The sequence below is a fragment of the Salmo salar genome, chromosome 01 (genome assembly GCF_965601325.2).
Source record: "Salmo salar chromosome 01, fSalSal1, whole genome shotgun sequence".
In the NCBI taxonomy this organism is placed as follows: domain Eukaryota; kingdom Metazoa; phylum Chordata; class Actinopteri; order Salmoniformes; family Salmonidae; genus Salmo; species Salmo salar.
In genome coordinates, this window is record NC_138291.1 from 25355478 (window position 1) to 25427566 (window position 72089).

Sequence of the window (72089 nt, forward strand, 5' to 3'; positions counted from 1 at the left end):
ATCTGAATTCGTTATGAGGGGCCACAGTAAAACATTTTAGTGACTCCCCCTCTTGACAGCAGAGATATAAATATTATTTTGTTTGCCATGGGGCATGGAGAAGATTTAGCAATTTTATAACAAATTTCATGTAATTCTACATGACATTTGCACATCCCTGATCTAATCTAATGGAAGTAAGATACATTATTATTACCACAAACACTTTTATCCTTATGTAACTTGGGTCCTCCGATCCCTATACAATTTGCCTATGGTATTACTTGCTGTTAAAATGAATATTACCCAAGTGACAGGGAGGGAGGAGTCAGGAGCAGAGGCCATGAATCAACATTAGTCAGTGCCCTCCCTGCCACATCTGGACATCTAACATGATGCAGTACATTTCATTTCTCATCTCCACAATACTAAATGCAAATTCAAATCAATATACCGGTAGATCAGCAATCTATCACAGATTGAACAAGCATCCTGGCTGTTGTCTCTCAATATTGTACAGTATGGCAGTCTACATTTGGGTACTGATTGTTATGTGAGGTATGCAGTGACATTTGCTTAAGTCTTGTAAAGCATGTGTCTGAGAAGAGGAAAAATATCAACAGACTTATTTATTGCTAAGGTCCATAGAACATCAGTCATTTATTTGCTAGTGACCAGGAGTGATCAAAATAAAATCTAATTGTAAACGGAATAATTCACATCATCAAACTTAAATTCAGAGTCACACTAGTTTAGTGAAGTTTCCTGACAGCCCCTTCCCCAAGTAAAATAATGTATTTGTCATGTCGTTCGTAGGATGAAGCGGACCAAAGTGCAGCGTGATTATCGTTCCACATTTTCTTTATTAAACTGTGAAACTATGAAATACATACAAATAAACTGAATGAACAACAAACCGTGACGAAGAGTTACAACATACACTTACTCAAAATCAATCTCCCACAAACCCAGGTGGGAAAAACACCTACTTAAGTATGATCTCCAATTAGAGACAACGATGACCAGCTGCCTCTAATTGGAGATCATCCCAAAGAAAGCCCAACATAGAAATACAAAACTAGAACATAACAACATAGAAAATCTAAACTATAAAAACCCCCTGTCACGACCTGACCCACTCTACCATAGAAAATAACAGCTTTCTATGGTCAGGACGTGAGAGTATTTTTTTGTATTGTTGGGCTCATTTGCTGTATCTGCATTACATCTCTTCAAGAGCACAGTGAGAGTACAGGTAGGGTAGAGCAGTCACTGGTCAGGGCCATGGTATAGAGGGGTCACCTCCACCAGTCACACAACAGGAGAGGAACAATAGGAACCAACACAATGGACAAGAGACGATATACCCTGGAGCCACCAGAGGTCAAACGCTACTTGGTCAAAGGAGGCGGGTTTACCAAATGGTCAGAGGTGAGTTGGCTATTCTTATAGTGCAGCAAAGTCCTGGAGAAAATATTCAGTTGAAAACAAGTTAATTAGTTCACTTTGAAGGAGAATCAGAGAAAGCTCTTTCTGAAATACATAATATGACATTTACAAGACTCCATTAATGTAAAACATCCATTGCAATTTACAAAGTGTTGCCTCTATAAATAATACAACTTGTCTGTCTTCAAGACCAATAGCCATAGTTCTGTGGCAAAGTAATTTGTGTAGAAGTTTGCAATATCTGAAAATGTCATTCTCTAATATCAGGAGTCAACCAAGACTGTGCCTGTCACCATGAAGATGGACCCTAAGGGCTAGTACAACCAGAAATTACTTGGAAATAATTGGTTTACAGTGAGTAAATACTGCCACATTATATTATCTGCCTGGTTGTTTAGTTGAACAGTTTAGATCCTTATGTGTTGAATCCAGACCAATAGAAATGTGTCCTGGCAGCTGTGCTGGCTGCTTCAGACTCCACAGCTCTGGAATGGGGTCCGTCAGGATGTGGGATGACTCAGCGCCCCAACCACTGTTACCACAATGTATGTTAACAGATGTGAATTGGATCTAGTTGTGAGATGGTTCAAAGCTCTGCATTGCGCGTCACAGTCCCAGCAGCCTCGTGAATTGTATTGATCACAGCTGATGTGGGTTTTACCAGCCTGCTGTTGCACTGCACAATGTTCACTGGGCTGACAGCTGCTTCTTTCTCTCTCTCTACTGTATTGCTCTCTCTTTTGCTCTTTTGCTTTCTACCTCTCTCCGTCTCGCTCCTCTCACAGCACCTTCTGTTCTGCAGTAGATCAGTCTGTTAACAATGTGTTCCATACAGAGGATTCAGGCAAGTAGTAGAAAGCATAATTCAATTTACTATGGGTGCTGCAGATGCCTACCTGTTCATACAATCATAACATACTAATTGTTCTATCATAGTCATTGGCTTGGGGTTTTATAATTCCCCATTTCTAGTAGACGGAGTTCCTGGATGTTGAGAACATATTAGGAAAATATACTAAACTTTCTTAAGTGAGTACCATTGTCTAAGAGGTGTACAGCTTCCACTGCTGCGTGATCCACTCAATAAAGCCAGTCTATCTGCTTTCCTGTCAAAACCTCTAAAGTGTGTGTTGTATAACTGAGAGGGAATGTGTATTGCAAAAGCAGCAATAAATGCAATGCAAGTGCACACACGCTGGCCACACACAGTGTTGGTGATGTGATTGCAGCTAAAGCGAGAGAGCCCAGCTTTGTGATTTCTATGTAGCAGATCAAGCTGTAGAGATGATTGAGTTTGACCGTTTGAACCTCTCCCACTGCTTGCACCCACCCTGAGCTGTCTCCATAGAGAGTGTCAGTGTGCAGCCATTTACTCCCTACGACTGAGGGAGGTCACAGCTATTCCCTGGGGAATAAACAACATCATCCCTATAACTGGTGTGCCATCGGATGACACTCTATCCTCTGTTCTGCTTTCAAAGAGATCAGTTGCTCCTCTATAAGCCACGGATACTGTATCAAAACAAACACTTGATCTGTTGAAGATGTAGTAGATCCCCAGTCTCTCATTTTTCTCTGCTCTTGTCTGGTCAGGCTTGAGTTCCCAGGCGTCATGTGTATGGAAAACAGACATCAGGATGTAGCAGGCCTCATTTCCCCCTCTACAAACATACATAGAGACGTACAGGATAGTAGAGGATGACAGGGAATACAAGAGAAACTACTTTTTTTACTGTGTGAAAGAAAGAGATCATAAAAACACAAACGAAATGCCTTGCCTACACAATAATCATCATTGTGATAACATAGGAATTACTTTTGGTCACTCATATTTGTTTTATTCATGTCTGTCCATTGTCATCAACAGCACCCTAAAGTCAGGAATGTCTTCAGCCTGAATTTTCCAAACAGCGACCATCTAGTAAAAACCCTGACTGTTGTCACAGGCCCTGACATGGTGAATTTGACTTACCACAGCTTCTTTGCTTACAAGGAGAATATGATACAGGTAATACCCAATACAATCCTTACGCCATTACATATTTTCATCACAGCAACATGACATAACCAGAGCTCATACTGCACATACTGTATGTAGCATAACTTCAAATCATTAAGTGTCCTAAACATGCATCGATAGGTATGTAAACCTCTAGAGCACATTTGCTTGTCAGCATCACCTAACCACCAACATTTGTTTATATTAGTTGCCAGATTCCAAACTGGCTCTGCAGCACTAACCTTGCCTCAGGTCAACCACTAATATGAGCCTTCATTTCCACCACAAAGCAGCCTCTGTCCTTGCACTCTTTATGAGTTTACGACTACAATATCCAGTTTTAATGAACTCTAATGAAAATAACAATTGGTTCTCTTCCTGAGGCACTGTGACTGATCATTTCTATGCCCTCTAGTGGTCAAAAACGAAACAGTTATTATCATGACAAGTAGTAAATCCAGACAGCAATTTCATGCGGTTGTGGTCTGATGTTATAGAACTGGGCTGCTGATATCCTGTCCATTGCTTACAACCCATCGAGGAACAATGCATGTCTTCATGGAGAAAATGTGAGTGGACAAGGACCAGTTTCACTTTATGTTGAATGTAAAAATGAAATGTAATAAAACGATGAACCTCTCCATCCTAGGTATGTCCGCATCTCCCTTCAGACCAATAAGGATGTTAAGATCCCTGTCAAAAAGTGAGTCACAGACAATTTTGTTTAATTTTTTGAACAGCTCCCACAACAGTTCAACATATTCAATCAATTTAAACTAGATTCATGCGTTGTCTTTATTTTCATCTTCAGTATTTACAAGATGTTTCTAGCCGATAAGAAGAGGGTGGAGAGTGCCCTGGCTTTTGCATCTGTATAGGGTGGCAGGTAGCCTTGTGGTTAAGAGCATTGGGCTGTAACAGCAATGTTGCTGGTTCGAATCCCCGAGCAGACTAGGTGAAAAATCTGTGCTCTGAACAAGGCACTTAACCCTAGTTGCTCTGGGGAAGAGTGTCTATTAAATGACAAAAACATGTAGTTCCAGTACTTATAGTCCTTTCTGAATGTGTATCATGAATTATTTCCAGTGGAATGTAATAATGTGAGAGGTAAATTGTGTTCTCTCAGGGTGACACTATGAAGCTGGACATCTTCCCTGAAGCTGCTTTCAAGCTCTTCCTGATGAGTCTTTGCCCCTGGCCTGAGATATATGACATATTCACATCCTAGTAAGTGAAATTCAAAATTGACTGAGCGGTGTGATTCTTACTAATTGGAGAATAAAGGCATGAGGCGATGCCAGGTGTAATTGTCATTATGTTCCCTCAACAGTTGTTCGGTTGGAGGGTCCAGCTCATGCAGTGGTTCCCTGGCTCAGGGTTTGTCGTGGTCAACGAGAAGCAGCGTGACCCCCGCCTCACTGAGGAGCTCTTCTCCCGTATTGGACCTGACCAGGTGAAGGCCCTCATCGAAAAGTATGAGCCCTGCTCCTCCAATGCCAACAGAGGAGAGATACACATAGATGCAGTCTGATTACTACAGACAGGACAGGAGAACTAACCGATCATCATTGACTGCACTTTATTCCCAATCATTACTGTATTTTCAATCCAGTGTTTTATAGAAGAGACATGTGTAACACTGCTATAATGTGCATGTGTCTTATTCTACAGGTCAGCTGTTCTATCTGACATCTGTGGTCATACTGGACAAACTGGCCAAGTGTCAGGACATGAGCCAACCGCTGCCACATTGCCTAATCAAGTCCAACACCGACCTGACAGGTCAGACGAGAACTGCCTTTAGACCTGATATCACACATTTCAACACGGCTATGGTAAACAAGGTTTATCAAAGTCTACTCAGAGCTATAAAAATGGAAAGGCATTTTCTTGTCAGTATATGTGAGCACAGAGATAGTAATAGAAGCAATAGAAAGTCTATGGATGAATGATAATTTATACAATCCTTTTTGGGTTATTTCATTAATTAAAATGACTGGAAATCGTATAGACTGTTGCTTTATGCCTTTGAGTGTCTCTAGAGTGTAATGGAACACATTTCTCCGTGATCCCTCCACAGCGGGACATTTCCCCGTGATCCCTCCACAGCGGGACATTTCCCCATGACCCCTCCACAGCGGGACATTTCCCCGTGATCCCTCCACAGCGGGACATTTCCCCGTGACCCCTCCACAGCGGGACATTTCCCCGTGATCCCTCCACAGCGGGACATTTCCCCGTGACCCCTCCACAGCGGGACATTTCCCCGTGATCCACTCCACAGCGGGACATTTCCCCGTGATCCCTCCACAGCGGGACATTTCCCCGTGATCCCTCCACAGCGGGACATTTCCCCGTGACCCCTCCACAGCGGGACATTTCCCCGTGACCCCTCCACAGCGGGACATTTCCCCGTGATCCCTCCACAGCGGGACATTTCCCCGTGACCCCTCCACAGCGGGACATTTCCCCGTGATCCCTCCACAGCGGGACATTTCCCCGTGATCCCTCCACAGCGGGACATTTCCCCGTGATCCCTCCACAGCGGGACATTTCCTCGTGATCCCTCCACAGCAGGACATTTCCCCGTGATCCCTCCACAGCGGGACATTTCCTCGTGATCCCTCCACAGCGGGACATTTCCTCGTGATCCCTCCACAGCGGGACATTTCCCCGTGATCCCTCCACAGCAGAACATTTCCTCGTGATCCCTCCACAGCGGGACATTTTTCCGGCGTGTCGTCTCCGGAGATGTACTGCCAGTGTCTGCTGGCCGGCTGCCGTTGCCTGGAGCTGGACTGCTGGAAGGGAAAACCCCCGGATGAAGAACCCATCATCACCCACGGATTCACCATGACAACCGAGATCCTGTTGAAAGTCAGGTATCAGTCAGTCCTCATCTCTCAGTGCCAGGCAGTGCAGTAGTGCTGTAGTAAACAAATTATTCACCCATTTTCAACGGAATATGCAACCTATGTTGGAGGATTCTAGCCCTAGTCCTAATGCTATATTGGACCTTAATGCTAGAGAATAGTCCTATTGATCCGATATGGTGTGTGCCAACACAAACAAAGCATCTAACTAATGTAGACCATTGACCCATTGTCGACTGCTCTTGTAGTCCCCATAAACACATCCCTCATTCATTAAGACTCACAGACAACAGAGATAGTGTGTTACTAATGATAGAGAGTGTTACAACCGTAGTCCAGACCCCAGTGCCTACAGAAACAGTGTACCAGGAAGTGGCCCCTGCTTTACGTCTCATAGTGACAGCTTCCTTTGTGGCTCTGCCAGCAGGTGTCCATTGAGACACAATACAGAGTGTCATATTGGGCCTGGGCACTGGAGCATGTGTGCAGCACAGCAGCCTCTCCACTCCACTCCACACCACACCACACATCCCATGGCCCCTTCACTCAACACTGCCATTTAAGGGCACCCAGAGCTTCACTATAATTGGTACGCAGACCAAACCAAACGCCTCAGCATAGTTTACTGTCACGCACTGATTTCCTCCAGGCTTGATGATGTTTGGTCTGCCTCCAGCTCATTTAGGGAGTGAACGTTATTTATAATAAGGATTACATGGAGAAAATCGGACCTCTTTGAATTGAAAATGGATGGCCCTCCCTTCAGCAAAATATATTTGTAAAAAACAGGTGATCCTCCCTGATACCCAAAATAATAATTAAAAGATAAAGTGGATACAGAGAACATGTCTACCGTTTACCTTCACTTCTTAGACAGACCAGAGCCTGGATATGCAGTTTTAGAAACTGTTCTTCATCCTGTCAGCATTACATGGCAACGCAGGGATTTTGATAGCGGGCCATAAACATATTATGCAAATCTATGTCATTTTACACATATTAGCAGAATATTTTTTAATACCACACAAATCACTGACATTTCAGGCTAAGAATGGACAGAGAGATAGACCTATGTGTTCATCTCATCATATTTCTCTAGTGCCAGTGTGTCTTGTTTGCAACGAATCTGTCACGCCTGCTCCCGCTCTCCCCCCATGGCGCTCGAGGGCGCCAGGCTCCCCAGCATTACGCACACCTGCCTTCCCCCGTCACGCGCATCAGAGATTATTAGACTCACCTGGACTCAATCACCTCTGTCATTACCTTCCCTATATCTGTCTGTTCCTCTGCTCTGTTCCCCGCTTCAGCACTGATTGTCATATGTTCTTGTTTACCCGTGTGTTGACGCTGTTCCTGTCTTGTTCCATGTCTGTTTCCGATTAAATGTTTGACTCCCCGTATTTGCTTCCCGACTCTCAGCACACTCGTTACAGAAACTGTCCCTGTTTGCAATGAGAGAAGGTCACAAGTGTTTCCTTAAAAGCTGTCTGGGTTTTAAAATCTTCTATTGTACAGAAAGTGAATAGCTTAATCAATTGATAGTGACAGAATTAGATTACTTCCCAAGCAAAGTAAATGTTTTGTCTCCCAGGCTATAGGTTGTAGCTCAGCCTCTGAATGTCAAAGAAACAAAATAATGATATCCTCATATGCATTGGAGTCACATCTTTCCCCGGTATTTTACAGCTTGTTTCTAGCATTGCTGACCAAAGTGCTGTTATAGATCACTTTATATAATCGGATCCGTTTTATTTTCCTCAAAATCTTAAGTTTACAAGGGGTAGGCCTGTGCTTTTTGCCATTTTCTTTAATAAAAGGTAGGCCTATGTCATACCCTTTCATACCCCCTCAATTTGAGTCTTGGTATGACTGACAAGGAAGTAGGCTATTTAAAGAGTGCATGGTGGGTGAAGGGAATTGACCGACAAATCAATGGCTATAGCAGCATATAGCCTAATTTTGTCTGTCAAACAGGTAGGCCTACTGTCACGTATACTCCCTCTCCGGCCTCTAGGTCATCAGGCTGCTGATTATCTCACACACCTGTCACCATCATCTCACACACCTGGACTCCATCACCTCCTTGATTATCTTCCCTATATCTGTCTCTCCCCTTGGTTCTTTCCTCAGGTGTTATTGACTCTGTTTTCATGTCGGTGCGTTGTTTGTGTTTCGTGTTCATTGTTTCTTTTATTTATTAAAACACTCTCTTCCTGACTCTCCTGACTCTTCCTGACTCTCAGCGCACTCGTTACACCTACCTCTTATTTCTTAAATACGAAGAAATAGGCTCCAACACAAAGCCCTTTCGTTGTTAGTAAGTAATTCAAATAAAGACCTTGAAATGAATTATGCCTACTCGGATTTGCCTACTTTCAGCACCATGAGCTGTCCATTTCCAATTGATTGTGTCACGGCTTACTCAAATCTGTCTTATTGTGTGGTCAATAGCTCTAGTAAATAGGCCCACATCATGGGCAAGAAACATTATTGTTTTTAATCAAATCAATTATAGTAGTAACAAGCTATCAAAGTTGACCTCTGGTCCTCCTTCTCATCTTCACGCTCTCCTTCTCAAACTGAGCAGAAAATAGGCTATAGGCTAGTACTTACGCAAAATAGGGAATTTTTTGGACTAAGCCAAGTCCCAAATTATTTCCGGAAGAAGTCTTTGAATCTCTTCCTGAAATGCCTCCGTAGGTCTACACAGCACAGCCATTGGTTAGGCAGCACACACAAGCATTTTGGATCAGCAAGAGCAGAGCAGGGCTCAGGGTTGGAATATCCATTGCAGTGTGTACTGAGCCTAGTTTTATTTACACCATCCCAGCAGCTATCGTAGAAAATGTACTTTGCTCTGTGCTTTTCCAAGCATGCACTTCATAGCCTATAGGCTCACTTGATATTGTGCTCCCAGCAGATAATCAGAGATGAGGGGTGGCATCGGGCACACATCAATATATAGGCTTATAAGCAATTATAAAACACAGAGAAATACTGAAATGTCATAACTTACAAATTACATGACCTTCCCTTGGACTAGATTGAAAAAACACTACACCCTCTCTTTGACTGAAGTTGAAAAAGCATGTCCCTCCCCCATTTTCCTCCAGGTACCCATTATGTACATTTCAATCCATCCCTTAGTTAGGTCTGATAGAGTTGTGTTGATACTGCCAGTCATGCTGTGTCTCCTTAGCATGTCCCAGAGTCCAGTAGATGATTGGCCCTGATTGGTCTGACTTTCTGTTTGTCTGCGTGACAGGATCCTCTCCTTTGAGAACCATGTAGACTCGTAAGCCACGACATTTCACTCTTCTTTTCAGATTAAAAACATGGTTTGACTTTAGCCATACCAAAAGCAGCTACTATCACAAACACTTATTTGTATGCTATTCATAATATGATCCCACGTTGGTTCAACATAATTTCATTGAAATGACGAGGAAACAACGTTGATTCAACCAGTTTGTGTCCAGTGGGATGTGACTATTTATATAATATGATTGAGCCTGTAACCTGCATGTAGACTTTAAGGGATCATTACCTAAGCTATATGTGTTTTCAAGGGTGAAGCAGCAGGAGATAATGGCTAACTTTTTAAAAAGCATATTTGGAGATATGCTGCCAACGGATCCTCTGGACAAGTACCCTGTGAGTGGGACTGTCTGTCAGGAACTGACAGGTCCCTTTGTCTCAGTCATATATACCTTCATAGACAAGCCAGGTCTCCCATTACATTGTCCTTAAAAATACTGTACCTGAGCAGTTCAGATGGTCTATGGCCACAGTTTTAAGGCGTATGAATTTAATCTAACATCGTCAGATGATTCTTAATTTCCCAGTGCAGTCACGCTTGGTTTGTGTGCTTATGAAGAAGAAATGAGGCAGAACTTTCACCCACACCACGTTTTCCTGTTTCACATAACTTTACCCATATGGGCCTCTGTAGCCTTCTAAACTCATTGCTGTGTAAAGCCATGTGTGTGCATGTGTTGTCTTCCTCCCTGAAGTGTGTTTTCTCCCCTGTGTGTGGGTGACTCAGCAGCTGAAGCCAGGTCTGCAGATCCCCAGTCCAGAGGAGCTTATGGGGAAGAACCTGATCAAGAACAAGAATGGCAGCCATGAGAAGCCCAGCCAGGCCAGCCCCAAGAAGACAGCAGGATCAGAGCAGCCCATAGTCACAGTTAGCACTGACCAGGAGCCCAACCAGGAAGGGCCCGCTAACCCCGAGGGCCAGTGTGTGACTGGAGTGTAATAGTGGACACAAACTAAACCAAATTACATTGTATTGTGGTTGTACTGTGCTTGTTATACAGATGATGTTGCAGTCACATTGTTGTAGTGAGTGTTGAGGCTGTATGTGTCTTATGGGGGAGGTGTTTGAAAATAAGGGAGAGCCGCACACTCTAGGAGCTCAGATGCAAAAATGTAATATATGTAGTCTAAAATGAATCATGATCGTATGCTATCCATTAATTTTTTTGTATGCTGTTCTTTGTATGCCATTTTTATATTTGAGAATTAACCAATGATATTAGGCCACACTTGGCCATGATTACAGACACCTGTGTGTCTTTTGACACTATATAAACGAGTCATCTCGCAGTGTTTGTGATGATACCTTGATGAAGACAGCTTGGCTGTCGAAACGGTGGATATTACATTTTTGCATCTGAGCTCCTAGAGTGTGCGGCTCTCCCTTATTTTCAAGTTTTCTACTCCGTTAGCCAGCACCTCGCCTTAATAGGTGTGCGTTTCTTTTTCTTCTAGATTATGGGGGAGGTGACCATGACCAGGGAGGAGGTGCCCATGATCGATGACTACGAAGAACAGCAGGAGGACAAGGACCAGGATGAGGAGAAGAGGAAGAACTCTGATAAGGTAGAGAAAGAGGATGGTTCTATGCCTCTTTCTATGTCACTAGATCTTTCAGACAGGAGGTTAATTTATGTATATCCTTCTATAGGGCACAGCGGGACAGGAAGTGAGAGTATATGAGATGTCTGCCATTGTCAATTACATCCAACCCACCAAATTAATTTATTTGGATAACTCCAGAAGTGACTGGAAATTTGCTGATGTTAAGTTGGGGCAGGAGTTAGATGAGGGTAACTTTTGCCTCTACAGAAATAGGAATGAGAGATGCAGTTTTTCTTAAAATAATAACCTCATATGATTAAAAAAATTACTTTACACAAAGTACATGATATAGAACCTGTTTATCTAGTTGTTGTTGCTGACAAACTAATATTCTGCATGATCCCTCTCATTATCCTGTGGACAGAGAAAAACAAGAGCTACCTCATCTCATCTTTTGTGGAGACCAAAGGGGAGAATATGATATCCAAGACTGCAGTGGAGTTTGTGGGGTATCCTTTTCTCAACTGTTACTTTAGCCCTGATTGAATTACCCTCAAATACGAATAAATCCTAATTATTTTCTGCCACACATTGTGAATGCGAACTCCCTTAACATGTCAATCCAGGTATAACAAGAGGCAGATGAGAATAATCTACCCTAAAGGAACCAGACTAGTCCAACTACAGCCCACAGCCCTTCTGGAATGCTGGCTGCCAGATGGTGGCACTCAACTGTCAAACTATGGGTAAAGCTACTGTATAACATCTATCTGGGATTAGGATTGTTTTATGGCTGATAAACTGGTGTAATAACTTATGATTGTTTCCATTATTATTAGTCATGATAAGGCACATTTGTATAGTTTCTTTATTGATGTTAAGTGTTTCTTATATTCACCACTGCAGGTCAGTGTTGCACTGTTTTGAGTTGCACATTGCTCTACTACCACATGCCACAAAAAATGCAGATCCATCTCACATGAAAATGTTGTGCTGTATGCAGTAGTGAAGAAACATGAATGTGATTGTGAAATGTTCTGAAAATATGTTGTTGTTTTTTCTCCAGATTTCCCAATGCAGCACAACATGTCTTTATTTGAATTCAACAGAAGGACAGACTACCTCCTCAATCATGACCTCTTCTGCGGTAGTAACAAGAAGATTGACCCCTACCGTGACAGGATCGACACCATCGTTGACAACACACTGACCATGAAGGCACGTAGTTATTATTATGTTAACTCCAATCTCAGAGAGAGCAGCAGACATCGACACTATTCAGTATTCTTGCTTCAGGCTTTTGTGCCAGGCATTTAAAACATCTCATAAAAAAAGTTAAAGGACTAACATGTGAGTTCTAATGTAGTTATTGGACTGTTTAGTCATAATCAAACCACTCTGGATCATTATCCACGGTTCCACTTTGGAAGAGCTGATGCAGCTGGCTGTTTGTACCTGGGGGCTATTTTCCTCCCACTTGTTTTTCAGAGTAGCATACCCTCAGGCTTTCTCTCTCTCTCATCTCTCTCTTTCTGTGTGTGTGTTCATCTTGGTTGAATATGTCTGTCTGTTTTGTGATAGTCTACTGTAAGTGGACAGTCAGTATGAATACAGGCCTGCTGTGTCTGCAGCTCTATTTCTTCTTGGGTCTTTCTGTACATAATGGGGAAATGTGTGACATTGGGATCAAATATCTAAATGGTTTGAAACAACAACAAACATTTTTATGCAGTTCCACATGTGTACTAAAAGGAATAAAAGTGAATATATTCAAATTGCCCATAACTCCACCTATACAACATCATAGGCCTAGGACTATACATCCTTTAAGCAGGCTTTATACAGACATTTGGCAAGTCAATTCAAGGTTTTACAGGGACATTTTCAAGCACTTAATTGTAATCTTCAAGGACCTCAATGTTATACAATAATATGATTTATATATTTGTACATATAGGGCCTAATATAGAACCCTCCCCCCCCAAAAAACATGCAAATAGTGTCAAACAAGTAGGCCATTACCAGTTTATGAATAAATATTTATTTTTGGTCTTGCCAATGCATTGATAATCAAATTATTACATTCTAAAATATGTGAGAATAACATGGACATTGCCTGACTAAATAGATTGGATGCATGCATGCTGATTTTTCTGTAGCCCATGTGGCCGACACAGACACATAATAAAGCCATGAATAGCGGTAGCATTCATCTCACCATTTGAATCTCACCATCGCAGTTTTTATGATGAGAAAGTCACCAAAAACCAGGTTATTTTTTTAATGTAATGATTTTTATGGAAAGCCAAGTTGAAGCCAACATTAGATGTTGTCATCCTCATAATAACCGAATGTGGTTTTACCGCAACAGAGTAGCGCAATACCCTTCCATTGAAGCGGTGGGAAACAAACGTAAATGCCCACATCTCTCACAAAAATGGATCAAAAATTAATTCACAGATAATTATATGGGAGCATGAGAACTTATAAATTGACTACAATAATTATAAGAACATTTCAAGCACCAAATTGAGGAAATTTTCAAGGTAGGCCTCTTCCAGTAGGCTGCTTAAATTTCTGAGCTCCAAATTCAAGTTCAAGTAGTCGATATTCATTTTAAGTATCAAGGTCTTTAAGAATTTGATTTTGCAATGCATACATTATTTTAGATTTCTGTGCCTACAAACTGTTTTCACCCCATTACATAAAAAGACACAAAATGTTACCTAGTTACACTGCATTACTGAGATCTCTATACAAAAAAACTGTCCGACAGCTAGATCCAGGATTCTTACAGGGTTCAAGTTCAATGACTAATTTAACTGATTCATACTTAACAACTTGCACTGCCATAAATGCAAGGACAGAAAATAAATGTTTTATGCCACACGATTGTGGACAAATCCATCAATACAGCAACCATGATAAAGGGTTAAACAGGTTGTAAATCAACTTGTAAATTTGATTGATTTTAGCTGTGATCCTCCCTTATATATTAAGGTAATGACATGAAGAAAATGGGAAGATTATTATCAATGACAGTTGTAACAAGATGTCCAGTGTAGGAAATCCTCAATGTTAACCTAGTTTATAGAAAGACCCTTACCATAGGCCTACATGTGTTTCTAAAGGCGTTATAGTCATTTAACTGACTTGCCTAGTTAAAGGTTAAAGATAATTTTTAAATAAAAACAAATCATCAATGGAGGCTGCTGAGGGGAGTACGGCTCATAATAATGGCTGGAACGGAGCAAATGGAATGGCATACAAAAATGCTAACCATGTGTTTCATTCCGCTCCAGGCATTACCACAAACTCGTCTTCCCCAATTAAGGTACCACCAACCTCCTGTGTATCATATACACTGCTGAAAAAAATAAAGGGAACACTAAAATAACAAATCCTAGATCTGAATGAATGAAATAATCTTATTAAATACTTTTTTCTTTACATAGTTGAATGTGCTGACAACAAAAATCACAAAAATAATCAATGGAAATCCAATTTATCAACCCATGGAGGTCTGGATTTGGAGTCACACTCAAAATTAAAGTGGAAAACCACACTACAGGCTGATCCAATTTGATGTAATGTCCTTAAAATAAGTCAAAATGAGGCTCAGTAGTGTGTGTGGCCTCCATGTGCCTGTATGACCTCCCTACAACGCCTGGGCATGCTCCTGATGAGGTGGCGGATGGTCTCCTGAGGGATCTCCTCCCAGACCTGGACTAAAACATCCGCCAACTCCTGGACAGTCTGTGGTGCAACGTGGCGTTGGTGGATGGAGTGAGACATGATGTCCCAGATGTGCTCAATTGGATTCAGGTCTGGGGAACGGGCGGGCCAGTCCATAGCATCAATGCCTTCCTCTTGCAGGAACTGCTGACACACTCCAGCCACATGAGGTCTAGCATTGTCTTGCATTAGGAGGAACCCAGGGCCAACCGCACCAGCATATGGTCTCACAAGGGGTCTGAGGATCTCATCTCGGGACCTAATGGCAGTCAGGCTACCTCTGGCGAGCACATGGAGGGCTGTGCGGCCCCCCAAAGAAATGCCACCCCACACCATGACTGACCCACCGCCAAACCGGTCATGCTGGAGGATGTTGCAGGCAGCAGAACGTTCTCCACAGCGTCTCCAGACTCTGTCACGTCTGTCACATGTGCTCAGTGTGAACCTGCTTTCATCTGTGAAGAGCACAGGGGGCACCAGTGGCGAATTTGCCAATCTTGGTGTTCTCTGGCAAATGCCAAACATCCTGCACGGTGTTGGGCTGTAAGCACAACCCCCACCTGTGGACGTCGGGCCCTCATACCACCCTCATGGAGTCTGTTTCTGACCGTTTGAGCAGACACATGCACATTTGTGGCCTGCTGGAGGTCATTTTGCAGGGCTCTGGCAGTGCTCCTCCTGCTCCTCCTTGCACAAAGGCGGAGGTAGAGGTCCTGCTGCTGGGTTGTTGCCCTCCTACGGCCTCCTCCACGTCTCCTGATGTACTGGCCTGTCTCCTGGTAGCGCCTCCATGCTCTGGACATTACACTGACAGACACAGCAAACCTTCTTGCCACAGCTCGCATTGATGTGCCATCCTGGATGAGCTGCACTACCTGAGCCACTTGTGTGGGTTGTAGACTCCGTCTCATGCTACCACTAGAGTGAAAGCACCGCCAGCATTCAAAAGTGACCAAAACATCAACCAGTAAGCATAGGAACTGAGAAGTGGTCTGTGGTCCCCACCTGCAGAACCACTCCTTTATTGGGGGTGTCTTGCTAATTGGCTCTAATTTCCACCTGTTGTCTATTCCATTTGCACAACAGCATGTGAAATTTATTGTCAATCAGTGTTGCTTCCTAAGTGCAAAGTTTGATTTCACAGAAGTGTGATTGACTTGGAGTTACATTGTGTTGTTTAAGTGTTCCCTTTATTTTTTGAGCAGTGTATATCCGTTATCATAACTCCATCATAATTCCTTACAGATCTATTCAGGCCAGTTTCTGTCAGACAAGAGTGTGAAGACAGGCGTGTAAGAAGTACCCGACCAAGTGGTATCCCATACCGAACACCATTAACCCAGTGTGGAACGAGGAACCATTTGTTTTTGAGAAGATATACTCATTCAATTCGTTCAGCTATAATTTCTATAAGGTAACAATTTTGCCTTGTTGAATGCGTCAGAAGGGTCAAGCTTGTTGTTGTGTGGACAGATCCTGCTGCCTGACAGGGCCTCCCTCAGGATCGTGGTTCACGAGGAGGGCAGGAAGTTTCTGGGCCACAGGATCATTCTCACTGAGGCCCTTCAGTCAGGTCTGTATGATAACATGTTACATTACCTTTCTCTTATACCTGTGAGGTAACACTGTTATTAATCTAGTAACACCACATTATTAACATGGTGTTGTTACAGTGTTGAGTAATTACAGCTTTACTACACAGATATAAGAGCAACTTCATGTAGCGTTACAGCATTTCTACATGGGTTTAAACTGCACTTCTGCCCAGTCTTCCCGACAATGAGGCTGATTGAAGTAGACCTTGAGTCAGAAGGCTTCTGCCTGTGTCTGATTGATTCATGGGGTTTGTGCCCTGCAGGCTTCCAGCACATCTGTCTGCGCAGCGAGAGCAACATGCCGCTCACTCTGACAGCTCTCTTTGTGTACATCAAGGTCAAGGACTACATCCCTGCTGCTTTTGCAGGTACAGTACACTTTCAGTTTCTATTTTCAGAAAAGATACAGAATAATTTGTATTCACATTTCAATTTTCACATTTCAATTCGGATGATTGTGTAGGTAGGACACCTATAGATGGTGTTTTAAGAGTCATTGATTTGAAACAAAATGTTCACTAGGGGACTGATTTCTTCTATACTGTCTTGTTCTGCCTCAGATCTCAAAGATGCCTTATTCAATCCAACAAAGAATTCTGAGAAGACAACAGAGGTAAATCAATTCCCAGACAGAGCTCATTGAAACACGTGAAAATGACATGTTTCACTCCTAAGGTTCTCCTTTCACAACAAAACATTTCCATAGTGAGATTGGCCTGGTTGGTTTTATGGTGTCTTTGTTAGGGATTTGATGGTCTTGTGCTCTGTCCCCACATTCATCAGCAGACTATGTCTCCCCCTATGAGACGCCCCTTGTCAACATAACACAGACTGTGGGAGAGGAAACTGCATTTGCAGAAACAGGTAAGAAGGCTGTTTCCTGTTGGGTAGGGCCAAGATTTCAATTCACTATACTAAAGCTTCCTCTCCAGTGAAGTAAGCTGATACTTCTACTAGTACCCAGGATATTCCACCTACTCCTGAAGAGGCCCCTTCAGAGCCTGAACCCAACATGGATCCAACGTCACCCCCAAACACTGTCAGTGTGGAGGATGAACCTGCCCCATTCATTCAGCCGTATGTTGTTGACCCCATCCAGAGTGTTGAGAAATTTCCAGAGTCTAAGGTTGACCCAGAGGCTGAACCAGCCACAGAGTTGACTCCTGACCCCAAGGTTGACTCCACTACCTGTTCAGCTCCCAACAGTCATGTCGAACCCACCCCAAATGTTGATTCCACCCTAGATGTTTCACCCGATATCGTCCCTAACCCTGATCCAGATGTTGAATCCACCACAGGAGGTTGGTGGCACCTTAATTGGGGAGAACGGGCTTGTGGTAATGACTAGAGCGGAGTCAGTGGAATGGTGTATGATGCCATTCCATTATTTCCGTTCCGGCCATTATTATGAGCCGTTCTCCCCTCAGCAGCCTCCACTGGAATCCACTCCTGTTGCTGACCCTGTTGTGGCTCCTGACCCTCCATCTGAGCCCAGCTCATCTGATCCTGCACCTGAGGACTCCACTCCGGTAGATGCCAATGACGGTAACACCAGTGACTCTTCTGTGTTGTAAAAAGGAAGCACATCAGTGGCGGTTGGTGCATTTAAGATGAGGGAGGATGTTTTTTTTTCATGAGCATTGTTGATTGAGAGGGGTTGGGTTAAATGTGGAAGATACATTTCAGTTGAATGCATTCAGTTGTACAACTGACTAGGTATCCCCCTTTCCCTTATTTATATTACAGCATATTGGATGACTGTCATTCATATTCCATTCACCCAGCTCAATTTAACATTGATAATACTACATGATAATCTAATTATCCCTATACCCATCATGGGGTTGCTACAACCTAGCCTATAAATGAAAGTTTACAACATAGGTGTACAGGTTCATAGAAATTTGAGCAATCAAGTTGATTGATCTTGACACATTCAATAACGCCTTTCACACTCTTGCCTGCATCTAGCTGATCTAGGGTGGAATCATTAGTCCAACAGTTGCAAACAAGAGTTCATGTATGTTTATTCTCTTTTCGTTCAGCTTGCTTACATTTAAGAAACGTTTTTCAACAGAATCGGTGGAATGAATACACCCCTGCTCACACACAAGCACAGTTCACTTTCATACCAACCACATACAAACAGCATGATCCCTTTGATCGTATAATTCCTCTCACCTGTTCCCTTCGCTTGTGGACTTCAGCTCACAACACATCAGCTGTCTGTGACCAGGCAAAAAAAACTTTCCAAGCCAAACCTTCAAATCATAACCGCCACATACAGCCTATATCGCTGTCACCATATTAGCTAACGCCATAATCAACATAGCAACTAAAACGTTAGTAAATCCACTACAATCATGCAGTACAGAGAACAGTCAGCAAGTAGTTTAGCAGTTACACCGGCGGGTCCCGGTGGCAATAAATTAATAAAACCTGTCACATGTGCTCCCTCTCCGGCCTCTAGGTCACCAGGCTGCTCGTTATGGCACACACCTGTCACCATCGTTACGCGCACCTGCGCGTCATCAGACTCACCTGGACTCCATCACTTCCCTGATTACCTTCCCTATATATGTCACTCCCTTTGGTTCCTTCCCCAGACGTTATTGTTTCTGTGTCATGTCTGTGCTTTGTTCGTGTTTCTTATTTTGTTGTGTTTATTTATTAATACACTTACTCCATGAACTTGCTTCCCAACTCTCAGCGCGCATCATTACAGAATAACGCCTCACCTAAGGGAATGACATCGGGTCTGGGAGTTGCTGCAGGCTCTCATGCCCTGCCTCCACCGGTTGGTCAGGCTCTCATGCCTCAGCCGGATCTCCAGGCTCCCCTGCCACAGCCGGCTTGTCGGGCTTTCATCGGCTCGTCAGGCCTCAGCCGGATCACCAGGCTCCCCTGCCTGTCAGGTTCCCACACCCCAGCCAGCGACAGATTCCCACGCGTCAGCAGGGTGACTGGGCCGCTCCTGATCCCTGGGATTGTCTCTTTGGTTGGCGTCCTGCAGCTGGAGCCGAACGCACCAGGGAGGGGGTACCATCACATATGGCGCTCTCCGGCGCTCTAGGTCACCATGCTCCCGCATCTCAGCCGGACTGACTGGTTTCCCACACCTCAGCAGAGGTGACTGGTCTGCTCCTGATCCCCAGGATCATGAAAGTGGAAGGCATCCTGCGGCAGAGCCGCACGCCAGGGAGGGGGTACTGTCACGTGTGCTCCCTCTCTGGCCTTTAAGTCACCAGGCTGCTCAATATGACGCACACCTGTCACCATCGTTACCCGCACATCATCAGACTCCATCACCTCCCTGATTACCTTCCCTATATATATTTTTTTACACCTTTATTTAACTAAGCAAGTCAGTTAAGAACAAATTCTTATTTTCAATGACGGCCTAGGAACAGTGGGTTAACTGACTTGTTCAGGGGCAGAACGACAGATTTTTACCTTGTCAGTTCAGGGATTCGATCTTGCAACCTTTCAGTTACAAGTCCAACGCTCTAACCACTAGGCTCCCTGCCACTCCCTTTGATTCCTTCCCCAGGCATTATTGTTTCTGTGTCATGTCTGTGCGTTGTTTGTGTTTCTTATTGTCACAGGCGTCAAAGTGAGTAGACCAAGGTGCAGCGTGGAATATGTTCATCTTGAGTTTAATGAAGAAATGAACACTTTACAAATAAACAAAAATGACAGCCGACGGTTCTGTCAGGTACTTAAAACTAAACGGAAAACAACTACCCACAAAAAACAAAGGAAAAACAGGCTGCCTAAGTATGGCTTCCAATCAGAGACAACGATAGACACCTGCCTCTGATTAGAAACAATACCCAGCCAAAACATAGAATGCCCACCCACCTATCACACCCTGGCCTAGCTAAATAGAGAAAACACAGCTCTCCTAGGTCAGAGCGTGACACTTATTTTGTATTATGTTGTGTTTATTTATTAAAACACTCACGCCTTGAACTTGCTTCCCGACTCTCAGCATGCATCATTACAAAACCAAAAGCTTACCTTGACTTGGAAGAGTTCCGATGTTGGATAGCCATAGCCAGCTAGCTAACTTAGCATCAATCTCTGTTTGAGCTGGGTGTTTGAGTAGGCTGAACTAGCTAGCTGCATTCGCATACTATGAAATATAGCTCTCTCTGTCTCTCTTTCTTCTCCTTTAAATGAATTTGTTCAAAACTGTTCAACTATTGTCTTTCTCTCTCTTTGAGTCAACTACTCACCACATTTTATGCACTGCAATGATAGCTATCTGTAGCTTATGCTTTTAGTACTAGATTAATTATCTGATCCTTTGATTGGGTGGACAACATGTCAGTTCATACTGCAAGATCTGATAGGTTGGAGGACGTCCTAATTACTGTGTAAGCCTATGGAAGGGAGTGTCACGGCTGTCTTCGTCTTCTGACGATGTAGAAAATGTAGACCAATACGCAGCGGATGTCGTGTTCATCTTTGAATTTAATTAATCGCTCACGTGAACACTATACAAAAACAATAAACAATGACAGTGCAACAGTTTTGCAGGCTATCCTAACGCAGTGCAAAAACAATCTCCCACAACAGACAAACACAAACACACCCTCATATATGGGACTCTCAATCAAAGGCAAATAGACAACACCTGCCTTTAATTGAGTCCCAACCCCAATGAACCCAAACATAGAAACAGACACACTAGACTCAACATAGAATTACATAAACATAGATCATAAACCAAAACCCGGAAATAATAAATCAAACGCCCTCCTAACTAACACACCACCCTGAACCACATAAAACAAATACCCTCTGCCACGTCCTGACCAAACTAAAATGACAATTAACCCTTATACTGGCCAGGACGTGACAGGGAGTAAGAACCACGAGCCTCCTAGACTTTGTATTGAAGTCAATGTACCCAGATGAGGCCGGACACTAGCTGTCCTCCAGCTACACCATGGTGCTACCCTACACAGTGCTGTTGAGGCTACTGTAGACCTTCATTGCAAAACAGTGTGTTTAATCAATTATTTGGTCATGTGAATATATATAGAATAGTTTTATCTGAAAAGGATAACTTTTTAATGTTTCACTATTTTTATTTTTATGAAATTCACTAAGGAGGATGCTCTGAGAAGCCTCCTCTGAAATACATATATCAAATATGTTCTCTTTCAGAGCTGTCCACAGTTGCCTGTGAGGACATGAAGGAACTGGAGAAGAAGTTCCAGAAGAAAGGAGAGGAGCTCATCCAAAAATACAGCGACTCATTCAAAGCGCTCAAGAAGAACGCCATGAAGAAAAAAATATTAATGGAATACACTCCTAGATGTTTTTAAGCCCTCTGTAGTTAAAGTTTTCTGACTTAACAAATTCATGTTTTATTTTAATCTCATCCACTAGGGGTGGTGGCAGACACACAGAATGTATTCATGTTGTTTTTCTCTAGGCCAGTTTAATTAACAACAGTTATATTTAGACTGATAATAATTAGCTTCAGGGAGATTTGGAATATTCCTCAGCTAATGTGTTTTTCTTGGTAGAGCACTTAATGAAGGGATAAAAATATCCTCTAAATGTGTCTGCTAAATGACTAAAATGTAAGATATGTTTTTAACTAGAAACATTTATTGCTTGTGGAAGAACAATTCTAGGCTTGTACCCGGATGCTTTTGTTGAGTAATAGGGCCAGGAGTTTTACCTGACCATTTCCTGGTCAGGTTACATTATCAGGAAAACCTCCTGGCCCTAGGATTGTACTTTAAATCAGCATACTGCTGCTAGGATGAAGTAACAGACCTCTATGTGAGGCAGTGATGTGGAGGCCTGATAACGCCCCCGGAGGCGCTGATAGAGCCCCGTGAGTTTACAAAGATCATCCCATAAAATTAGAAAATAAAATACTAGAATGGGTATGAACCTTCTTATGATGGGATAAAGGTCAGACATTTTGGTCTGGGAGTTGTTCATACATGGTTTGCCAGCGATGTGATAAGATATTGTGTAAAATAATGAATTTGAATAATGTATCTGCACTAGCTTTGTTAGCTAGCTAGCCAGACAGTTTTAGAGGAATGATTCCAATACTTATTCAAATGAACTGCCAACATTCCATTCAGACAATGCAGTCAATCCACAGCCATACACTGGCTGAAATCTGTTGATGATAGGACTTAGACAAGTTGTAAATGCAACAAGTACTGATATTGTAACATATAATAATAGCGCTTACAGCTTTCCAAGAAAACATACATTTTATGGTCTGTTTACATATATTTTAGAGGCTATTTATACAGAAATTTGGTATAAAGTTGTCAATAATTCTATTACTCAATTTATGATATATCACATGCCTTACTTTTATTTTCATGCATACATCAAATGTGGATTATGCCTATACTGTCATTCATTCCAATTAGACTGGTTTGGAGTTCTCCCTGATCAATATGGCTGCCATTTTCACCCCATTATGAAACATTGAGAGTTGATGGGATAGCCCCTCTAGTAATTTAATAGGATCTCTATGGATCATCCATCCCCCTCTGGGTATTACTGTAGGGATCAGACTATTGTCCCCTTCGCCATGTCATGTCTAAAACCTGTTCTCTGATGGTGAGACGGCAGAGCCCGTCCCCAGGGAGGAGAGGGTGATGGAGCAGAAGACGAGGCTGCAGGTGGATCTCAGAGCTCTGTGGGTGGAGTAGTTTGATCAGATGAAGAAGAGGAAGAGGAACAGTGATGTTCAGACAAACTCTAACAGCCAGAGTCAATTCGATATTAAGGATATTATTGATAGTTCTTTACATAAACATAATGTATCTCTTATTCAAGGATGTTTTTATTTTTACATTGCATCCATGTACTGGATAAGCAGTTGAGGTAAGGTGTGTTTATTTAAAGCCAATAGTGTGTAATGAACTTACACCTGTGACTATATTCACCTGAGCACCCTAACTACTGAGCACCCTAACTACTTCTCACCATACACTGCTCTTGGCTCTGTTTACCACACCTATTAATTTCCTCTGGACTCACCCAAAACTGGGACTCATTCCCACGTGCACAGCCCCACCATGCACCTAAACTCAAGAGTATATCTCACCTCATGCCTTCAGCTGATGGCTGGAAGCCAGGCCTGTAGCACAGTATTGATTATCCATCACAACTAGGTGCTCTGGGGTGCTCTTAGCATAAGCTCTGGATCTGCATCAGATAGAGGTCAATCAGGTCATTTTCTCTGGGTTGTGAGCTCACCGATTAGGGAATAGACCCCCCCGGACTGGAAGGCCAATCGAGCTAGCGACAGCAGCATCTCATAGTCAGGTCTCAGGCAGTCACAGTCAGAATCAGTTTCTGTCAAAGTGCGTGCAAATGCATGGCAAGGTTGTGTTACAGTCGTTTTTATATACAGTTGAAGTCGTAAGTTTACATGCACCTTAGCCAAATACATTTAAACTCCTGACATTTAATCCTAGTAAATGTTCCCTGTCTTAGGTCAGTTAGGATCACCACTTTATTTTAAGAATGTGAAATGTCAGAATAATAGTAGAGAGAATGATTTATTTCAGCTTTTATTTCTTTCATCACATTCCCAGTGGGTCAGAAGTCTACATACACTCAATTAGTATTTGGTAGCATTGCCTTTAAATTGTTTAACTTGGGTCAAACGTTTCACTTAGCCTTCCACAAGCTTCCCACAATAAGTTGGGTGAATTTTGGCCCATTCCTCCTGACAGAGCTGGTGTAACTGAGTCAGGTTTGTAGGCCTCCTTGCTCGCACACACTTTTTCAATTCTGCCCACACATTTTCTATGGGATTGAGGTCAGGGCTTTGTGATGGCCACTCCAATACCTTGACTTTGTTGTCCTTAAACTATTTTTCCACAACTTTGGAAGTATGCTTGGGGTCATTGTCCATTTGGAAGACCCATTTGCGACCAAGCTTTAACTTCCTGACTGATGTCTTGAGATGTTACTTCAATATAGCCACATCATTTTCCTGCCTCTGTCACACCCTGACCTTAGAGAGCCTTTTTATTCTCTATTTTGGTTAGGTCAGGGTGTGACTAGGGTGGGTACTCTAGTTTTTGTATTTCTATGTTGGCCTGGTATGGTTCCCAATCGGAGACAGCTGTCTATCGTTGTCTCTGATTGGGGATCATATTTAGGCAGCCTTTTCCCACCTGTTTGTTGTGGGATCTTGTCTATGTATAGTTGCCTGCGAGCACTACATTGGCTTCACGTTTCATTTTGCTCTTTATTGTTTTCTGTGCGTTTCACTCGAATAAAGATGATGAAACCATTCCACGCTGCACCTTGGTCCAATCATTACAACAATGTTTATGACAGCCTCATGATGCCATCTATTTTGTGAAGTGCACCAGTCCCTCCTGCAGCAAAGCACGCCCACAACATGATGCTGCCACCCCCGTGCTTCATGGTTGGGATGGTATTCTTCGGAATGCAAGCCTCCCCCTTTTTCCTCCGAACATAACAATGGTCATTATGGCCAAACAGTTCTATTTTTGTTTCATCAGACCAGAGGACATTTCTCCAAAAAGTGGCTTTTTAATGGCGGTGTTGGAGCAGTGGCTTCTTCCTTGTTGAGCGGCCTTTCAGGTTATGTCGATATAGGACTTGTTTTACTGTGGATATAGATACTTTTGTACCTGTTTCCTCCAGCATCTTCACAAGGTCCTTTGCTGTTGTTCTGGGATTGATTTGCACTTTTTGCACCAAAGTATGTTCATCTCTAGGAGACAGACCACGTCTCCTTCCTGAGCGGTATGACGGCTGCGTGGTCCCATGGTGGTTATACTTGCGTATAAACAGATGAACATGGTACCTTCAGGCGTTTGGAAATTGCTCCCAAGGATGAACCAGACTTGTGGCGGTCCACCATTTTTTTCCTGAGGTCTTGGATGATTTCTTTAGATTTTCCCATGATGTCAAGCAAAGAGTTTGATGGTAGGCCTTGAAATACATCCACAGGTACACCTCCAACTGACTCAAATGATGTCAATTAGCCTATCAGAAGCTTCTAAAGCCATGACATTATTTTCTGGAATTTTCCAAGCTGTTTAACCTCTCTAGGGTCGGCGGGACGAAATCGTCCCACCTACTCAACAGCCAGTTGAATCCCGTGGCGCGTTATTCAAATACCTTAGAAATGCTATTACTTCAATTTCTCAAACATATGACTATTTTACACCATGTTAAAGACAAGACTCTCGTTAATCTAACCACACTGGCCGATTTCAAAAAGGCTTTACAACGAAAGAAAAACATTAGATTATGTCAGCAGAGTACCCAGACAGAAATAATCAGACACCCATTTTTCAAGCTAGCATATAATGTCACATAAACCCAAACCACAGCTAAATGCAGCACTAACCTTTGATGATCTTCATCAGATGACAACCCTAGGACATTATGTTATACAATACATGCATGTTTTGTTCAATCAAGTTCATATTTATATCAAAAACCAGCTTTTTACATTAGCATGTGACGTTCAGAACTAGCATACCCCCCGCAAACTTCCGGTGAATTTACTAAATTACTCACGATAAACGTTCACAAAAAGCATAACAATTATTTTAAGAATTATAGATACAGAACTCCTCTATGCACTCACTATGTCCGATTTTAAAATAGCTTTTCGGTGAAAGCACATTTTGCAATATTCTCAGTAGATAGCCCGGCATCACAGGGCTAGCTATTTAGACACCCACCAAGTTTAGCACTCACCAAAATCAGATTTACAATAAGAAAAATGTTATTACCTTTGCTGTCTTCGTCAGAATGCACTCCCAGGACTTCTACTTCAATAACAAATGTTGGTTTGGTTCAAAATAATCCATAGTTATATCCAAATATCCTCTGTTTTGTTCGTGCGTTCAGGACACTATCCGAATGGTAAAGAAGGGTGACGAGCACGACGCATTTCGTGACAAAAAAATTCTAAATATTCCATTACCGTGCTTCGAAGCATGTCAACGCTGTTTAAAATCAATTTTTATGCCATTTTTCTCGTAAAAAAGCGATAATATTCCGACCGGGAAAGCGTGTTTAGGTTCAAAGATGAAAGAAAATTAAACATGGGGTCGACTCGTGGTCGCGCCTCAGCCCATTGTCCTCTGATAGAGCACTTGCCAAAAGCGCTAATGTTTTTCAGCCAGTGGCTGGAATTACATCATTCAGCTTAACCCTAACCCTAACCCTAAACTTCTGACCCACTGGAAATGTGATACAGTGAAATAATCTGTCTCTAAACAATTGTTGGAAAAATGACTTGTGTCATGCACAAAGTAGATGTCATAACCGACTTGCCAAAACTATAGTTTGTTAACAAGAAATTTGTTGTGTAGTTGAAAAACGAGTTTTAATGACTCCAACCTAAGTAAACTTCCGACTTCAACTATATATGAAGTTTTACAGCACATACCGCATGCTGTTTATCAGATTTCTAACACATTTCAGTGGAGACTTCCGCTAGGTCTGTTTTGCACTTGGTAAAGCTGCCGCTCTGTTACTGATACTTCCTGTTGCCTGTTTCCTGTGTGGCAGACAGCGACTTGCCAAGCCGTTGGAGATGGTCACAGAGAGACACATCAGTGAACTCAATGCTCTGGAGAGGTGGGCCAACACACATCACAATAGCCTACCTATATTATGCAGGACCTCTAAATATAGTTAAGGAACACATGTGTGCCTGTGTGTGTCTGTAAAAAGCGCATGTGTGCATGTGTATTAGACAGGGAAATTATTTGACCTTTTGCAAATACAATATTGGAAGTAATAAATGAGTCAGCCATCCATGCAGGTTATTCAGGGTCCTCGGCCAGCTTATGGTGGTCTGTATTGTGGGTGTGGGTGTTTGATTGTGTGGGTTTTTATGTATGTGTGTATGAGAGAGAGGGAAAGACTGTGTGTTTGTGTGTGCGTGTGCTTGCTTATACAGTGCCTTGCAAAAGTATTCATCCCCCTTGGCGTTTTTCCTATTTTGTTGCATTACAACCTGTAATTTAAATTGATTTTTATTTGGATTTCATGTAATGGACATACACAAAATAGCCCGGAAAAGTGGCGCTTGCATATTTATTCAACCCCTTTGCTATGAAGCCCCTAAAGATTTGGTGCAACCAATTACCTTCAGAAATCACATAATTAATTAAATTAAGGCCACCTGTGTGCAATCTAAGTGTCACATGATCTGTCACATGATCTCAATATATATACACTTGTTCTGAAAGGCCCCAGAGTCTGCAACACCACTAAGCAAGGGGCACCACCAAGCAAGCGGCACCATGAAGACCAAGGAGCTCTCCAAACATGTCAGAGACAAAGTTGTGGAGAAGTACAGATCAGGGTTGGGTTATAAAAAAATGTCAGAAACTTCCACAGAGCACCATTAAATCCATTATACATTTTTTTTTAAGAATATGGCACCAACAACAAACCTGAAGGAGCTGCAAAGCTCCACAGCGGAGATTGGAGTATCTGTCCATAGGCCCACTTTAAGCCGTACACTCCACAGAGGGGGTGCTTTATGGAAGAGTGGCCAGATAAATGCCATTGCTGAAAGAAAAAAATAAGCAAACACATTTGGTGTTTGCCAAAAGGCATGTGCGAGACTCCTCAAACATATGGAAGAAGGTACTCTGGTCAGATGAGACTACAATTGAGCTTTTTGGCCATCAAGGAAAATGCTATGTCTGGCACAAACCCAACACCTCTCATCACCCCGAGAAAACCATCCCCACAGTGAAGCATGGTGGTGGCAGCATCATGCTGTGGGGATGTTTTTCATCGGCAGGGACGGGGAAACTGGTCAGAATTGAAGGAATGATGGATGGCGCTAAATACTGGGAAATTCTTTAGGGAAACCTGTTTCAGTCTTCCAGAGATTTGAGACTGGGACAGAGGTTCACCTTCCAGCAGGACAATGACCCTAAGCATACTGCTAAAGCAACACTTGAGTGGTTTAAAGGGAAACATTTACATGTCTTGGAATGGCCTAGGCAAAGCCCAGACCTCAATCCAATTGAGAATCTGTGGTATGACTTAAAGATTGCTGTACACCAGCAGGAACCCATCCAACTTAAAGAAGCTGGAGCAGTTTTGCCTTGAAGAATGGGCAAAAATCCCAGTGGCTAGATGTGCCAAGCTTATATAGACATATCCCAAGAGACTTGCAGCTGCAGTTGCTGCAAAAAGTGGCTCTACAAGGTATTGACTTTTGGGGGGTGAATAGTTATGCACGCTCAAGTTTTCTATTTTTTTGTCTTTCTTGTTTGTTTCACAATAAAAAATATTTTGCATCTTCAAAGTGGTAGACATGTTGTGTAAATCAAATTATACAACCCCCCCAAAATCTATTTTAATTCCAGATTGTAAGGCAACAAAATAGGAAAAATGCCAAGGGGGTGAATACTTTCGCAAGGCACTGTGTATGTGTGTATGAGAGTGTGTGTGAGTATTATCCAGTGTCTCCAGCCAACAGATGGTTATCTAAGGCCAGCCATTAGCCACAGATGTTCAAACAGCAGTGTTAGGGATAAGATAGCTTCTGATTTTACTTATCTAACAGATACTGGACCCCTTTAATTACCACTTACACTTACAAAATATTAACTGGAACAAGGTCATACAGCCTGGCTGCAGAATATATTTTTTGAATGGTAGTTTTCATGTTTCATAATGGGCTTTCACTTAAATGGCCTCAAAATCATCTCCAGTGACGAGTGTTCTCTGTTCCCTCCCCAAGTGACTCCAAGGAGACAAAGAAGTAAGGGCAGTCAAAGTGCTCAGGTTCAGACAAGGCAAGGTGAGCTGAATGTGTACTTATGGAATCACATAAAAGACCACTCATTCAACTCATTGATTCTCTCATTGTTCGATGTACTGGTACAGTACAAACAATACAGAGCTCATGTATTCAGAGCTTTAAATGCAGGTTGGAAAGTGAAACTGTTTGCACGTGGTAGAGTGCTGCTGTGTTCTGAGTTGGAACAACTTCATCTTAGACAATGACTACATAGTTCATAGTTTAATGGTAACATAATCAATTAGATAATTTGTATATATATATATATATATACTTAGGCTGAAAAGGGCAATGAGCGTAGACCTGGCTGAGGAGTCTGCCAAGACTGATACAGTGGCAAGTATATTCCTTTTGAGTTAAAATAGAACCTGCTATTACAGATTATAATTATAGATGTCTCAGGTCTATTACTTTAATGGCAACACCAGGATGTACACGTGTCTCTGTAACTATTGCAGTGCTTTCCACATCCACATTGGGAAATTCACATGGTTTTCATTATCATTATCTACTGTGGTAGACAGGGAGAGTAACTATGGTTACACTGACTGAAAGAGCTTTTCCAGAAGTGTATTGTACACAAAAGTGTCTGATTCATTCACATGACCACCCTGTCTGTTCACTCACACGCAGACACACGTGCATGCTCTCTCTCTCACTCTCTCACTCTCACTCTCTCACTCTCACATTGAGTTGAGGGCAGAGCAGAGCACCCTGACCAAAGGGCTGGCCTGGCTGTTTATAGGATGTTTACACAGAGTGAGGACAGGGCACATGGGGAGTGGGAGAGAGAGAGATGTGTTGTGTTGTGTTGCTCTTCTCTTTACCATGTTGGCTCATCAGGATTCAGCCCAACTGCATCTGGGTCACCAGCACATCACGTCTACTCTGCTCCTTTCACACTAGTTCAATCTGGTTGATCTGAACACCTCAACAAAGGAGGGTTTAAAAGTAGATTTTATGAAGTCTTTTGCTCTTTCATACAGTACTGGTCAAAAGTTTTAGAACACCTACTCATTCAAGGGTTCTTCTTTATTTTTACTATTTTCTACATTGTAGAATAAGAGTGAAGACATCGAAACTATGAAATAACACATATGGAATCATGTAGTAACCAAAAAAAAGTGTTAAACAAATCCAATTATATTTCAGATTTTTGATTCTTCAAATAGCCACCATTTGCCTTGATGACAGCTTTGCACACTCTTGGCATTCTCTCAACCAGCTTCACCTGGAATGCTATTCCAACAGTCTTGAAGGAGTTCCCAGATATGCTGAGCACTTGAATGCTGATTTTCCTTCACCCTGCGGTCCGACTCATCCCAAACCATCTCAATTTGTTTGAGGTCGGGGGATTGTGGAGGCCAGGTCATCTGATGCAGCACTCCATCACTCTCCTTCTTGGTCAAATAGCCCTTACACAGCCTGGAGGTGTGTTGGGTCATTGTCCTGTTGAAAAACAAATGATAGTCCCACTAAGCAGCGTATCACTGCAGAATGCTGTGGTAGCCATGCTGGTTAAGTGTGCCTTGAATTCTAAATAAATCACAGACAGTGTCATCAGTAAAGCACCCCCACACCATAACACCTCCTCCTCCATGCTTTACGGTGGGAAATACACATGCGGAGATCATCCATTCACCCACACCGCGTCTCACAAACACACGACAGTTGGAAACAAAAATCTCAAATTTGGACTCCAGACCAAAGGACAGATTTCCACCGGCCTAATGTCCATTGCTCGTGTTTCTTGGCCCAAGCAAGTCCCTTCTTATTATTGGTGTCCTTTATTAGTGGTTTCTTTGCAGCAATTTCACCATGAAGGCCTGATTCACACAGTCTCCTCTGAACAGTTGATGATGAGATGTGTCTGTTACTTGAACTCTGTGAAGCATTTAGGCTCATTAGAGGCTGGTAACGCTAATGAACTTATCCTCTGCAGCAGAGGTAACTTTGGGTCTTCCTTTCCTGTGGCGATCCTCATGAGAGCCAGTTTCATCATAGTGCTTGATGGTTTTTGCGACTGCACTTTAAGAAACTTTCAAAGTTCTTAAAATGTTCCATATTGACTGACCTTCATGTCTTAAAGTAATGATGGACTGTTGTTTCTCTTTGCTTATTTGAGCTGTTCTTGCCATAATTTGGACTTGGTCTTTTTCCAAATAGGGCCATCTTTTGTATACCAACCCTACCTTGTCACAACACAACTGATTGGCTCAAACGCATTAAGAAGGAAAGAAATTCCACAAATCAACTTTTAATTGAAATGCTTTCCAGGTGACTACCTCATGAAGCTGGTTGAGAGAATGCCAAAGCTGAGAGAGTGTGCAAAACTGTCATCAAGGCAAAGGGTGGCTACTTTGAAGAATCTAAAATATATTTTGATTTGTTTAACACTTTTTTTGGTTACTACATGTGTTATTTCATTGTTTTGATGTGTTCACTTTTATTCTACAATGTAGAAAATAGTAAAAATAAAGAAAAACCCTTGAATGAGTAGGTGTTCTAAAACTTTTGACCGGTAGTTTGCATTTCAGAGAGGGGTTATAATGTGATAACTTATTTGGTCAACACAACAAAAGACCACTTGATGGAATTGGACAAGTCTAATCTATTGTGACCCAACAGTATTGATCTCCTCTGGCAAGAAAAAGTATGTGAACCCTTTGGAAATACCTGGATTTCTGCATAAATTGGTCATAAAAGTTGATCTGATCTTCATCTAGGTCACAACAATAGACAAACACAATCTGCTTAAACTAAAAACACACAAACAATTATACGTTTTCATGTCTTTATTGAACACACTGTGTAAACATTCACAGTGCAGGGTGGGAAAAGAATGTGAACCCTTGGATTTAATAACTGGTTGACCCTCCTTTGGCAGCTATAACCTTCTGTAGTTGCGGATCAGACCTGCAGCCCTGCAGGAGGAATTTTGGACCATTCCTCTTTACAAAACTGTATCAGTTCAGCAATATTCTTGGGATGCCTGGTGTGAACCGCTCTTTTGAGGTCATGCCACAGCATCTCAATCGGGTTGAGGTCAGGACTCTGACTGGGCCACTCTAGAAGGCGTATTTTCTTCTGTTGAAGCCATTCTGTTATTGTTTTACTTCTGTATTTTTGGTCGTTGTCCTATTGCATCCCTCAACTTCTGTTGAGCTTCAGTTGGAGGACAGATAGACTAATATTCTCCTGCAAAATGTCTTGACAAACTTGGGAATTCATTTTTCTGTCAATGTTAGCAAGCTGTCCATGCCCTGAGGCAGCAAAGCAGCTCCAAACCATGATGCTCCCTCCACCGTACTTTACAGTTGGGATGAGGTTTTGATGTTGGTGTGCTGTGCCTTTTTGTGTGTTCCTTCCATATTCAAATCAAATCAAATTTATTTATATAGCCCTTCTTACATCAGCTGATATCACAAAGTGCTGTACAGAAACCCAGCCTAAAATCCCAAACAGCAAGCAATGCAGGTGTAGAAGCACGGTGGCTAGGAAAAACTCCCTAGAAAGGCCAAAACCTAGGAAGAAACCTAGAGAGGAACCAGGCTATGAGGGGTGGCCAGTCCTCTTCTGGCTGTGCCGGGTGGAGATTATAACAGCACATGGCCTAGATGTTCAAATGTTCATAAATGACCAGCATTGTCAAATAATAATAATCATAGTAGTTGTCGAGGGTGCAACAAGTCAGTAACACAAGAGTAAGTGTCAGTTGGCTTTTTCATAGCAGATCTTTGAGAGTATCTCTACCGCTCCTGCTGTCTCTAGAGAGTTGAAAACAGCAGGTCTGAGACAGGTAGCACGTCCGGTGAATAGGTCAGGGTTCCAGCAGGTCTGGGACAACAGGTCTGGGACAGGTAGCACGTCCGGTGAACAGGTCAGGGTTCCATAGCTGCGGGCAGAACAGTTAGAACTGGAGCAGCAGCACGGCCAGGTGAACTGGGGACAGCAAGGAGTCATCAAGCCAGGTAGTCCTGAGGCATGGTCCTAGGGCTCAGGTCCCCTGAGAGAGAGAAAGAAAGAAAGAGAAAGAGAGAATTAGAGAGAGCATATTTAAATTCACACAGGACACCGGAAAAGACAAGAGAAATACTCCAGATGTGACAGACTGACCCTAGCCCCCCGACACATAAACTACTGCAGCATAAATACTGGAGGCTGAGACAGGAGGGGTCAGGAGACACTGTGGCCCCATCCGAAGAAACCCCCGGACAGGGCCAAACAGGTAGGATATAACCCCACCCACTTTGCCAAAGCACAGCCTCCACACCACTGGAGGGATATCTCCAACCACCAACATACCATCCCGGGACAAGGCCGAGTATAGCCCACAAAGATCTCCGCCACGGCACAGCCCAAGGGGGGGCGCCAACCTAGACAGGAAGACCACGTCAGTGACTCAACCCACTCAAGTGACGCCCCCCTCCCAGGGACGGCATGGAAGAACACCAGTAAGCCAGTGACTCAGCCCCCATAATAGGGGTAGAGGCAGAGAATCCCAGTGGAAAGAGGGGAAACCGGCCAGGCAGAGACAGCAAGGGCGGTTCGTTGCTCCAGCCTTTCCGTTCACCTTCACACCCCTGGGCCAGACTACACTTAATCATAGGACCTACTGAAGAGATATGTCTTCAGTAAAGACTTAAAGGTTGAGACTGAGTCTGCGTCTCTCACATGGGTATGCAGACTATTCCATAAAAATGGTGCTCTATAGGAGAAAGCCCTACCTCCAGCTGTTTGCTTAGAAATTCTACGAACAATTAGGAGGCCCGCGTCTTGTGACCGTAGCGTACGTGTAGGTATGTACGGCAGGACCAAATCGGAAAGATAGGTAGGAGCAAGCCCATGTAATGCTTTGTAGGTTAGCAGTAAAACCTTGAAATCAGCCCTTGCCTTAACAGGAAGCCAGTGTAGGGAGGCTAGCACTGGAGTAATATGATCAAATTTTTGGGTTCTAGTCAGGATTCTAGCAGCCGTATTTAGCACTAACTGAAGTTTATTTAGTGCTTTATCCGGGTAGACGGAAAGTAGAGCATTGCAGTAGTTCAACCTAGAAGTAACAAAGGCATGGATACATTTTTCTGCGTCATTTTTGGACAGAAATTTTCTGATTTTTGCAATGTTACGTAGATGGAAAAAAGCTGTCCTTGAAACAGTCTTGATATGTTCTTCAAAAGAGAGATCAGGGTCCAGAGTAACGCCGAGGTCCTTCACAGTTTTATTTGAGACGACTGTACAACCATCCAGATTAATTGTCAGATTCAACAGAAGATCTCTTTGTTTCTTGGGACCTAGAACAAGCATCTCTGTTTTGTCCGAGTTTAAGAGTAGAAAGTTTGCAGCCATCAACTTCCTTATGTCTGAGACACAGGCTTCTAGCGAGGGCAATTTTGGGGCTTCACCATGTTTCATTGAAATGTACAGCTGTGTGTCATCTGCATAGCAGTGAAATTTAACATTATGTTTTCGAATGACATCCCCAAGAAGTAAAATATATAGTGAAAACAATAGTGGTCCTAAAACGGAACCTTGAGGAACACCAAAATTTACAGTTGATTTGTCAGAGGACAAACCATTCACAGAGACAAACTGATATCTTTCCGACAGATAAGACCTAAACCAGGCCAGAACTTGTCCATGTAGACCAATTTGGGTTTCCAATCTCTCCAAAAGAATGTGGTGATCGATGGTATCAAAAGCAGCACTAAGATCTAGGAGCACGAGAACAACTCAACTGTAGTTTCATTGTCCACAGAATATTTTGCCAGTAGTATGTGGAACATCCAGGTGCACTTTTGCAAACGTGCATCAATGGTTTGTTTTGGACAGCAGTGGTGTCCTCCCATGAACACCCATGAACATCTTGTTTAGTGTTTTACGCATCGTAGAATCGTCAACAGAGATTTTAGCATGTTCCAGAGATTTCTGTAAGTCTTTAGCTGACACTCTAGGATTCTTCTTAACCTCATTGAGCATTGAGCATTCAGTGCTGTGCTCTTGCAGTCATCTTTGCAGGGCGGCCACTCCTAGGGAGAATAACAACAGTGCTGAACTTTCTCCATTTGTAGACAATTTGTCTTACCATGGACTGATAAACATCAAGGCTTTTAGAGATAGTTTTGTAACCATTTCCAGCTTTATGCAAGTCAACAATTCTTAATCTTAGGTCTTCTGAGATCTCTTTTGTTCTAGGCATGGTTCACATCAGGCAATGCTTCTTGTGAATAGCAAACTCAAATTTTGTGAGAGTTTTTTAAAGGGCAAGGCAGTTCTAACTAACATCTCCAATCTCGTCTCATTGATTGGACTCCAGGTTAGCTGACTCCTGACTCCAATTATCTTTTGAAGAAGTCATTAGCCTAGGGGTTCACATATTTTATCCAACCTTCACTGTGAATGTTTAAATGATGTATTCAATATAGACAAGAAAAATGCAATAATGTGTGTGTTATTAGTTTAAGCACACAATGTTTGTCTATTGTTGTGACTTAGATGAAGATCAGATCAAATTTGATAACCAATTTATGCAGAAATCCAGGTAATTACAAAGGGTTCACATATTTTTTTCTTGCCACTGTACAGTACTGTACCATCTAATTTGCTACAGGTAGAGTATCTGACCAGATTAACTGTTTAAAGACATACTCTTCATGTCCTTCAGGCATTCACGTGCACTTGGCACACACACACAGCCATACAAAGTCTCTGCTCTCATTGAAACGTATTGGTACTGTAGTCTACAGACAGCAGTCCTCAGTCGGATGCTCTGGTGAAGAGAAACGTGGCCACACTGGACGAGATAAAAGGCCTAGCCAATCAGGTGCTGTAAACAAACATGCACCCCCACACACACACACACACACACACACACACACACACACACACACACACACACACACACACACACACACACACACACACACACACACACACACTAATTATTTTAATTACTTTCACATACATTTTGATGTAAGTATTCATATATTTTTTGTTTGAAAATACAAGTAGTTGAATATTGTAATGTATTTGGAAATACACTTGGAAAGCATTGGCATGTATTTGAAAATACTTAAATACACAGAGCATTTTCAAATGCACATAAATACTCCCATTCATTTGAACCCAGGTCCTAGGAGTATTTTAAATAATGTTTTTGGAAATAAGTACCGGTATTTGAAAATACTCAAATACACAGAAAGTAACTTTTGAAATAACAAATAATCAAATACACATGTATTTGATCCCTGGTCTGACACATTCACATACACACACCTGTCCGCACATGTCCATACACATGCATGGGTATATAGTGCCGGTTGTCGTAAATGTTGTTACAACAGATTGGCCTTCCAGGCCTTGACCATCCAATATGCAAATGAGCTAACACATGTAATGACGCATAATGCATACAGTTCAATCTTAAGCATGTACAGATACTATATGCCTACCGTTAGACAAATTACAAATGTGGAATTCTAGCTTGTGTTCCAACATGTGCTAGATACAGAATAGTTCCAATGCTGACGTGTGAACATCATATGGAATATTTTTTTGGATGAACGTATAGGCTTTACAATAGATTTTCCAGTTGATCATGCTTCCACAATTAAATATCATGCAGACCTGAAGGCATGGATGCAGAGGTCCTCCACCTTGCCCTTTGGATAACATATACATCTATAAGGGTTAATTATATTGACTTTTAATTAATACTGTCATTAATAAATATGTTTGTTATTTCTTTATCTCCGCGTTGTCTCCCTCTTTGTTACGAACCGGTTTGGGTCATGAGTCTCTGTCTCACCCACTCACCCTCTCTGACCTCTCACCTCCACCTGTCAGCAGCTCTATCAGGGGGCCCTGGCGGAGCATGAGAGGAAGATGAGGTCACTTCCTGATGATCTGCGGGAGGCTGTGAACGTTTGTGTGGGGACCCACTTCGCTGAGCAGGTAGACCAGGCTGGTGAGAAGCAGCAAGACAGGGTGGGCTTCTATGGAAATATCTTCCTGTGGTAGACAAGCTCCTGGACCTATCGCCTCTCCTTCCTCTTCCTCAGCAATAGGAGATAGATTTGTATGGTCAATATCTGAGAATATTGGGCGTAACATGTTAGAGGTGTTGATACTACAGTATGGGATGTTTTTATTACTATTTTTGAATTCTTCTGTTTCACAGTGCTCTAATACAAATCGGAGGGGCTTATTAAGGTTATCTATGAGTTGATGAATTGGATAGTCATCTTAGAGTTTATAGAGGTCCGTACAAGTTGGAATGTTAGGCATTTTTCAAACACAAGCCTCTAACTGTTAAGTCTCATTGTCACAGTCTGTAGTAGTTCTCTTTTTGGCTTAATAGATTGACGAATGAGGTACAATGTGGCGAGAAGGAGAGAGAAATTGCATTTCTCTCAGTCTACTTGAATCAAGGGGATCTGTCACAGTTCAGTTGGACTCGGTTTTATGAATTACATTCTCCCACACATATTTCATACAATGGCTTTCTATGCATAAGGGCACAGAATCCATGTTGTAATTTGCTGAGAAACTTGAGATAAAGGAAAGGTAGGAGATCATAACAGAGAAGTCAACCGTTATGCAGGCTTTGTGTCAATTCTATTCTGTTTTTATGGATGAACTGATGTGCATTTAGGCAGACTTCCTCCCACCGTGGGAGACTATTCATACTCAATCATGTGTATTGTTATAAGACACTTGTTTTCAGAGTTTACGGTAATACAGCTAGCTAACTACAGTACCTTCTGATGATACACTTTCAGTCACATCGCTTGTTTGTTGAATTGTGTGTGTGTGAGCTTGTAGAGCTGTGTGAGTGTGCTTGTTTGTATACAGGCATATATTTAGGCCCAAATGACAAGCGTGTACAGGCCAGGGTGAATCATCAGCAGAATGTCCATTACTGAGTGAACTGAGTGCATCTGAATGACAGACACAGTGAAGACCGGGGAGAAGCAATTTAGTAAAAGCATGCAGAGGCACTACGCAATTTATAACTAGCTATGCTGTTTGAGCTCACTGGCTCTTTTGTATTTAAGCAGATGACACATGTGAAGACTGGTTCCTATTGCCAGAGTGCCTCTGTCTCTCTCTACTTTCAATACAGGGAAACCAGAGATTGGGGCCCTGGCAGATCTTCTGCTGTAAAGCTCTTCTTCTGCCTGTCCTGGCCACCAATCTGGAACACAATGGGCTTACTCATTCATAATTACACATAATTACAATGCTCTTTCTCTCTGTCTATTATGATTTTAGCCCCAAATGGCTAATTCATTCCCACAAAGGCAAGGCGATGAGAGAGGCACGTGCAAGGTGCAGGTCTCACGCCACACATTTGGGGATATGTTGTCAGGAGCTGAGGAATACTCTGAGTTGAGACATTCATCCACATTGGCAGTTAGATGAGGGAGAGGCTGTCACATCAGGAAGAGGCATGGGGACTCGTTTATCAGACCTTTACATCCAGTGACTTCAGAAATTATTCACACCCCTTGACTTTTTCCACATTTTGTTGTGTTACAGCCTGAATTTAAAATGGATTAAATGGAGGTATTTTATCACTGACCTACACACAACCCATAATGTCAAAGTAGACATTTTTGCTAAATAATTAAACATGAAAAGCTGAAATGTCTTCTGTCAAGTATTCAACCCCTTTGTTATGGCAAGCCTAAATAAGTTCAGTAGCAAAAAGGTGCTTAACAAGTCGCATATTAAGTTGCATGGACTCACTCTGTGTGCACTAGTTAAAGTTATAAACAGGATTGTTGAATGACTACCTCATCTCTGTATCCCACACATACAATTATCTGTAATGTCCCTCAGTCGAGCAGTGAATTTCAAACACAGATTCAACCACAAAGACCAGGGAGGTCAGAAGGACAGCTATTGGTAGATGGGTAAAAATAAAAAAAAGCAGATATTGAATATTCCTTTGAGCATGATGAAGTTATTTATTACACTTTGAATGGTGTAATAATACACCCAATCACTTCAAAGATATATGCATCCTTCCTGACTCAGTTGCCGGAGAGGAAGGAAACCACTCTGGGATTTCACTGCACGTGCTTCTTCAACTATTTTGTTTAAAATGTATTTCGAGGCTATATTTAAAGGCCTGTGAGCTATGGTCTCTTTTTAAGGGGAGCCTTTATAATAGAAACAGTTATAAAACACAAATTGAGTTCTAAAGTTATTCCACAAGACACCAGTACCCAAAATGATAGCCTAAATGATAGTGTCTACAAGTTGAAGGCCTATTTTTTTATTTGGATAGGCCTAAATTAAACATTGAATTATTAAAGTGACAGACTAAAGAACTTTGGAGAATTTTTATAATTTTAAATACACAGTCCCAAAATAGAAAGGGGGGGGGGGGGGGTAGAAATCCCCCCCCCCTTCTAATTTCCTTAATTTTGTAGCTAGAGTCACGTACTTTCTGTGGCACACATCAGAGTCAAATACTTTCTATAGAACAAACTTCACATCAGGATAGGCAACTGAAATTAATAATTAATGTATGTGTGTTATATTAAACATAGAGGAGGGAGTAAAATGTAGGCAAGCAATAAACATTTCAGAACAACTAGTAGTCAAATAAGACATGGGAGAGATGACGAATTTTGCCAAAGAGATTTATATAAAGACTAATACACTTGAAACAAATAGCCAAACCGAAAACTGCAGATATTACAAGTGTCTCCCCGCGATTCGCGATCAAAATCTCAACTAGCAAGCAAGTTGCAGCAATGAAGAATTCAGTGCGTGCGCGTTCACGCGAAGGCGGGGTGGGATTCTGGCAGGGGGGAGCTTTTCAGCACAACACCGGCAACCCACATTGCGCACACCTGGCAACCATCATTGCGCATACCTGCTCCCCATCATTAAGCACACCTGGACTTCATCACCACCCTGATTACTCTCCCTTCATATAGCCCTCAGTTGCCTCGGTCATCAGGCTGTGTTGGTTTTTGGGTACTTCAGTACGCATCTCCTGTTTTGTATTATTATGAAACTCACCTTCTGCACCTGCTTCCAGACTCCCTGCGTATATGTTACAATTATGCTATATTTAGAAAGCATATACGTCATTGCAAGCCTTCCTCATACAGTTTTGTTGAATAGGAAATACAAAATATAAAATATTTCATATTTCATCATATTTGTACTGTGTACTTGAGCTTGTGTCCTCAAAAGTGACTACACCTCAGTCATTTATAACAATTTGTACCAGAAAGGTGAGATTTTAACCTTTTTTTGAGCAGCATTACTAGTTATTGTTTATGGCCCTCTCATGATAAATAATACATTTTGGGTATTATGTAGATGACATTTTCAGTTACATTTAACTAGTTAAGGACTGGGGAGTTTTTCAGGATAAAAAAATACATGGAATGGAGCTATGCACAGGCAAAATCCTAGAGGAAAACCTTGTTCAGTTTGCTTTCCACCAGACGCTGGGAAATGAATTCACGTTTCAGCAGGACAATAACCTAAAACACAAGGATAAATCTACACTGGAGTTAATGTTCTTGAGTGGCCGAGTTATAGTTTTGACTTAAATCTGCTTGAAAATCTATGGCAAAACTTGGAAATGGTTGTGTAGCAATGATCAACAGCCAATTTGACAGAGCTTGAAGAATTTTGAAAAGATTAGTGGGAAAATATTGTACAATCCAGGTGTGGAAAGCTCTTAGAGACTTACCCAGAAAGACTCACAGCTGTAATCGCTGCCAAAGGTGATTCTAACATGTATTGACTCAAGGGCATGAATACTTATGTAAATGTGATATTTCTGTATTTAATTTTCAATACAATCGCAACAATTTCTAAAAACACGTTTTCACTTTGTCATTATGCGGTATTGTGTGTAGATGGGTGAGAGAAAAAAAACATATTTCATCTATTTTGCATTCAGGCTGTAACACAACAAAATGTGGAATAAATCAAGGGGTATGAATGCTTTCTGAAAGCACTGTACTGTAGATTATGTGGCGTAATGCAATTCTACATCATTACAGAAAGCAATGTATTGTAAAAACCCTATCTTTGGTATGCACGTTATAAGCACTTCCAAGGGACTGTAGCTAATGTCCATGCTCCAGGTCCAGAAGGTTGGAACTTCCATTCCCCAATTGGACTTCTCCCATCTTCTAATGCTTTGACATTTAAAAAAAGAGGATATCAGTGTCCACAGGCCATTTGCTCAGGACAGCTTGAGCCTGAGATTACTGTCACCTCACATACTGCTGAATGTGTGATACCACTCAGCCTTGAGTCACTTCTATCATAATGTTACATAAGGACCAGCAGAAACTCACCCACCAGCTGGAGGGCGAAGGCCCTAGTCAGGCAGTGTCCTGTCTGGTCAACACCGTGGACAGCTCACAGTCCAGGGAACACAGCACTAGATTAGGTGTATCAATCAACCGCTTTGGTGATCAAAAACTGTGGGACAGATACATTCCTTTCTGGAATTGCACCTCCCTTTTGAGAATCAGTCAGAATAATATAATCTGTGGTGATTGTGATTTTGATTTGATTTCTCTGTCGATGATGAGAGAAAGAGAGAGAGAAAGAGAGAGAGAAAGCGTCTAAGACATGATCATTTCAGTTGACTGAATAGATGGGTGGTATGAGAGAGAAATAAAGCAGATAGGAAAGGAGAGTGTGAATGAGAGAGAGAGGGGGGGGGAGAGAGAGAGAGAGAGAGAGAGAGAGAAAGAGAGAGTAAAGGACATGACAGAAGGTGCAAGGTTTCTCTCTCCCGCTGAAGATGTGTATTAGCCTGTGTGGGCTGAGAGGGGGCGGGTTATGAACAACACCATGTGTAGGGTGGAGAGGGATATGAGCACCCCACACCATCCTACACAAAAGGGCAATACATTCACAGCCCAAGAATAAAAGGGGTTTTCAAGTCCAATCAAATTAACAACCCAAGGCATATTGTTAAATAAGTGGATTTTAACAGGCCCATCTCCTCTAGTTCTATCAAATAAATGCTGAGGGTCTGTCCCATTTTTGCAAGGTCTCAGACCTTAAGATTTAGCCTTTACTTGTGACTAGAATAAGAGTGACTTCTTGGTCCCACCTATGGTTTAAATCGTAATGCCCTCCCACCTGTTTGCCAGGCAGGTCCTTCCCCTGTAATATTTACCCTCAGACCTGCCCAGGTGATTAATTCTGCTCTACCTCTGCCTCCCTGCACCATCTGGAAACACTGTTGCCTAGTGATACCTCCATAATGGCTCCAAGCTCCTTTTTTAATGGGCCCATGACTCACAGTGAGCAGAGTAGCTAAAACAACAACAGTTACACACAGTGGCCCTGGTGAGGTCATGATTCCAACGAGAGTGTGATATTTGTAGCTCTTTGACTGGGACTTCGATAGCACCAAGTCCCAGTCAAAGAGTTACAGAGAGCTCTTGCTCTCTCTAAACTAATGTTTAGTTCTCTAAGCCAATTGCCATTTGGAAATCTGGGAGACCTGTACATTACCCGCATGAGATGCATGGTTAAAAATAGTAGGGGTTTGAAAGAGTGAATTAATGTAATTCATGGCGGGAAACCAATGAATATGACTGGCAGGTCTATCCAAGATGGCGTAGCAGTTCAGATGTCTTTGTCTTTGTCTTGTCGTGTCCCGCGTATATATCTTTTTTTCCCTTTGTATATATTTCATATATTTTTTAAATATTTTTAACCTCAGTTTCAACATACTCTCCTGCAACCCGCATCACCCAATGTGGTATGAATCTGCTATTTTCTATACTTTAGAACCGGAACCCACCCAACAGAAGATAGTCAGCTAACTAGCTATTAGCTAGTAGTCAGTTAGCCACTGCTAGCGGTATTCAGCTAACCTTAACCCAATCAACTCCTGCCAGTCTGCACAGTGCGATTCAACCCAGCGCATACCGGACTGCTTTTTCTCCACATCTCCGGTTTCCTACCCCAAGCTCTGAGCCTTTTCACCTGGATCATCGCAGCTAGCTGCTATCTGAGTGGCTACCCCCTGGCTAACGTCTCTGTCCCGAAGCAAGCACCAGTGAGCCTGGAACTAGCCTCGTGCTAGGCCCATCTCCCGGCTAGCTGAAGAGGTCCATCAGCCACTCTACAATATCTATTTTGCCAATTGGCCTGGACCCCTTTTACTACCGACACGGAGCCCCGCCGATTCCATCACAACTGGTCTACCGACGTAATCCACCCAAGGGGTTTCAACAGGCTCCTCCGTCGCGACGTCCCCTGAAGGCCCATCTTCTAGCTGCGGCCCGCCAGCTGTCTAGAGCATATCAGACTGTTAGCTGAAGAAGACCATCAACCAATTTCTTGGGCTACAATACCTATTTTGCCAATTGACCTGGACCCTTTTACTGCCTACACGGAGCCCTGCCAATCCGAGGGGGCTGTCCGAGGGGGCTACAGCAGACTTCTTCCATCGCGACGTCCCCCTAAGGCCCTTCTGCTAGCCTGATAGCCATGGCCTGCTAGCTGTCTGAATCGCCGTGTCTCCAGCTCGCCTAGCTATCCACTGGTCCCTATGATCACTCGGCTACGCATGCCTCTCCCTAATGTTTATATGTCTTGTTCATTGCTGTTTTGGTTAGTGATTACTGTCTTATTTCACTGTAGAGCCTCCAGCACTGCTCAATATGCCTTAGCTAGCCCTTTTGTTTCACCTCCCACACATGAGGTGACCACACCTGGTCTAAATGATGTCTCTAGAGACAAAACCTCTCTCATCGTCACTCAATGCCTAGGTTCACATCCACTGTATTCACAGCCTACCATACCCGTCTCTGTACATTATGCCTTGAATCTATTCTTCCTCGCCCAGAAACCTGCTCCTTTTACTCTCTGTTCCGAATGTACTCGGCCACCAGTTCTTATAGCCTTTAGCCGTAGCCTTATCCTAGTCCTCCTCTGTTCCTCTGGTGATGTAGAGGTTAATCCAGGCCCTGCAGCGCCTAGCTCCACTCCCACTCCCCAGGTGCTCTCATTTGTTGACTTCTGTAACTGTAAAAGCCTTGGAATCATGCATGTTAACATTAGAATCCTCCTCCCTAAATTTGTTTTACTCACTGCTTTAGCACACTCTGCCAACCCAGATGTCCTGGCCGTGTTGCAATCCTGGCTTAGGAAGGCCACCAAAGGGGGCGGAGTTGCAATCTACTGCAGAGATAGCCTGCAGAGTTCTGTCATACTATCCAGGTCTGTGCCCAAACAATTAGAGCTTCTACTTCTAAAAATCCACCTTTCCAGAAACAAGTCTCTTACCGTTGCCGCTTGTTATAGATCACCTACTGCCCCCAGCTGTGTCTTGGACACCACATGTGAATTGATTGCCCCCCATCAATCTTCAGAGCTTGTACTGTTAGGTGACCTAAATTGGGACATGCTTAACTCCCCGGCCATCCTACAATCTAAGATAGATGCCCTTAATCTCACACAAATTATCAATGAACCTACCAGGTACAACCCCAAATCCGTAAACACGGGCACCCTCATAGATATCATCCTGACCAACCTGCCCTCTAAAACATCTCTGCTGTCTTCAACCAGGATCTCAGCAATCACTGCCTCATTGCCTGCGTCCGTAATGGGTCTGCGGTCAAACGACCACCCCACATCAATGTCAAACGCTTCCTAAAACACTTCAGCGAGCAGGCCTTTCTAATCGACCTGGCCCGGGTATCCTGGAAGGATATTGACCTCATTCCGTCAGTAGAGGATCCCTGGTTATTCTTTAAAAGTGCTTTCCTCACCATCTTAAATAAGCATGCCCCATTTAAAAAATGTAGAACCAGGAACAGATATAGCCCTTGGTTCACTGCAGACCTGCCTTTCCTTGACCAGCACAAAAACATCCTGTGGCATACTGCATTAGCATCAAATAGCCCCCGCGATATGCTTTCAGGGAAGTTAGGAACCAATATACACAGGCAGTTAGGAAAGCAAAGGCTAGCTTTTTCAAACAGAAATTTATCCGCCGCAATTGTTGAAACCCCTATTACTAGCTTGTTCAACCTCTTTCGTATCGTCTGAGATCCCCAAAGATTGGAAAGCTGCCGCGGTCATCCCCCTCTTCAAAGGGGGAGACACTCTAGACCCAAACTGCTACAGACCTATATCTATCCTACCCTGCCTTTCTAAGGTCTTCGAAAGCCAAGGTAACAAACAGATCACGGACCATTTCGAATCCCACCGTACCTTCTCCGCTATGCAATCTGGTTTTCGAGCTGGTCATGGGTGCACCTAAGTCGTGCTCAAGGTCCTAAACGACATCCTAACTGCCATCAATAAGAGACAATACTGTGCAGCTGTATTCATCGACCTGGCCAAGGCTTTCGACTCTGTCAATCACCACATTCTTATCGGCAGACTCAACAGCCTTGGTTTCTCAAATGACTGCTCCGCCTGGTTCACCAACTACTTATCTGACAGAGTTCTGTGTGTCAAATCGGAGGGTCTGTTGTCCGGACCTCAGGCAGTCTCTATGGGGGTGCCACAGGGTTCAATCCTCGGGCCGACACTTTTCTCTGTATACATCAATGATGTCGCTCTTGCTGCTGGTGATTCTCTGATCTACCTCTATGCAGACGACACCATTCTGTATACTTCAGGCCCTTCTTTGGACACTGTGTTAACTAACCTCCGGACAAGCTTTAATGCCATACAACTCTCTTTACGTGGCCTCTAACTGCTCTTATATGTAAGTTTAACTAAATGCATGCTCTTCAACCGATCGCTGCTCGCATCTGCCCGCCCATACAGCATCACTATTCTGGACGGTTCTGACTTAGAATATGTGGACAATTACAAATACCTAGGTGTCTGGTTAGACTGTAAACTCTCCTTCCAGACTCACATTAAGCATCTCCAATCCAAAATTAAATCTCCAATCGGCTTCCTATTTCGCAACAAAGCATCCTTCACTCATGCTGCCAAACATACCCTCGTAAAACTGACTATCCTACCGATCCTTGACTTCGGCGATGTCATTTACAAAATAGCCTCCAACACTCTTCTCAGCAAATTGGATGCAGTCTATCTCACTGTCATCCGTTTTGTCACCAAAGCCCCTTATACTACCCACCACTGTGACCTGTATGCTCTCGTTGGCTAGCCCTCGCTTCATATTTGTCGCCAAACCCACTGGCTCCAGGTCATCTATAAGGCTTTTCCTTATCTCTGCTCACTGGTCACAATAGCAGCACCCAACCGTAGCACGCACTCCAGCAGGTATTTTTCACTGGTCACCCTCAAATTCCTCTTTGGCCGCCTTTCCTTCCAGTTCTCTGCTGCCAATGATCACTGAAGCTGGAGACTCATATCTCCCTCACTAACTTTAAGCATCAGCTGTCAGAGCAGCTCACAGATCATTGAACCTGTACATAGCCAATCTGTAAATAGCCCATCCAACTACCTCATTCCCATATTATTATAATTTTCTTTGCTCCTTTGCACCCCAGTATCTCTACTTGCACATTCATCTTCTGCACATCTATCACTCCAGTGTTTAATTGCTAAATTGTAATTACTTCACCACTACGGCCTATTTATTGCCTTACCTCTCTAATCTTACCTCATTTGCACACACTGTATATATATTTTTTTCTATTTTGTCATTGACTGTGTGTTTGTTTATTCCTTGTGTATCTCTGTGTTGTTGTTTGCGTCACACTGCTTTGCTTTATCTTGGCAGGTCGCAGTTGTAAATGAGAACTTGTTCTCAACTGGCCTACCTGGTTAAATAAAGGTGAAATCATTTTTACATTTTTTAAAAGGTGCAGATCTCAGGTGAGATCAAATGGAATTAGAGACTGATGTAGAAGTGAAACTCAAAAACATCCGTGCCATTAAAACAAAAAAATTATAGTTTTCGTATTATATTAATAGCATACTCATAAAGTAATGTTCTGTCGATGCTTAAAAAGAGTTGGCAAGAAATGTCAGAAATGTCAAGCAAAAATGTCAAAAGCCTTTTCAGTCGCTGTGTGAAGTGGGGCTAAAATAAGCATTTTCATCATGCCTCCATTTCAAAGCACTTGAAAGCTTTCATTGTTGCAAGTGGCCACAGTAGGATTCCAAGCTGTCAGAAAAGCAGAGAAATGTTTGTTGAAATCTATTCGTACACGAGAATTTCAGCTTTTCATGTAATAACACAACTTACTGAACTCCACTGCTATGCCAGAACAAAGCAATGAATGTTGTTACAAGAGTAAATACAGTGTTACAAGACAGGTAAGAGCAACATATATAAAATCCTTTGAATTAAGACCTAGACATCCAGGTGAGGGGAGGTCCTTACTAATCAGCGACCTTAATTCATCAATCAAGTACAAGAGTGTGGCGATAACCCACAGACACTCGTCCCTCCGTGGAATGAGTTTGACAACTGCTCTAGAGAGTGCTCAGAGAGCTGTATTCCAGCCATTAACTAAGCTTTGTGGTGTTGTAGTCTGAAAAACCTTTCCATCAGTGTTGTAGAACTCGAGCCTAGGACTTGACAATGACTCGACCAGTGGTGACTCGGACTTGGACTCAACTACTTGTGACTTTGTTGTCAAACTCTCTATTTTTCATAATTCAACATACTGGCTAAAACAGAAAATGTTAGAAATGTGTAACACTGTAATGAAATTTAGCTTAAAAAATAGTTGGACAGCAACTTTTAGCACTACCAAGGGACTCGTGACTCGAGTATAAAGGACCTGGCCATGGACTCAGTCTCGTACACTCGGGACTTGAGACTCGACTCAGACTCAAGGTTTAGTGACTTGACTACGTCACTGCTTTCCATCATCAACAGAGTTTTATTGCACTGCACAGAATTTATCTTGTAGAAATGAACATGCCAGCATACTGTACAATGCTTGTTGTGGCCTTGATATATCGATTCATTCATGTCATTAAAAAGACCTGAAGAGCCTTTCTTCTAGAAATGTGTTATTCCGTTTCAGCCAATACAATAGCAATGTTTCCATCTCACAGGCTGGGCGGGAGATGTATTAAACCATCCTGAATTCCAGTCCTTTACTAAGCCAGTCAATTTCCTTAAACCTGAAATATTTAGAAGCATTTAGAAACTCAATATGTTTATATTTTGCATTATGTGTTTATCAAAATAAAGTTTTGTTACGAATTTAAATAGAGAACTGTTGCTATGTTGCCAAGCTACCATGAGCATAGCATTGCATTTGACAATTCAAAATAACGTTTCATCCATTTTTGTGTCAATTGATTTATCATAAATGATCCACCTCCTTGAGTGACATCCTCTCTGATCTGCATTCAACCATAGCATGCTCAACATCTACCTCCTTCACAGACCGGGTGTGTACACAGCCCACAACGTCTGGGGATGTTACTGCGTCTACTGGCATTAGTCACAGAGACATGTGAGCTACACGTGGCAGTGTTTTAAGGCTCCAGGCAATGTGTAATGTTGTCTATTCTGTTCTGCCCCAGCCAGAGACTGTGGGCCATTGTCACCAGCCACCACAGCATCTTCTGGTGTGATTGGGATTACCTTGCAGGCCATTACTCCAGGTGCAGCCGAACATGGCCCGTCTCCCAACGATGTGGCCATCACAGAAATACATGTGTTATCCAATTGTCCAATTTATTGAGCTGTCACTGACAAGCGAGACTGGAAAGCCACAAACAGGGCCTGCCAGGGGCCGAGATGGAGAGGAGGCTCTGCGGGCCTCTGTCTCCTCCTCAGAGTGCATCCAAAGTCAGGCAGGGAATCATCGAACATAGGGCCTTGTGTTTGTTGTTAATGATGTTATAATACTAACAGATTCAGGTGTTTTTGTTCTACAGAAATGCAGAATGTATTGATCTGACTTGTTAGAACAATGTGGGTGTGTCAAATTGATCCTCCAATCAAGATCTTCCATTGAGAATCCTGTCTTTAAGGCAATCATTTGATTTTAAAATGAGTTATTTGGAGAATTAAAGGGATGTTGATAAAACCACGCTTGATAAGAGCCACACAACTGTTTTTTTTTTCAGACAAGGCTGGATTCTAACACAGACAATAGGAAGACAAATGTCATGACATGTTGATAATCAAGGCAGACACCATTAGAGTGTGTGTGATCAAAACAAAAAACATAATACTGTCTGGAATTATGTTCTGAATATACTTTTAATCATGTTATTATATGTTGCTCGCTGAATGCAAGGAAATGCACAAATTGCATTTGGGTGTCTAATTCCTGGTTTTCCAAAGTGAGAGAGCTGATGCTAGCTATCTTAAATCTGAAGGGTGATGACACAGCCTTGTAATTACCATCTGGCCATGGTGAGGATGCGGGAGGCGATAATAGATGGGAGAGCAGAGGGAGCGGGGGTCTGAGGGGCTCAACTTCATGGTCAATAACATGCTGAGGCCCCTGTGATTGACAGGTCCTAGCATGCTGCCAGGCTACTCAGCTGAAAGCCTGTAACTCTCTGTAATTGTCCTCTCAGTCAGCACTGTGCTGGCCTGGCCTGGGTTCCTTCACTAAAATATAACCCTAAACAACTACAACAATGCACTCTGATTCCCTCTATCTTTTATTCCTGTGAAGTAAACACTGAATGCTAGAGGTGAACCTTCTTTATTAAAGTTGGGAAAACATTTCCACAAGAAAGGCTGTGCAGTTGAAAAGGATATTCTCTCTATTGTGTGCTGCCGACAGTAGAACTGACCTCCGCTAAGTCTCCTCAGAGAGAGACACATGGGCCAGCCCCATGACAGGAGGCCTGCTGCTTCCTCCCTGTGTGTGAAAACTTTCCCTGAACTCAAGCTGTCGTGTCCTCGTACCAAATTAAAGGCCATTAGTGGAATTAGAAGGAGATGATGAAAGTAAGACACTCAAGCAGGCTCCTCTCCACTGCATACAGAGAGATCAATCTAGTGAGCCCCAGTCAGATATCTACCAGCGCCCAACCAGAGAGGCAGTGTTCAACTAAAATGTAGCAGTGGAAAAACACAGGGAGACACAGGGATCTGTGCACAAAGCACATATGGACTGGTGCTCTGCCCTGTCCACACTGATTTATACAAGATGGTGTATAATCTGATGTTGTTGACGGACACATTGAAAACATCCGAGCTGGGTGGCGTAAGACTTAGAGGATGTGTTAAATAATGGTGCAACATTAGCATCCCAGCGAGTTTTTTTGATTTTGTTTTTCGTTTTATTATTGAATTTAAAACACAATGCAACTGCAGTGAAGCTGCTCAACTATACAACCCCCCCCCCCCCCACAGTCCCCCCTCCATCCTCCCCCTCCATCCCCCCTCCTCAAACCATTTGAATGAGAGTGCATGTGTGTGTGCATACGAGCGCTTGCGTGGCATCAGCCTCAGGCAAACAGGCATTGGATGTACTCTCGTTTTTTGTGCAATTTTTAAATATTGTATTATTTCTTTATTTTTGTACATTTTTTACCTTGATTTTAATTCTCACTCCAGCCTGGTCTCATAGACTAGATGTCACATAGTAAATGTAAATCCAGGACACCCAAATTAGTATTATATTTATTTTATTTATTTTATTTATTTTATTTCACCTTAATTTAACCAGGCAGGCTAGTTGAGAACAAGTTCTCATTTACAACTGCGACCTGGCCAAGATAAAGCAAAGCAGTGCGACACAAACAACACACAGAGTTACACATGGAATAAACAAACATGCAGTCAATAATACAATAGAAAAAAGTCTATATACAGTGTGTGCAAATGAGGTAGAATAATGGAGGTAAGGCAATAAATAGGTCATAGTGGTGAAATTATTACAGTATGGCAAATTAAACACTGGGGTGATAGATGTGCAGAAGATGTGCAAGTAGCGGTACTGGGGTGCAAAGGAGCAAAATAAATCAAATAAATAACAATATGGTGATGAGGTAGTTGGATGGGCTATTTACAGATTGGCTATGTACAGGTACCGTGATTTGTGAGCTGCTCTGACACCTGGTGCTTAAAGCTATTGAGGGAGATATGAGTCTCCAGCTTCAGTGATTTTTGCAGTTCGTTCCAGTCATTGGCAGCAAAGAACTGGAAGGAAAGGCGGCCGAAGGACGAATTGGCTTTGGAGGAGACCAGTGAAATATACCTGCTGGAGCGCGTGCTGTGGTTGGGTGCTGCTATGGTGACCAGTGAGCTGAGATAAGGCAGGGCTTTACCTAGCAACAACTTATAGATGACCTGGAGCCAGTGGGTTTGGAAATGGCTATGAAGCGAGGGCTAGCCAACGAGAGCATACAGGTCACAGTGGTGGGTAGTATAAGGGGCTTTGGTGACAAAACGGATGGAACTGTGATAGACTGCATCCAATTTTCTGAGTAGAGTGTTGGAGGCTATTTTGTAAATGACATCGCCGAAGTCAAGGATCGGTAGGATAGTCAGTTTTACGAGGGTACGTTTGGCAGCATGAGTGAAGGATGCTTTGTTGCGAAGTAGGAAGCCGAATGGAGATTTAATTTTGGATTGGAGATGCTTAATGTGAGTCTGGAAGGAGAGTTTACAGTCTAACCAGACACCTAGGTATTTGTAGTTGTCCACATATTCTAAGTCAGAACCGTCCAGAGTAGTGATGCTGGACGGGTGGGTAGGTGTGGGCAGCGATCAGTTGAAGAGCATGCATTTAGTTTTGCTTGCATTTAAGAGTAGTTGGAGGCCACGGACGGAAAGTTGTATGGCATTGAAGCTCGTCCGGAGGTTAGTTAACACAGTGTCCAAAGAAGGGCATGAAGTATACAGAATGGTGTTGTCTGGGTAGAGGTGGATCAGAGAATCACCAGCAGCAAGAGCGACATCATTGATGTATACAGAGAAAAGAGTCGGCCCGAGGATTGAACACTGTAGCACCCCCATAGAGACTGCCTGAGGCCCGGACAACAGACCCTCCGATTTGACACGCAGAACTCTGTCTGAGAAGTAGTTGGTGAACCAGGCGAGGCAGTCATTTGAGAAACCAAGGCTGTTGAGTCTGCCGATAAGAATGTGGTGATTGACAGAGTCGAAAGCCATGGCCAGGTCGATGAATACAGCTGCACAGTATTGTCTCTTATTGATGGCGGTTAGGATGTCGTTTAGGACCTTGAGCGCGACTGAGGTGCACCCATGACCATCTCGGAAACCAGATTGCATAGCGGAGAAGGTACGGTGGGATTCGAAATGGTCCGTGATCTGTTTGTTACCTTGGCTTTCGAAGACCTTAGAAAGGCAGGGTAGGATAGATATAGGTCTGTAGCAGTTTGGGTCTAGAGTGTCTCCCCCTTTGAAGAGGGGGATGACCGCGGCAGCTTTCCAATCTTTGGGGATCTCAGACGACACAAAAGAGAGTTTTAACAAGCTAGTAATAGGGGTTTCAACAATTGCGGCGGATAATTTTAAGAAGAGAGGGTCCAGATTGTCTAGCCCAGCTGATTTGTAGGTGTCCAGATTTTGCAACTCTTTCAGAACATCAGCTATCTGGATTTGGGTGAAGGAGAAATGGGGGAAGCAAGTTGCAGTGAGGGGTGCAGGGCTGTTGACCGGGGTAGGGGTAGCCAGGTGGAAAGCATGGCCAGCCGTTGAAAAATGCTTATTGAAATTCTCAATTATAGTGGACTTATCGGTGGTGACAGTGTTTCCTAGCCTCAGTGCAGTGGGCAGCTGGGAGGAGGTTATTCTCCATGGACTTTACAGTGTCCCAGAACTTTTTGGAGGTAGTGCTACAGGATGCAAATTTCTGTTTGAAAAAGCTAGCCTTTGCTTTCCTAACTGCCTGTGTATATTGGTTACTAACTTCCCTGAAAAGTTCCATATCGCGGGGGTTATTCGATGCTAATGCAGTATGCCACAGGATGTTTTTGTGCTGGTCAAGGGCAGTCAGGTCTGGAGTGAACCAAGGGCTATATCTGTTCCTGGTTCTTCATTTTTTTAATGGGGCATGCTTATTTAAGATGGTGAGGAAATTACTTTTAAAGAATAACCAGGGATCCTCTACTGACGGAATGAGGTCAATATCATTCCAGGATACCCGGGCCAGGTCGATTAGAAAGACCTGCTCGCTGAATTTTTTTAGGGAGCTTTTGACTGTGATGAGGGGTGGTTGCTTGACCGCAGACCCATCACGGCCAGGATATACGGGTTGGCAGATTGTGCTAGGGCAATGAATAAAACAAACTTAGGGAGGAGGCTTCTAATGTTAACATGCATGAAACCAAGACTTTTACGGTTACAGAAGTCAAGAAATGAGAGCGCCTGGGGAGCGGGAGTGGAGCTAGGCACTGTAGGGCCTGGATTAACCTCCACATCACCAGAGGAATAGAGGAGGAGTAGGATAAGGGTACGGCTAAAGGCTAAAAGAACTGGCCGTCTCGTACGTTCAGAACAGAGAGTAAAAGGAGCAGGTTTCTGGGCACGGTAGAATAGATTCAAGGCATAATGTACAGACAAAGGTATGGTAGGATGTGAATACAGTGTGTTCCGTTTGGTAGGGTTACATAAGACAGATGGTTACTTAATAAGGCAAAAACGAAAGTAGGGTGGTTGGTCGAGGTGGATGGGTGGGCTTATAACGCAAACGTCTCATCATGGACAACTTTATCATTTTCACTAATTAACAACTTTCAACTACTTACTACTTTTTAGCTACTTTGCAACTACTTAGTAAGTTAGTTAACCCTTCCCCTAACCCTAACTTGAACCCTTTTAGCTAACCCTTCCCCTAACCCTAACCCTTTAATCTAACTCCTAAACTTAACCTTAACCAGGAACCCTAACCTCTAGACTAACAGCCTAGCTAGAATTCGTAGCATATCTTAAGTTTAGCAAATTCGTAACATATTGTACGTTTTGTAAATTTGTAACATATCATACGAAATGGGTGATAGACATCCACACGTCTCAGATTTACGAACATAATAATCTAAAATGCTCTGAGACCAGGTTGCTCACTCAGCAACTTCACTCCCACTCATCTCCAGTTCCAAATTCCAACCCTCGGTTTCCCTCAACCCATCCCACCTATCTCCCATGGCCACCCTCTTTTTATTTTTATGAGACATATATCTTTCAAATATGCTGTGATTTTTAACATACAATTTGAATGTATCTAATCGAATAGAATCCACCGATTGTGAGTTAAAGATAAATACTTTTGCTAAAAGTATTAATATATTATCGATTGACTGACCAGGTCTGGAATCTTCCAAAAATGCTACACTACATATGCAAAAGTATGTGGACACCCCTTCAAATTAGTGGATTAGACTATTTCAGCCACACCCGTTGCTGACAGGTGTATACAAGCGAGCACACAGCCATGCAATCTCCATAGACAAATATTGGCAGTAGAATGGCTTTACTGAAAAGCTCATTGACTTTCAACTTGGCACCGTCATAGCATGCCACCTTTCCAACAAGTCAGTTCATAAAATTTCTTCCCTGCTAGAGCTGCCCCGGTCAGCTGTAAGTGCTGTTATTGTGAAGTGGAAACACCTAGGATCAACAATGGCTATGGCTGAGCATGGCCGAGCAGCCGCACACAAGCCTGAGATCATGCACAATGCTAAGCGTCGGCTGGAGTGGTGTAAAGCTCGCGGCCATTGGACTCTGGAGCAGTGGAAACACGTTCTCTGGAGTGATGAATCACGCTTCACCATCTGGCAGTCCGACGGAAAAATCTTGGTTTGGCGGATGCCAGGAAAACGGTACCTGCCCGAATGTATAGTGCCAACTGTAAAGTTTGGTGGAGGAGGAATAATGGTCTGGGGCTATTTTTCATGATTCGGGTTTGACGTCTTAGTTGCAGTGAAGAGAAATCTGAACGCTACAGCATACAGTGCATTCGGAAAGTATTCAAACCCCTTGACTTTTTCCACATTTTGTTACATTACAGATTTATTTTAAAATTGATTAAATAGTTTTTTCCTTATCAATCTACACACAATACCCCTTAATGAGAAAGAAAATACAGCTTTATAGAATTTTTTGTTAATGTATTAAATATTAAAAACTTAAATATCACATTTACATACAGTTGAAGTCGTAAGTTTACATATGCCTTAGCCAAATACATTTAAACTCACAATTCCTGACATTTAATCCTAGCAAAAATTCCCTGTCTTAGGTCAGTTAGGATCACCACTTTATTTTAAGACTGTGAAATGTCAGAATAATAGCGAGAATGATTTATTTCAGCTTTTATTTCTTTCATCACATTCCCAGTGGGTCAGAAATGTAAATACACTCAATCAGTATTTGGTAGCATTGCCTTTAAATTGTTTAACTTGGGTCAAATGTTTCGGGTAGCCTTCCACAAGCTTCCCACAATAAGTTGGGTGAATTTTGGCCCATTCCTCCTGACAGAGCTGGTGTAACTGAGTCGGGTTTATAGGCCACCTTGCTCGCACACACTTTTTTCAGTTCTGCCCACAAATGTTCTATAGGATTGAGGCCAGGGCTTTGTGATGGCCACTCCAATACCTTGACTTTGTTGTCCTTAAGCCATTTTGCCACAACTTTGGAAGTATGCTTGGGGTCATTGTCCACTTGGAAGACCCATTTGCGACCAAGCTTTAACTTCCTGACTGATGTCTTGAGATGTTGCTTCAATATATCCACATAATTTTCTTCCCTCATGATGCCATCTATTTTGTGCACCAGTCCCTCCTGCAGCAAAGCAACCCACACAACATGATGATGCCACCCCCGTGCTTCACGGTTGGGATGGTGTTCTTCAGCTTGCAAGCGTCCCCCTTTTTCCTCCAAACATAACGATGGTCATTATGGCCAAACAGTTCTATTTTTGATTCATCAAACCAGAGGACTTTTCTCCAAAAAGTACGATGTTTGTCCCCATGTGCAGTTTCAAACCGTAGTCTGGCTTTTTTATGGCACTTTTAAAGCTGTGGCTTCTTCCTTGCTGAGCGACCTTTCAGGTTATGTCGATATAGGACATGTTTTACGGTGGATACAGATACATTTGTACCTGTTTCCTCCAGCATCTTCACAAGGTCCTTTGCTGTTGTTCTGGGATTGATTTGCACTTTTTGCACCAAAGTATGTTCATCTCTCAAATTGCTCCCAAGGATGAACCAGACTCGTGGAGGTCTACAATTTGTTTTCTGAGGTCTTGGCTGATTTCTTTTGATTTTCCCATGATGTCAAGCAAAGAGACACTGAGTTTGAAGGTAGGCCTTGAAATACATCCAGAGGTACACCTCAAATTGACTCAAATTATGTCAATTAGCCTATCAGAAATTTATAAAGCCATGACATAATTTTCTGGAATTTTCCAAGCTGTTTAAAGACACAGTCAACTTAGTGTATCTAAACTTCTGACCCACTAGAATTGTGATAGAGTAAGTTATAAGTGAAATAATCTGTCTGTAAACAATTGTTGGAATAATTACTTGTGTCATGCACAAAGTAGATGTCCTAACCGACTTGCCAAAACTATAGTTTGTTAACAAGAAATTTGTTGTGTGGTTGAAAAACTAGTTTTAATGACTCTAACCTAAGTGTATGTAAACTTCCGATTTCAACTGTAAGTATTCAGACCCTATACTCAGTACTTTGTTGAAGCACCTTTGGCAGTGATTACAGCCTTGAGTCTTCTTGGGCATGACGCTTCAAGCTTGGCGCACCTGTATTTGAGGAGTTTCAATCTCCTCTGCAGATCCTCTCCATCTCTGTCAGGTTAGATGGGGAGCATTGCTGCACAGCTAATTTCAGGTCTCTCCAGAGATGTTCGATCAGGTTCAAGCCTAGGCTCTGGCTGGGCCACTCAAGGACATTCAGAGACTTGTCCCAAAGCCACTCCTGCATTGTCTTGGCTGTGTGCTTAGGGGTTGTTGTCCTGTTGGAAGGTGAACCTTCACCCCAGTCTGAGGTCCTGAGCACTGTGGATCAGGTTTTCCTCAAGGATCTCTCTGTACTTTGCTCTGTTAATCTTTCACATGATCCTGACTAGTCTCCCGGTCCCTGCCGCTGAAAAACATCCCCACAGCATGATGCTGCCACCACCATGCTTCACCGTAGGGATGGTGCCAGGTTTCCCTAGAGGCGTCAATACAGACCCTGGTTTGATTCCAAGCTGTATCACAACAGGACGTGATTGGGAATCCCATAGGGCGGCGCACAATTGTCAGCATCGTTCGGGTTAGGGTTTTGCCGGGGTAGGCCGTCATTGTAAATAAGAGTTTGTTCTTAACTGACTTTCCTAATTAAATAAATGTTAAATAAATATAAATAACTATATACTTTGTCACTTCCCTGACCAAGGCCCTTCTCCCCTGATTGCTCAGTTTGTCCGGGCTGCCAGCTCTAGGAAGAGTTTTGGTGGTTCCAAACTTCTTCTATTTAGGAATTATGGAGGCCACTGTGTTCTTGGGGACCTGCAATGCTGCAGAAATGTTTTGGTACCTTTCCCCAGATCTGTGCCTCAACACAATCCTGTCTTGGAGCTCCACAGACAATTCCTTCGACCTCATGGCTTGGTTTTTGATCTGACATGCACTGTCAACTGTGGGACCTTATATAGACAGGTGTGTGCCTTTCCAAATCATGTCCAATCAATTGAATTTACCACAGGTAGTCTCCAATCAAGTTGTAGAAACATCTCAAGGATGGTCAATGGAAACAGGATGCATCTGAGCTCAATTTCGAGTCTCATAGCAAAGGTTCTGAATAGTTATGTAAATACGTTTCAGTTTTTTTTTTTTATACCTTTGAAAAAATCTAAAACCTGTTTTCGCTTTGTCATTATTGGGTATTGTGTGTAAATTGATGAGGAATTGTTTTTATTTAATCAATTTTAGAATAAGCCTGTAACGTAACAAAATGTAGAAAAAGTAAAGGATCTGAATACTTTCCGAATGCACTATAATATGACCTTCTAGATGATTCTGTGCTTCAAACTTTGTGGCAACAGTTTGGAGAAGGCCCTTTCCCGTATCAGCATAACAATGCTCCCGTGCACAAAGCGAGGTCCTAGACGAGGTCCATGCCTGACCTCACTAATGCTCTTGTGGCTGAATGGAAGCAAGTCCCCGCAGCAATGTTCCAACATCTAGTGGAAAGCCTTCCCAGAAGAGTGGAGGCTGTTATAGAAGCAAAGGGAGGACCAACTCCATATTAATTCCCATTAATATGAGATGTTCGATGAGCAGGTGTCCACATACTTTGGTTATGTAGTGTTTTTCTAGGGTTAATTTTAGATAATTGTTATTATTTTTCAGCTATTCCTGAACCTGAGACCAGAAGCAGTCTACCTGAGGGCAATACCAGAACAAATGGTCTATTGATTCTGTTTCCTCGCGACAAAATCTGCAGAACTGCGATGGTTATATGCATCCCAGGGAGTTAATACTGTACCATGTCTGAATAGGAAGCTTAGTTAATTAATCTGAAGGGCTCTTCGTTATGGCCCGGCTTGTCTTATTTTTCTCGTCGGGAAGTTGTCGAGGGAGAAGCAGAATAATGATAGTGAAGGAGTACATCTTGTTTTCCTCAGTGTGATCTGAGTAATCCCAGACCCAGGCAGGCATCCTCAGGTGTGCTCCAATTAGGACAGACATGATGAAACACTCCTAATGGGCTGTGTGCCTTTTGGAATTTACAGGTAAAATGAAAAGGTCTGGTTTAATCAGGTCCCAGACTAACTCCTGTTCATGATTTCTATAAAAAAATGATCATACAAGTTGTGTGAGGATTCTTTACCATCCACAAGTAGCTATATTATTTTTCTCTGCTGTGCCTTGAGAGACTTGTTGATTCAGTATCTGTGGACGTGTCCTCTCCCTAGAGACTAATTCAGTCATTATGAATGATAATAACAAACTGGCTTTACATGAGCCTTAATTTTTGATCAGCCATTCTAGGGGGCTGCAGCTGGGTGAGAGCGAGCAGGGAATGGGAGATAGAGTATTTATCCTGGCATCTCTGCTTTCTCCGCATACATCTGTTCAATTAGTCAGCCTCATGGGTCCTGCTCGTTCAGACTCTGCATATTTAAACTACATCCCTTCCATTCTATTATCTGAATGGAAGGTATAGTGTATTTAATGACAAATGCAATCCCTGTGCATTTTTGTCATCTCTGAACATATTCAATGACAATTCTTATTCTGCACTCTTTTGGATCACTTAAAATTCTAACCACATGCAATTGCACTTTTTGGCAAAGCCTAGGAAAATGATACATGAAAATGATGTACATATAGAATGGCATGCCACACACCGATCCTGAGCTATCTCTGTATTAGGGACTGTACGTTAATTTTATAATGAGGGATACCTGGAAAAAATCAGATCCCTCTAAAATGAAAATGGATGGCCCTCCCTTTAGTAAAATATATTTTTACCCCACCCTCCCTGAATGCTTGAAAAAAAACAACTGACCCTCCCCTATACCCTAAATAATAAAATGGATAGCAGATAACATGGCTACTGCTTATCCTCACTCTTAGGACAGACCAGAGTCTTAGATATGCCGCTTTTTTAGGGATCAAGGTAAGACCCAAGTGCAGACTGTGTGAAGTAACAATGTTTATTGTAACATGGGCAGGCAAAGGACAGGTCAAGGCAGGCAGGGGTTGATAATCCAGAGTAGGAGCAAAGGTACAGGACGGCAGGCAGGCTCAGGGTCAGGCAGAGTTCAGTAATCCAGGGGTGGAGCAAAGGTACAGGATGGCAGACAGGCTCAGGGTCAAGGACAGGCAGAGTGGGTGTCCAGCCTTCCCTGTGGCTCAGTTGGTAGAGCATGGTGTGTGCAACGCCAGGGTTGTGGGTTCGATTCCCACGGGGGGGCAGTAAGAGCGTCTGCTAAATGACTAAAATGTAAAAAATGGTCAGGCATGCAGGAGTCAGGACAGGCAAGGGTCAAAACCAGGAGGGTGAGAAAAGAGAAACTGGAAAAAGCAAGAGCTGAGACACAAAACACTGGTAAGCTTGAACGAACTGGCACAGACAGACAGAAAACACAGGTATAAATACCCAGAGAATAAGTGGGGAAGATGGGTGACACCTGGAGGGGGTGGAGACAAGCACAAGGACAGGTGAAACAGATCAGGGCGTGACAGTTTTAGAAACTTTTTTCGTTTTGTAAGCATTACATGACAAAGTAGACAGATGGTTGTGGATTTGCAGATCACCGTGGACAAGGGTGAAAATATATACATTATAATAAAAGCACTGCATGAATCAATCATGCCTTTTATAAACGCATTTCATGCAATTCATTTTACATGACTGGACACAAGCGGAATCTTTTTTAATACCACAGCAGAGGATGACAATGAATGAGTGCATGCTGCAGCACCAGAGAAGTTGTGATTTCTATACAGGATATTGTTAAAAAAGAGGATAGTCTAAGTTTGGGACAGTGATAAAGTTGTCTATCAGCTGTAAAAATGTAGCGCAACAGAACCAGTTACAACTGTAGTATCTGATCATCAATGAAAAAGCTATTCATTGTTTAACACAGCAGCCACATATCATCAGGTTGGCCTATATTGACTTGTAAAAAAAATTCATTTGGGAAACTTTCATTTTTGAATTTATTCTATTTTATACCATGACATTGTTATTACAAAATAGATGTGCGTTGACTGTGATTAGATCATGGGAATTTAAGAGCAATCTGCTAGGCTAAATTAACAAACTAGGCATGCATAGCTCACCACATGATCCTCAAACCAAAGACTGGCCAAACTCGAGTTTCTAAAACTGAATTCATAGGCACTGTTGAATGACTGTATAGCCTAATAAGGCATTTACGTTTCTTTATTATTTAATTCTAAGTAATTCTATTTTTTTAAATGTCATTGTATATAGCATAAATGCTAAACATATAGGCATGTTGTTGAAGTGCTGTTGTTGATGTGTTGTTGAAAGGCTGAGCGTTCCTGCCAGCCTGTAGCGTGTCACAAATTCTTTACAATTGATTTCTTAAATGGCAGGCTATAGCCTTGAAATAATAATAATATAGCCTAAATAATTATTTTTCATTCCTTAGGCCACCTGGCTTGCTCCTGACTGATTTAGAGTTAGTATGTTGTTTAACAGTCTGTTGAAAGGTCGAACGTCAATGTTGAAAATCAATGTCAAACAGAATCATTACTTCCCATACCATGTACATGTTTTGTCTCCTCATCGGCTATAGAAGGCTCTGAATGTCATAGAGACAAACCAAATATATCCCATATTCATCAGAATCACATCTTTCCCCAGCATTTTACAGCTTGTTTCTAGCATAAAGCATTGCGGATTAAAGCGTCGTTACAGATCACTTTATATAATCAGGTCCATTACATTTTTTTCAAAATGTTAAGTTAACAAGGGATAGGCCAATGCTTTTAGCCATTTTCTTTTAACAAAAGCCGCAATACCCTCACATACTCCTTCAATTCGAGCACTGGTTTTAACTTAACACACCAAGCTCTTCACTGACACTGAGATATTTAAGGAGTTCTTGGTGACTGAATTGGCTGACAAAATCTTTGGATAGTAGACTATCATTTCATTTGTCAAACAGGTAGGCCTACCTCTTATTTCTTGAATAGGAAGAAATAGGGTCCAACACAAAGCCGTCTTGTTGTCAAATTAAAATGAAGACTCTTCTCGAATTAGCCTACCTTCAGCACCAATGTGCTGTCCATCTCCACGGTGGCCGCTTCATGTAAATTATTTGAATATGGCTTATCTACAGTATAGGCCAGCCTTTCTCAAACTTTTTTGTGCTAGGGACAGTCCAGAGGTGTCAAGGTGTTTTCAACAGCCAGTCTGTTGTGATATTTAGATGTTGTTGCAGCAAGAGAGGAGAAACTGGTCTCACATAAGTAGGTAGAATGAATGGGGATTAACGTCTTCACTGCCATCTCGCAGAGTTGCTGGTATTCTCCGCTGCTGAACAGCTAGAATGTTGATAGGAGCATCTCATTTAAACGAGCGTGCAGGCCATGGTCACAGGACAGCTCCAATAGGGCCTGAATACTTTCCGAATGCACTGTATGCTGCAGACCAGCAAGCATTCCTCAACAGATTGGTGTTGGTCCACGGACCGGGGTTTGAGAAGGGCTTTTATAGGCTATGGATAATTTTATTGAGACCACACTAGGCGCACTTGATATTGCACGCCCAGCAGAGAATCAGGGATTAGGGGCATCATCGAGCACACATGAGACAATAAGCAACTAATTATCAAACCCTGAGCAATATGACATTTCATTCATTACAAATTACATGACCCTCCCCTAGACTAAAAAAATAAATACTAAACCCTCCCTGTCTGAAATTGAAAAAGCATGAAACTCCCCCATTTTCCTCCAGGTAACTATTGTGTACATTTCGACCTCTCCTAAAATATATTTGTAATATTATGCACCTCAAAAGGCACAGCTGGAAAGATCAACAAGTTGGCCTACAGATTATCTGGAGTTGGAGAGAAGTGTGAGAGCCAACACAGTAACTCAAGCACAGCCTGCAGACTCCCTGCTAGGATTCACTTTAGTCTGAGAGCTCAAGTCTATTTCTGGAGGAACCCAGCTCTGAAATAGCCGCCAAGGGCTGCAAGCACTCCACTGGAATACCAGATAAGAGCATGGAGAGCACAACTTTTATCAAGCAGCCTACTGTGCAACTTTCCACTAAATCAAAATCTATAAGGTGGGCTTGTTTGTACACTACATGGCTAGAAGTATGTGGACACCTGCTCATCGAACATCTCATTCCAAAATCATGGGCAGTTGGTCTCCCCTTTGCTGCTATAACAGCCTCCACTCTTCTGGGAAGGCTTTCCACTAGATGTTGGAACATTGCTGCGGGGACTTGCTTCCATTCAGCCACAAGAGCATTAGTGAGGTCGGGCATGGATCTCGCTTTGGACCTCGCTTTGTGCACAGGGGCATTGTCATGCTGAAACCGGAAAGGGCCTTCTCCAAACTGTAGCCACAAAATTGGAAACACAGAATATAGAATGTCTAGAATGTCATCGTATGCTGTAACGTTCAGATTTCCCTTCACTGGAACTAAGGGGCCTAGTCCGAACCATGAAAAACAGCCCCAGACCTTTATTCCTCCCCCACTAAACTTTACAGTTGGCACTATGCATTCGGGCAGGTAGCATTCTTCTAGTATCCTCCAAACCCAGATTCATAATCCGGACTGCCAGATGCTGAAGCGGGATTCATCACTCCAGAGAACGCGTTTCCACTGCTCCAGAGTCCTATGACGGATAGCTTTACACCAGTCCAGCCAACGCTTGGCATTGCACATGGTGATCTTAGGCTTGTGTGCGACTGCTCGTCCATGGAAACCCATTTCATGAAGCTCCCGATGAACAGTTCTTGTGCTGACGTTGCTTCCAGAGACAGTTTGGAACTCAATAGTGTTGCAATCGAGGACAGACGATTTTTACGTGCTACGTGCTTCAGTACTCGGCAGTCCCGTTCTGTGAGCTTGTGTGGCCTACCACTTCACGGCTGAGCCGTTGTTGCTCCTAGACGTAACAGCACTTACAGTTGACATGGGCAGCTCTAGTAGGGCAGCAATTTGATGAACTGACTTGTTGAAAAGGTGGCATCTTATGACGGTGCCACATTGAAGGTTGAGCTCTTCAGTAAGGCTATTCTACTGCCAATGTTTGTCTATGGAGATTGCATGGCTGTGTGCTCAATGTTATACACCTGTCAGCAACAGGTGTGGCTGAAATAGCCAAATCCACTAATTTGAAGGGGTCCACATACTTTTGTATATATGGTTTATCAATGACTCATATAATTACCTTAATTACCTTAGTTGCTAAATCTATTTTTGGACTTACTAATTAATGATACAGTTTATATACCAATTGATTATTGAAGAATATAATTTATTAATTAATCATGAGCTTAGTTCAACTGTCATACCCCATCAAAACCCAGAATATAAGCTTGTTTTACTCTAATGTTTGTAAACAATGAAAATGTAAAAAGAACACTCTACAGCCTCAAAACATGGTTAAAACTATAAATTGTGATATCATGGATGGTCAGTACTTGCATCTATAGCTCTGTCTATGAGTTTAAGAGTGGTTACATTTCACCAGGCCCATCCCTCAGCCTTTTACCAATACAGAGGTGGGCTCGCTGCTTTGTTATTGTTTCAATTAAGGATTCTAGCTTTAACTAGCTCCCTCTGCTGAGATAAGAACTCTTGTCAATGAGTAGTTATTCATATTTTATTCAATATGCTACTGTGCTGACGTGGTCTGCCATGTCGTGATGTATCTACTACCATGCTGTGGTTGAGGGACATTGACCTGCCCTAGTTTGGCCTCCTGGGATTATGTTATATTGCTTAGTTACAGAATCTGCTGAATCACATTGACCTGATTAAGATCTTATCAGCATTGGAGGAGACAGAGGTGCATCATAAGCACAATGGCTCGTAGGTATGGAGAGCGTGCGTTATCAGTAATTAAAGTAGGATGGTGGAGAGAAGCGGAGACACTGGCTGTCCTGGAGCTAAAGGGATAAATCAGCTGTCTCTGAGGACATTCAGCGCTGACACACCACTCAGTCTGCGCTTTTACCAGAAAATACAACTAAGGTCCTCTGGGGTTAAGTTACCCCTTGGGATCGGTTATTGAGAATTTCTTTTGAAGGGAAAAGCCTAAAATATTTGAGAGTAGACGGGGAAATGTATCCTTGAAATCAAGAGGGTGAATGTAGAACCATGTAGAGTTCCAAGCCGTGCTGTATTGGCCACCACAGACACACCTCTACCTGCTAACAGTTCCATCTGAAAAAGGAACTGTGAAGCAACACAAACATAGACACAGACACATGCATACACACACACACGATAGCATGTGCACTATACACAGCTAATGGGGATCCATAATAAATACAAATACAACCAGATATAAACTCTTACTGTCAGTCGCTGCATGAGTAAGCTTCAGTCCTATTTGTATCACATTGCCTCTGATCAAATCTATCTGAAGAGAAATCTTAGATGTAATGGTGAGATAATGGATCTGGCTCATCAGAGACCTGCTGTGGGTTTTGATGAAGAGACATGTTGACCGGCTGGTGAACAGTAAGGAAGTGCTGCTTCTCTCACCTACACTATCTGGGTCCGGCTTTGCTCCTGCTGTCTTTTATATTAGCAATTAAAATCTCATTAAAATCATCAGAAGGCGTGGAGGGGGGTGCTGCTGGACATGTTAAAAATGGCCTTTTTTACCTTAAGCATTTTCTACTAACTAGAATTCAGGACAAGTTGTGTTAGTGTGTTGGAGACATGTTATACTGCTGGTGGTTAGCTACAGCAGTTGACACATTTTTGGAATGGTCACAGGTTAATGAAAGTTTACTTTACTTGGGCCCATCGCTCCTCTCCATTGCACCCTACTTTGGGCAGTCCTCAGCATGCCTGGTACTTTTGGTGTTGTCTGCCTCATGCTCGCTCCCTTTACTAGGTATTCAGCGTGCACACTTGTTTCCTTTGGCTTTGCAGGTTCGAGGAAAGAGCTTGTCTGGTGATGTTGGTGGGGCGGCTTTCAGAGAGAATGTGCTGATTCCTCCCCATTCCCTCCTCTAAATCTCCTCTTCCAGGAGCCTGGTTGCTGCTCTCTTACAGGTCAATGCCATTGAACCTGAAACAATAAACTTGTTGAAAGGAATTGCTGAGGGGAACATGAATAAGGTTTTTGAACAGCACCATCAAATGAATGAACTATGTACACTGAGTGTACAAAACATTAGGAACATGTTCCTAATATTGAGTTGCATCCCCTTTTGCCATCAGAACAGCCTCAATTCGTCAGGGCATGGACTCTACAAGGTGTCGAAAGCGTTCCACAGGGATGCTGGTCCATGTTGACTCCGATGCTTCCAATGCTCCAATGCTTCCCACAAGTTGGCCGACAGTGGATCTCTATACTGTATAGCTCGTTCTATTTCATCCCACAGATTCTCAATTGTATTGACATCTGGTGACTGGGCAGGCCACTGCAGTAAGCGAAATTCACCATCATGTTCACAGAACCATTCCTGGATAATCCTAACCTTGTGACATTTGGCATTATTGCTCTCATGAAGGGATGCATCTGATTGGCACTGATGTTCAGATATCCTGTGGCATTCAAATGTTGCTCCACTTTTATCAAGGCACCCAATGTGTGCAATGGAAACTACCCCACACCATCACACCACCACCATCAGCCTGCAATGTTCACACGTGGCATGAAGGATGCATGTACTCATTCTCCATACCCTAGTCCTCCCATCATCGTGAAACAGCAGGAACCAGGATTCATCAGACCAGACAAGGTTTTTGCAATGTTCCAGTGTCCAGTGTTTTCATTCCTTAGCCCACTGCAATCGCAGTTTCTTGTTTTTTGCTGAAAGAAGTTGAACTCTGCGAGGTCGTCGGCTGCCATACCCCATTCATGTCAAGGTACGACGAGTTGTGCATTATTTTATGGGTCTTTGGGCACTAATGTTGTACTGGACTGTCAGTTGACTAACTGTAGCCAGTCTGTTGCGCTGCACAATTTGTGTCAGCCTTCTTTGTCCTCTTTCATCAATTACAATTTTTTTACCATTGGTCTGCCGTTGGCTGAATGTCCTTTGGGTGGTGGACCATCTTGATACACACGGGAAGCTGTTGAGCGTGAAAAACCCAGCAGTGTTGCAGTTCTTAACACACTCAAACCGGTGCGCCTGGCACCTACTTCTATACCTCGTTCAAAGGCAATTAAATATTTTGTCTTGCCCATTCATCCATAGCTTCACCTGGATTCACCTGGTCAGTCTACGTCATGGAAAGAGCAGATGTTCCTAATGTTTTTAAACTCAGTGTATATGAAAAACAAAAAATAACAGTGATTTACAAAACAGTTGGTTGCAAAACACTTCAACAGGACAAATAAAGCATTGAAAAAACATTTTCCTCAATACAGTATTCATCACAGTAGCCATGTTCAGAGACCTCTCTCCTGTCACGTGGACAGAACATGGCACATTATTAGTATCACAGCATGCAGCAGGTTACATGGGAAAATAATAGACGTTGTCGTACAAACAGAGTTCTTGTCACTGATTACAGAGATCAAAGGGATCAAAGGCAGTGAGAGGGCCAGGTTTCCTGGCACAAGGAAGCAGAGGGGAGTCGCTACAGTATGTAAATAATACCTCAATTCACTGGAGCTGTATCATAGGGGTGGGATGGTGTTTTTGGCACCTGTGCAGTGATGAAAACTCCTAGAAAATAATCAAATTTCCATTCTGTCTTAAAACGCTAAATCAGTGCTCCAAACCTGACTATACTATATTATTCTCTGAAACCTTTGGTAAGAGAAGAAACTATAATCATGCATATGTATAAGTCATAATATAATACATTATTTAAAACTTTCATATCATGCAGGATTAGCTGACCTTTAGCAACAAAATGGTATAAATAGAAAATCCAAGCTTTCTATTTTGACCCATGTGAGAGAGGCTGCTAAATTTAATTAGAGCTGTATGTGAAAGAATGGTATTAAACCTGGGGGGAAAAAGAGTGATTTAAGCACCTCTTTCTCAGCCGTTTTAACCTGGCACACATCAAAAACGCAGCAATGTTTTTCTCCTTGAGTAATTATTCAGTTCAAATAGCATATATTTCCTCCCGGCGGAGGGAGGTTATTCTGAATGGATGTTGCAGCAGCATAATGGACCTCAGATGGCTGTTTCCTTGACAACGCGGGGAGGGTGTGTGGAGAGAGAGGTATAAAAGCACATGCAGCTCCTCGCTGAGGCTCACTCTGAGGTAAATACACTCACTGTCAACACAGAGGGGGCCCTGATTCATTCTCCCTTCCTATCTCAGAACACAGTCTGAGGCTCACCTCCAGAAGTTACCGTCAAGCATGATGAGACCTAAGGATCTGCGCCAGGGCTCTGGCACCAAGACCTTCCTGGACGCTATGCACGATGGCAAAGTGCACCTGGCGCGCTTCGTCCTGGATGCGCTGGACAACCGCATAATCAACTCCAAGACGGAAAATGGCCGTACCCCTTTGATGTTCGCCGTTTGCCTGCAGGACCCCGGGGGCAGGGCCAAGTTTACCCGCCTGCTGCTGGAAAAAGGGGCCGACGTGAATTGCCAGGATGAGCACGGGCGTACCTCCTTGAGCCTGGCCTGTGAGCTGGGCCACCTGGACGTGGTCAAACTCCTGGTGCAGTTCAATGCCGACCCTGATGTATCTGACGCCTGGGGGAACAGCGCCCTGATGTACGCAGCCTACACCGGCCACAACCACGTGTTGGAGTTCCTGGTCAGGGCTTTCAAAAGAATGGGCCTGAGACTGGACCACACCAATCAGGCTGGCCACTCTGCCATCCAGGTGGCCAACTTCTTTGGGCACGACCACTGTGTCCAGGCCCTGAACTCTAGGAGGAGGGGGGTCGTGTCAGATGACCCACTAGGGGAGGTCGGATTTGGGATGGAGGCCGGGACAGAGCGGCAGCAGCCCAACAAGCTCCCCAGGCAGGTTCTGGAGAGGTTCTCTAAACAGTTCCAGAACCAGGATGAAGACCATCTCCCTGGTGTGTTCCAGAGACAGCTGAGGGTCGGGGACAGTAACAAACTGTGGGCGCGCATCAGATGCCAGAATCAGTCTCTAGATAGAAATCACCTTGAGAGGGCCCAGTCAGAAGAAGAACAGGATGACGTATTCACAGCCAAACAGATACAGAACCATAAGCTATGGGACATGAGGGGGGTTAAAACACTGAGCCATCACCCAGAGCCATGCCAGAAGGATGTCAGCAGACACAGAGGAATGAAACAGGAGGAGCCAGAGAGTATTCCACTCTGGGACAAAGCAAAGCCATTTAATCTGGACCTCCTGAGCAGCAGAAAGCAGTCCTATCAGGGTGATGTGTGTGACATGAGCCTATCAGGCAGTAAATTAAAGAGAGCCTCGCTGCAGGACGAGAGATCCCTGATAGCCAAGATTGAATGTCAAAAGAGCACCTGGGAGGTGACAAATGACACTGACAAAACCGTCACGGCACCAAAAGCACTTTTAATCTGCAAAAATAAATCTCAGAGAGCACCTGAGGCTCCCATCAGGGCGCCAAAAAATGATAATAATGACGTCGCTCAATCAAGCAGGAGAGGGAGTCAGAAGCGCGGCAGCCTCCCGCCGAACGGGCGACTCAACAAACTCCTCTTCCACAGAGCAGAGATGGAGCCGGAGAAGATTCCTGTCCGTCCACCGGGGTTCACCGGGCTGGGGACCAGATTACTGCGGCGATTCACTGCCCCCGAGTTCATGAGACTGGTAATTGACTGTTCCTCCGGTTCCTCACAGGGCAGAGGGAGGATGTCCCGGTCCGAGACTTTTCCCTTTTCACACACGCACCAGAGAGTTAACAGTCAGCCAAGCGTGGACAGCATTAGCGGGGTGAAGTGTGAATTTGAGAGCACTTCCCAAGTTGTCTCCCTGGAGTAACAGGGAAACCAATTGTTCAATTTGAAGAATTAGGAGAAGTTGATTTGATAAAGCACTTTAGATTCCACATGTTCAAGCAGTGTGGTAACTTATCTCCTTTTTTCTTAGATTGTAAAATAATGATAATCCTATAGCTCTAGCTAAACTCGTGTTTCTTCAGTCTAATGAACATAGCCCATTGCTTTGTCTGTCGATTCAGTCATGTGCTATATGCATCAATCGTAATGATGGCAGTGTCGCTTGTATTTGTCAAAAATAATGTTATATTATACTATTATACTATGGAATATGTAGCCTATATTCTAGGTAAGCCAGTCATGTATAATTATTTACAATGAATCATGATGTTAATATGCACAAGCTATGCTATATGACTTGTTATATATTTATTAAAATATAAAAAATGTGACAGAATTCTAATTTCTGCATTTGATATGATGTGTGTATGTGAGAGAGAGAGATGGGAGAGAGAGAGCTCAGAGAGAGAGAGAGAGATGGGAGAGAGAGAGCTAGGAGAGGGAGAGATACAACTGTGTGAAAGGGGGCATTAATTAAACATCAAACTGAATTGGAACAAAATTGCAGTGCTTAGATTATCAAGATCAAGAGTCAATATGCATTATTTATTGATTTTTAGAAAATGTAAATAATGTATAATTCTCTTTTTCATGAATGTCCTACATAGAAATACAAATACATGAAATATGTTGTGTCACTAGTAAGAATACAAAGACAATGTGCAATGTGTTCTCAGCTGGTGGACGTTCTTCAGCATCACATGCCAAGCCTGTGTGCTTTGTCTATTCAAACCAATGCAAATACTTCACACACACACACACACACACACACACACACACACACACACACACACACACACACACACACACACACACACACACACACACACACACACACACACACACACACACACACACACACACACACACACACGTTCAGTAGCAACACACACATCCTGTAGTTTCAAAAGTCAGTCACAACACAGTGGAAGGGATGTTTGAGGCAACACTAACACAGCATCCAAGCGTAAACACACACACACTTTCAAAATTAAGTAAAATTCATCCCATATAACTAACTATACAATGGCTCTGCAAGTAGTAAGTCCTAATATACAGTATCTGTATTTACATTATTTGTTCAACTGCTACGTTTCAAGTTGATAATCTAAAATTTAAACTTATTTGCAATTTCACATCTTAGGCTACAAACAGTTCACAACCCTTTTCGGAAAAGCAAAACAAAATGAATATTAAAAGGAATATGATTCATTGAGCCCAATAAAAACAAACAGCCAACCCTTCATCTACACATTTGTCATGGTGATGTTGGAGGAATGTCTCTCATGTCTTCTCTCAGCAGCACATTTTAAACATTCTGATCAGGCCAGGTGTGCCTTCATTTGGCCATGCAAATTGTTCACTGACAAGGTGCAAGGTTTCACTGAACTTCAGTCAGAGTCCCATACGGTTGTAGAGGTATGTAACATCACGCTTCTCTCCAAGTCATGAGCTACCTATAGCACAATAGCACAAGCTGAAAATACACAACTAATATCCAAACACTACGATGGGAAACTGCTCAATTACGGTAAAGGTTCACAATAAGGCTACAGTTTACAGTTCCCTTGGATTTCAAGTTTGATATAATGCACCAATGCTAGATTGGTGTTATGTCGAGAGGAATTCCATTGGATGTCGTCTATCACAGGTAGGACCAGACGTTGTTGAGATGAGTGAGGATTACTGTTTGTTTGCATGCTGCCGTAACACTACGCCAACTCACTGCTAAAGTGCTTCTTAGATTTGCAGGCCCAGGCTGTGTCACTGTCTACCACGCCTACCGGCCTGCTTGCATGAGCTCTGTAGCAGCACCAGGCTCTCTGGGTCTGCTCTCTGGTGCTGCTCCCTCACTGGGATGGGTGCTGGCCGGGTTGGGCCTGTGCAGGTCACACTCAGGGTACAGTAGTAATCAGAGATCAGAGTCCATCAAGGGGGGGAGAATCAGCAGCGGGACATGCGCTTGCGGTACTGTTCCACCAGGGGCACCAGGCACTGCGAGGAGCCGCTCTGTAGGAGGAAGGGGTGTTCTAGCAGGTCTGTGGCGCTGGCCCGCTCCACTGGGTCTCGGATCAACATACGGTCCAGGAAGTCCTTCAACACCGGGGAGACCTACACAAAGTGTAAAGTCCAAGTTAATTCAGCAGACATGTTGAAATAGAGAAAAGGTGTGTATCTCTCCATGTATGTATTCTTT

At 42.9% G+C, this 72089-nt stretch overlaps 2 protein-coding genes and 1 pseudogene across 2 annotated transcripts in view; 2 read left to right on the forward strand and 1 right to left on the reverse strand.

The window, feature by feature from the left end:
- Positions 1 to 1326: 1326 nt before the first annotated feature.
- LOC106577490 (1-phosphatidylinositol 4,5-bisphosphate phosphodiesterase beta-2-like) lies at positions 1327 to 37335 on the forward strand (annotated as a pseudogene).
- A 30797-nt stretch (positions 37336 to 68132) lies between these two features.
- On the forward strand, positions 68133 to 70192 carry ankrd63 (ankyrin repeat domain 63). Its single transcript, XM_014168355.3, has one exon. The coding sequence runs from the start codon at positions 68226 to 68228 to the stop codon at positions 69813 to 69815; it is 1590 nt and encodes a 529-aa protein (XP_014023830.2). The 5' UTR covers positions 68133 to 68225; the 3' UTR covers positions 69816 to 70192.
- Positions 70193 to 70423: 231 nt separating this feature from the next.
- Positions 70424 to 72089, reverse strand: part of LOC106581963 (serine/threonine-protein kinase PAK 6) — a 13671-nt gene continuing 12005 nt past the window's right edge. The window contains exon 8 of the mRNA XM_014164590.3: positions 70424 to 72004. Within this exon, the coding sequence (XP_014020065.1) occupies positions 71837 to 72004 (168 nt within the window). The 3' untranslated portion in view covers positions 70424 to 71836. The remainder of the gene's footprint in view (positions 72005 to 72089) is intronic.

Bases quoted from the DNA above. Each gene is read 5' to 3' on its own strand.
- ankrd63 (XM_014168355.3), top strand. From the start codon at position 68,226: ATGATGAGACCTAAGGATCTGCGCCAGGGCTCTGGCACCAAGACCTTC.